At 41.8% G+C, this 59,219-nt stretch overlaps 1 protein-coding gene across 2 annotated transcripts; it reads right to left on the reverse strand.

Annotated features, from left to right (window-relative positions):
• Nucleotides 1-3,462: 3,462 nt before the first annotated feature.
• On the reverse strand, nt 3,463-57,604 carry kcnn1a (potassium intermediate/small conductance calcium-activated channel, subfamily N, member 1a). 2 transcript variants are annotated; one of them, XM_069157002.1, is made up of 10 exons: nt 56,088-57,604; nt 32,617-33,090; nt 29,189-29,284; nt 28,004-28,422; nt 15,991-16,132; nt 14,363-14,473; nt 13,104-13,231; nt 12,616-12,624; nt 10,457-10,526; nt 3,463-7,152 (listed from the first exon to the last, which is right to left on the reverse strand). In XM_069157002.1, the coding sequence occupies exons 1-10, from the start codon at nt 57,375-57,377 to the stop codon at nt 6,847-6,849; spliced, it is 3,045 nt and encodes a 1,014-aa protein (XP_069013103.1). In that variant the 5' UTR covers nt 57,378-57,604; the 3' UTR covers nt 3,463-6,846. The 2 variants fall into 2 exon arrangements, with proteins under 2 accessions (XP_069013103.1, XP_069013104.1); XM_069157003.1 differs by lacking the exon at nt 12,616-12,624 and having other exon boundaries at nt 56,088-57,603.
• Between the last annotated feature and the right edge of the window lie 1,615 nt (nt 57,605-59,219).

The raw sequence follows: 59,219 nt of genomic DNA on the forward strand, positions 1-59,219 counted from the left end.
AGTGTGGAAGCAAAGGGAAAGTGCTAGCCTGTCTGTATTCAAAGTTGCAACAGGATCAAGAGTCTACAGCCGTGCTAACGCATCTGTGGGCCCCTATGAGCTAAAAGCTAACGTGTCTGAGTGTAGTGTGATGGCCTTCTAGCATTTTCTATAATTAGCGCGAAACACCAACCACAGCTGAGGCCGAAGGGAAAGTCATTTGTTTTCTTTGTTGCTGGCCTTTGTTACACAAACCGCAGTACTAGACAAATTCAAATGTGGACCCGTTAACACCGGAAATGCAAAAGCGAAGCCAAGAGAAGCCTCTCGTGGTTTAAACTTCAACAACTATAAGCACCTATAAGCATTTGACCTTCCGGCCTTACGCTCAGCAGGAAGAGAAGGGAGACGTTTCAGGGATGAAGAAGGAGTTTGTTTTTCTTTTCGTGACGTTTTTACAGCAGTCATTGCTTCAAATTATTCTCGCTTGTGTCTCTGTCTTTTCTTTTATTTCCTTATCAAATTGCAACTTATTTGAGTCATTTGTGTGCATGTGTGTACTTTCTTTTGTTGTGTGGTTTATATTTATTTTCCCTGTTTTTAGATCCTGTTATAATACATATCATTTGACCTTCAATGTTCAAAAGATGCTGTAGGCCACAAATACATTTTCCTTATCTTTTTAATTAAATTTTTATATTATCTCCCATCTATTTCTGCCATTTTTCAATGTTTTTTTTTTATTCCTAAAAAAAAAGCTAATGACAAAAAAAAAAAAAAAAAAGCCATGTTATGGTGTCGAATCACTTAAATTTCTTTTGAAGGTAATTGTCACGTCACTCTATAGCGTGACTTTGTCCCATTAAGAAGTGGTGTACTGGATGATCAGGCATGCACAGATGAAGCAGAGATGAGTGATGTTAGTCTTCAGTGTAAGCATTGGTCACTTTATTGAGACAGGGCTACTTTATTACCTGAAAAACGGTACTTTATGTGACATCATAATTCCAGTCTTGGCTGAAATGATTCTGTCAAGCGGAAGACAAATAGTGAAGAGTCAAAGGAAGCTGCATGAGTGCAGACATGCACATAGACACTCTATATGCTATGAATGTGCACTTTCATTTCATGAAATTCATGGTTAAAGTCCTGACACATGGCTTGAGGGCATTGGAAAGAGCTATTTCCCTCTTTTACAGCTAAATGAAGCAGGGAAGCTGCAGCAGCTTTCAACAAACCGTCTCGTTTATATCCATTCATTCTGCCTCAGATCTCTCGCAGAGAGAAATGGGCAACAGATGAAAAGATACAGAAAGACAGAAAATAGGAAGCCAGAGAGAGAGAGAAACGAATGACCCTCCAAAAACATTTGATGGAATGAAAAGGCCCTTCACACCCACTCTCCACCACTACACCATTGTGCATTAGAAGGCCTAAAAACCAAAATCAATACCGCTTTTCTCTCTGATTTCCCCAAGTGTATGCCAAACCACGTTAGACGAAAGCGATAAGCAGGGCATTAACCACAATGCCGCTGCTGCAGCCACTCCCCCTCCCAGGTCAGAGGAAAGAGGGGCCCGTAATAAATTCAATAAATGAATAGGATACTTCCTGGTGCCTGCCACAAGCTGTCCTCGAAGGACCTTTATACACAGCCTGGGATGAACCTCAACGCCCTGCAAGCCGATTCGTCCCCCTTGTCCTTCCCGGCTGCGAGGGTCATCTTCAGTACTCTGCAGCCTGCTTCCCTCTGCTCTGTGGTCTGATCTTTAGTACCCACTAGGGGGAAAAGGTGGTAATTTGATGCCTCTTTTCTTGCTTTTCACACTTAAGCACGAGATTAAGTAGTAGCTGGATGAATTAACTGTGATCATTAGGGGACATTGTAGGAAACGAATCTTCCCTTCTCGGGACATTATTGAAGCTGGGTATCTCTCACTTCCCTGCATGCCATTTTCCCTATTTTTTGGTTTTTTTTTTTGTTGCTTCGGCTTGCACTATGAAGCAAGATTTTATTAGTGCACGTTCAAAGTCACAAAAAGATCTTGATCATTTTACTGGATAAAAACAGTTTCAATCACCCTGTGCTCACTGGATTGCAGAGGAGCTGTTCCCTGTGTTTCCACTGCTGCGTGTCTTTGGGGTTGTGTAGCAACAGCTATAGGGCGACTGACTCTGCCACTCTTGCGGGATATCGGTCTGCTGCCAAGTCCCTCCTGATTTGGTTGTAATTAACCAGACTGAGCCGTGTTTGTGCATGCAGACACGAATAGTAGCTTGTTATTTGAACATTAATGGCTCCGTGTGAGAGTGTGTGCAGCCCATAGTTCACCTTGGAACAGCGCCGCAGCAGCTGTGTGTCCTCTGGAGTGCTGTTTATGTTTCTATCAATACATCCTCCTGCAATTATGTTTTACAGGACGCCCCTGCCTCTGAGTTTTACAGGACAAAACGTGGGATGTCTGTATGTCTACACATTTCCTAACCCACCTTTTGTTTGGCTTTGGGCTGCCGGCTTGCTCTACAAGTGGCCTTTGTGTGGAAAAGTTTCAGACTGGAGGACACTGATTGAATGGAAAATAAAGCACAAAAGATTACTTAAAAAAAAAAGAGAGAGTGATGGTCATAGCTGAAGATAGTCTTTAATGGTTTGACCTTGGTGTCTCTCCTTGCTAGGACAAACGTTCACCTGCAAAATGAAGGAACAATGAACAGTATACAGAGAACATGTTAAACCCTTTCCCCATCCATTAATAGTTGATTTATTCCAGTGCTACTACGTACATTATGCATCATGTGGCAGTGGACACAGAACAATGATTGGGTTACATTTGTTAAGTTTTTGGGGTTTTTCACTCTGTTATTGATCAGCAGAAGTGTGTTCTGATGCCTGCTCTATGAGGAAAGCCTACTTCTCAGGATAATAAAAGACTCTGGGATGTGTTTATCACTGACTCATCTACCATCATCAGAAAAACATCATGAATATCCCTCACTTTACTACAAAATACCTTTTTTTTATTTTTTTTTTTTTTTTTTTTTCAGGAGGGGTAAATCTGGTCATTCAATATTGGAATGGTGTTTTGGCAGGTCTTTGTTGATAAGAGGATCAGGAGAAAACAAACCATTACAAGAGAGTATAAAAACAAAAAATAGAACCTGGATTATTCTTCCTGTATGCAAGTGTGAAATTAATAAATGTTATCTTTTTAAACCCTTCGTATCCTTCCTAGATATTGTTTTCTAGTGCATACCTACGGCATGCTGTGCGTTGCACCCAGCCACCTTAACCCCTGCGGTTCACAATTTGTCCTGTTTAATTGGTGACATCTACAATGAGGTCATATTTACAGGACACCCTCTCTTGCTGTTCACAACCCCCCTGGGCCAAAACGGATGTCTGTCAGTAAATGAGCTATGGCTCTCATCTTTTTTCGGTTTTCGGTCTTCGGTCCAACCCCCCCCCCCCCCCCCCCCCCCCCCTTCTTCCTGCGGCCTGATGAAGGATGACGTCCTAAACACCAGCACCGTCACCTCTCTCTGGGGAACACACTCCAGCATCTGTGATCCTTCTTGGTGTAACTAAATATTACACAAACTGGAACATGACCTGGGGTTTCCTCGCTTCCTCCTTTCTCTCTTTCTGTTTTTTTTTCCGTCTGAACCACTTAAAGGTCTTTGCTGCAGGCCGTTTGGGAAGCCTCTTTGTGTATTGGGGATTGATGCTCTTAATGATGACATATGACAAAACGTGAGGCTAAACCTCAGATGTAATGAAGAGATGGAAACCTTGGATACGAACAGGCAGGTGAGGTCGTAATCAAGGAGATAGTCTTCCATTAGCCGTCCCGACTCATTGGAGGACACTGATTGAACCGGAGACTGTAACGGCGTGATAGATCCCTTCATACGAACGGGGTGGAGTGTAGTGCTATATGAGAAGTGGCTAGAGGTGGGGGCAGTAAAGAGTCATGCTTCATCAACTCAAGTTGAAAGGAAAAAAGCTAAAATTCATGCTTGATTAAGTTCCACTCGTAGCAAACTGAGTATGTTCTTAAATGAAGTGCTCTCTGGCCGGTCCAGAGCCTGTGGGAGAGTGGACGCGTCCACTGTCTCACAGGGTTTGACTTCAACCCTGTTAAGCCTGAAGAAGCTTGGAAATAATTAAGACCGAGGAACAAATAATTATCCTATTTGTCTGTTAGCTTAAGGGCCCATAAAGATGATTTTTTTTTTTAGGACTAACATCCTTTTGGGACTCAGATTATCTAGCATTCAAACTACAGCATGCTCGCCCGCTAACCCGCTGACTTCCTCCCGTTACTTCACGTGTGCTTTGAGAACACCCTCAATATGTGTCTTCAAATCAAAAACTTTGCAAGTCATCACGACTCTGGGATGTGTCGCACACCGTACCTTCAATATTTCTTATATTATCTACTTTCTCGTCGATCACCGTGTCATTTAGAAAGTCAAAACAGAGGCCCAGTAATGCTCAAAGAGAAGCTCGGCATTCTGCCTTCCTGCTGAGAGTCACCCAAGCACAGGTCTGTACAGCAAATATAAAGACGCTGTCAGCAACCGGTTAGCTCAGCCTGTTGCTTTAGGGAGTTACTTGCCCCCAAATAAAACTGTAACGTGTTGTTTTTAGCTCTTGTTTTGTGAGCTTTGGCAGGAAAAGTTTGGTAATTTAGGATTGACCGAGGCCAGCGGCAAGCTTGGGTTAACTAGATGCAAACATTAAAACTGAAGTGTAAAGCTGAAACCCGGTATCGCCGCGAATCGTGGAATACGCACGCCTGTACGTGTTACTCTCACGCCTGGACAACGCCGGGCATAGCTCCCGCCTGTTTCGCTTTAGTGGACGGGCGTGTGTATTACACACTTCGCCGTGATACGGCGCTGAAAAATGTCATGTGGCAGTTTTGAAGGGGGAAAAGTGATTTGCTCAATTAGCCAGGTAAGCGCTTTTAAATCTAATTTCATATTTACAATACAGACTTGATAGTTGTAATAATCTGACTCTCGGCACGAAAGCTTAACAAAATGTCAAACTATTCCTTTACGTTTACTGAGGGGTCAATATCACTGTTCTGTAAACATCAAAGTTTCTTCAGCGCTTTTATTTGTATCCTTTCAGGATCTGTTTGTAATAATAAATTTTGTTCTCCTCGTGGCATATTTTAAACAGGGAATGCATTACAGAATCACATTACTGCAACTCTCTTGGTTCTGCAACTCTAAAAACTCGAATTATCCTAGTAAAAAAGGAAATTAGTAAAAATTTGTAAAAAAAAAAAAAAAAAAAAAAAAACAACAAACGAAAAGCAACAAACGACAAAAGTGAACATAATAAAATCAAAAATGATGTAAATCATCAGCCATCCGAGGAAGATTGTGGTCCATTTGTCATTTTTGCACAGAAGCATGCAAAAGGGCTTCAGTTCGACCGGTGACGTGTGCCTTTGTGGCCTTTTACCAGCAGACCTGAAGCCATGCCATTTACCGAAGACCACAGGAAGCTCTAATTAGTGGTGGTGAGATTGGTAGACTACTACATATTTCATTATTGTGTGTATGAGTGTGCAGCACTCGGCTAAAAGTGAACTCATTCTCTGACAAACACGCTCACAAATATCCTCTCAGTCTGTCTCACGTTCGCTTACTCTCTGAACTTTTTCATTTCTCACTGTGTTAGTAGAAATAGAAAAAAAAAAAAAAAAAAAACGGTTTTCAAAACATTTAGAGTTGCGGTGTGATGGAGGCAATGTTATGCATTACATTAAGACATTTTCTTTAAATTGTTGGAGAGGAATGTATCTGAAAAAGGAATGCAATGTTGTATTCAGACTGTTAACATCGTAAAAAAGCTCTGAAATTAGTAATTAAATAACCCTCTACTATTTATACATTCAGGCACTGAAAAATCACATGTCAATATGTAACTAAAAAAGATAGTCGCTCTCATTTTTCCCTTGGTAAGAACAAGGAAGCTGATACCTTGAAGTTGGCAATTGTGTAAATTTTACCAGTAGTAATGCCATGTGCATCCCCTTTGCTATTCTTTTGTGTGACATTTTCCCCTCCCCCTTAAGTGCATTTTCAGACACTGACCTGAAGTCAGAGCTTTTGCAGCCTCTCCTCAAGCTTTCACCCTAACCTATGGGAAAGAATCCACGACACTAGTCTTTTGAAAGGGAAATCCAATGGTTTGTCTCGTGCTCCTCACTGGACAAACAGATAGACAGACGGATGGGTGGACAGATGTCCTCCATGGCCTCAGAGGGCCAGCAGGTGAGCTGAGGCCCTCAGCTCCGCAGACCAACGTCGTGGTTAAGGACTCTCCGGTGTGATAGCCAGCTCTCACCCCAGCAACCCTGAACTCAGTCTTTTTTTTTTTTAACTATACAAGGGCTTTTACAAAAAAGCTAACTTGGACAGCCATACAATGGCTAAAACATAAACCATATCTCTACTTTATCTCGGTTTTTCAGTCATTTTTAATTTTTTTTTTTCTCTTTTTCTTTTTTTGGATGCATTTGAGTTTTTTCTTGATTTAAGTCTTTGTTTGCCTTTCTTTGTTCTGTTCGAGTAGCTCTAATCCAGGCCTGTGCTGAGAGGCTCAGTCACAGAGGAATTGGTTTTTGGATTTTTTTTTTTTTTGTTGGGTGAGGAGGGAAAGAGGGGATGAGGGGCAGGGAGGGAATAAGGGCAAGGATCAGGTCAGAGGTCAAGATATGGGTTCATTATTAGTCCAGACATGGACTTGCCAGCGGACACGGGGGCGGCTTTGGGCGGGACAGAATGAGGTGACGCGTTGGTTTGGGGAAGGTGGGCTCGAAGGTGATTACAGAGGGTTTCTCAAGGTTATCCACTATCGGAGGAGGTGTGTGGTGCTGTGGAGGGAGAGCGCCGCCTTCGGGCGGTGGAAGTCCAGGATCGCTCAGACCGTTCAGAACGCTCGGAGGCTAGCGAAGCGGGCCGAAAGCGGTGAACAAAGCCGTCCAGGAAGTCCTGCTGCTGCTGGGTTATGGCTTGGGAGATGAGGCAGGGCAGCGCCTGCAGGCTGCCCGTCACCGAGTCCAGCTTGTCCTCCAATGTGCCGATGCGCTTGTCCAGCTCCTCACTGCGCTCCTGCAGCTCTGACACCAGGTCATACATCACATTCTGGGTCTAATGAAGGAGAGAAAGTAAATGTGTTTTGGGAGAAGCAGGAACAGGAGGACAGAGGAGGAAGAGGAGGAGGGCGGAACAAAGGAGGGAGAGGAAAGATAGAAACATTAACCAGCCGTTTTACAACTTAATATCCACAAAATGAGGTGCAACAATGAAAATTGCCAGATGATACGGTATGTATACCTCGCCAGGGAAAAAAAACGTCCATATAACACTTCATAATAAATTCCGTGAGAAGACAGTCTAAGCCTTATTCAGTATAAAGAGACAGAAATAATGCCAGGAAGCAGTATGAAGAAGAGCTGTATACTTTCAGCAAGTCAGCATAGATTTTTATCTTCCCCTAGATTTAACTACCGGTTTCTCAGGTCCATCTATAGCCAGAGAAGGTCTCATATCATGAAAAGTGTTTCCATTATTTAGGTACTTATTGTTCTGCAGTGGATGCATTGTTACAGTCTGTGTTATCTGCAAGTAATTTTTTTAATGTAAACTATGACAATTTCCTATATTATAAAATGAATGATATATCATATATACTGCAGTCTTTAGTTTTACATAGTGAATTCAAAGGGACAATGCAATTTAACAGTCACAAAATATCTATTTAAGGTCTTCTCCAGACTTGAGCGCAACTCGGAAATCAAATGTGTTGTTTTATGTATGTTAGGAAAAACAGTAGCTCATTGTCAGTGTGTAAATTAAGTACTACCATGTGTGCAAAAGTTTCCTTTGGTCTATGTAGGTAGCAGTTGAAAGGTCACTACTACATGCATAGATGACGAATTCCTTTCTGACAGCACACATCATCCCGGAGGAGGAGGAACTGGCTTTAATTTAGTAGAGCACATAGGTTAAAAGAAAACATACCCATAAGGTATGAAGAGCATTGAACCCCTATGCACTCAAGTTATACAACATGTGCACATACTTATAGGAATATAATCACGTGATGTTTTGTAACCCCATGTATACAATAAAAGGAGCAAAGAGGGAAGTCTGATTCGGAGTTGGCTGATGCCAGGTGAAGAGCTTACAACTCTAAGACCCTGCACGGACTTCCCTTGCTGCAAGTAAAACTCAGATATCGTGTCAAGCTTTGTTTTTGTCTGACTGTGGGTTTGATTCTTATCCTATCAGCGCTATGTTACGGTTCTGAACCTAACAATGTATAACCCAGAAATCAAAGTCTTACTTCTCTATAGGGCTTAAAAAGAGGGCTGTTGAACTGGTGTACTGTGTACGCAGATAGATCTGACCACTGAGCACAGTAAGGGCAGGTAAACACACATTAAAGGGGTTGGCCTTAGAGCCTTTCAAAATACACACTGGAGTGCAAATGCCATCCACATCAAATGGAGCTGCAGTCATGCACCTCCCTTTGAACCCCCTCTCTGCTCTGGTGGGTCAGCTGACGTCGGTACAGCAGGACAGAAGCTACTGAGCCATGACTGTATTCACCCTCTTACCGACAGACACTGTTTACAGTGCACGCTCGGGTTCAGGTTCTTCGAGCTCTTTAACTAAGTGACAGTCCTGCACTTGAGCCAAAACTCTGGAGAGCGGCTTATATGTTGACCAAAAATGGGTTTTAAGGTGAAGCATGGGCAGTTTGGTTAGATTTAATTCACAGATATCACATTACATTGGCCATCCATTAATAATACAGTAGACAGTTTCGGACACAATTTGCCCAGTATGGTCTGTGCTGATTTTACAGATCATACGACCCAAACAAAGAATGACACTCTAGATCTGTCTTGATTTTGAGTGTTGCAATGACTTACATCTGTTTAATAATTATGTCTTTTAGACCATGGTATTGGACTTAATGTCAAAGTCCAGGGCAACATTAGGACTTAATGCCCAAATTAGACTTGTTCTTACACAGGTATTAACACTTTCCATGTCTGCAAGGGGGTCCGTGACATAAATTTCATCATCAGAGGGTTTAGACGAAGGCAGACCTCTGCGTACCTTCAATTTGTTGTGACTTGTCTGCACAACCATTACGCTACAGAGGCACCCACTGTGCACACACAACGAACACAATAACCAAAGAATTTGAAGAGAGGCTGTGTGAAGAGGTCTGTCGCTACCCGCATCTCTACAATTCACAGGGAAATTGCCCAGAATTTAGAAAATTGTCTTCCTGTACAGGATGATCTATTGAACCATGTGTGGAAAGCGTTCTCCAAGCAGACTTCAGAGAAGAACATAAACAGAACTACCAAGCATCCGTGTTGCCTGCAGATGTCTGCATATGCACCCACTAAGGAGTATATTCTGGACCTTACAGTTATCCTGTGGAGTTTTGGCCAGTAGCAGCACAATGGAGCAACGTTTTTAAGAGAGAGTCCCAGCTTTGCTTGTAGTTCATGCATATGCACAACATATACAGTCATAGCAATGATTCTACACTATTTCACTGATCGATAGTTAGTGCCAAAAGATGTAGCTGCGTGTGCCCGCGAAGGCAAAAACAAAAAAGATGAAGACTGCTAGCAAACAGTTTGGAATTCTGTTTTCAAATGTTTCATGAGGAAGAAAATCCACTGAACATGTTTACTAGGCCTCAAACATATACACAATACCTTTTGGTGAGAAACAGGGAACGTAAACATGACTTTTGTTTACAAAAGCCTACCGTCGGGTATTTATTTTGCCTACTTGTCAAAAAGTATGAAACAGTATCTTTAACTTGATGTAATGCCAGGATGGCTGAAACAGTATCATACCAAGACGAGGTGCAGGAGCTAGCGGTTTTAATGCAGTTTACTGTATGTAGCAAGAACACCGTAAGAAAGTCATAACTCCCTACTTTGGGGTTACTCCCTTAGTTCATGTGATAACCTCAGAGAGAAGCCCACCAACTTCCACCGGCCGGGCCTGTCTTGATAAGTGAGTATCAATTTAAATCAACTGAAATAAAGGAGGAACACCAGAATCAACCGTGGTGAGAGACACTCATGCTCGTGCCACTGATCACATCAAAACCTGACAATATATGGCTCGGTGGCTGTTTAGATTGATATCATGTCACCGACTTCCTTCCATTTAAGTAAAATACTTGCAGTAAATAATTTAACATATAAAAAACAGCTTTGTTTAGAGTCATGTTTCTGAAAACCCAACAAAAACAAATGTTGAGGGAAAGAAGTGCCGTCAAACACTTATCCACGGAGTTCATCACTGCAAGCGACCCCTCTCTGATTTCACCACTGATTTATTGTTAATATAAAATCTTGACTAAAGCAGCTTTAAAGTAACTAACTGACAGTTTTTTTTTTTGAAGACTTGCCTTTGCCAGGTCCACCAAGGTGTTGGCCTGATCATTGAGTTTCCTCTGCTCCATCTTGACACTGCGCAGTCTGAATTGGGGCACAGGGAGGTGTAAACAGGAAAAAAAAAAAGGAAGGAGGAGGTGGACAAAGGAGAGAATGAAGGAGGAGAGGATGAGGGAATCAGGAGAGACGGGGAAGACAGGGCGGTTTTCAGGAGTAGAGCACAGAGAGACGGGTTGTTTGGGGTCAAGAGGGGACAGAGAAGAACCAATAGAGAAGAAAGCAGGAGGAAGAGGAGGAGGAACAACATGTTTTATCAGGAGTGTTCTCTCATTGATGACATTGGAGAGAGATAGACAGACATGCATCATAAACGTATGTACTTTACATATCTATATATATACATATATACAGAAATATATATGTCTATATGTAGTATATATACAAGCATTCCTGGTCTTGGTCAATACAATACCAACCAAAACATGCAAATTACAGAAGCATACTACACTCGTTTTGAAAAAATAAAGCCTGTGTTGATCATGTTCTATTCTAGGTCTTTTTCCGTCATAACAGGATCTTATTCTCATCATCACGCGACGGTTTTATGCAGCAGGCAGCTGCAAGTAAGTTTGTTGTAATGACAAAATAGTTGAGATACTGAGACATGATCTTGTTACAACCCAAAAAAGAAACTGCTTTTGAAAAAGAGTAAAAAAGATCTGAAGTACAATGCGAAACAAATCTATTGTTACTACGACAAAACGCTATTTTTTTCCAGCAAAGAATGCAATATGCTTCCATATGAGAAAAACCCCAAAACATGTTTGAAATCAAAACATTCTCATCTCTTTCCACCCCAAAAGTAAGATATTAAAAAAGGAAAAAGATGGCATGCCCTTCATCAGTGCTACACACAGCTCAGTGGTAGGACTTCATATGTACACACTAGTCATTCAGTAAGCGTGCAGTGATCATGGCTGACTTTGTGCACAATGAAACGTGAGCGTTTTCAGTGGTGTCTGTTTATGCATGTGTGTGCATGTGTGAGTGTGTGTGGATGTCACAGATAAAAGATGAAGCTTGCCAGAAATAAAATGTCTAATGAAACTGCTGAACATACGGCAACAGAGACATTTTTTTTTAGGAAGTTGATACATCGGACATGTTTTGTGATGCCTTCAACACTGTGCCTCCTTATCGCTAATCAAATACATTACGGCACTGCCAGGACCGTTAGCGCTGATGTGGATAATGTGTCATTGTTAGCGGTGGCATCATCTGATCGTGCGAGAGGAAGAATTTCCCTGTTTGGCAAATTATGAGACAGGATGACATTCAAGGGCATTCATTCATGTGCAAATCAGTAAATCAGAGTGGAGTGAGGCCGCTGGCTTACGGCTCTATCTCTGCGGGACACCGTTTCAGGTTGTATGTGTCTGTTTGCTCGGCTTTGTTGTCCCTCCTGGCCGTCGAAGAATAAGGGCTAAAAGCTGAAAACTCGTTAGTGTGGCATATTTTGTGTATAATTGTATCCTGCGAAACCCCGACGTGCATGTTGTGCCTCTTTGTGTGTCATCGATGTCGCGTGCACGCTTTGTTGTTCGATGTCATATTAGAGAGGAAAAATCAAAACAGAGAACATTTGAACCTCATTAGGACTTTTACATTGTGTGTATTTACGTCATCACAAAACCATCAGGAGTGTAGGATGAGTTCTGCTGATGCAGGTTAATATAGCCCCCAGAGCAGCTATATTAATGATGGGCAACATTATACACTACACTGTAGATGATTATGAGGTGCTGGCCAAGCCAACGAAGCTCCAAGCTCATTCTGTACAAGATGCTTTTTCTTTCACACATTCTGTCCAGACAACCCTCCACTGCTGACACTGGTGGCAAAATGTTGATGCTTTTTTTTTTTTTTTTTTTTTCATTCCATTCAAGGGAGAATGGGAGGGAGAGGGAAGTAAATGGAACATTGAAGTAAAGAAAACAAAACTAAAACAATTCAGCATCCAGCATTTTTTTTTTTCTTTTCTTTTTCTTTTTTTGGTGACAAACGCTTTTTTTTTTTTCATGCATGTCAAACGCAGACATGGAGAGAGGAGGAGGAGGAGGAGGAGGATGTTGAGGAAACAGTAGGAGGAGGATACATAGAAGACTCAACTTACTTCTGAGCTCTGCAGTGATAGAGCAAAACAAAGACAGAACACAGTACAGAGTTTTAACCCCACAACATTCACGAAACGAGTGAAACCATTACACTTGTCACTGTAAGCACGGGGTAAGAGAGGGTCGGAGGGAGAGGGGGAACGGGGAGGGGAGGGGAGGGGAATAGGAAGGACCATTACACTAGATTGCAGTGTGTGTGTGTGTGTGTGTGTGTGTGTGTGTGCGATTGTGAGAGTTTACATGTGTGTGAGCATAACAATCAAAGGACAAAACAAATACAGAGCTACAGCTACATTTGATCAGATAATTAGTAATACAGTCAATAACAGCCTAAATATTTTTGAACCATAGATAACATTAACATGGATAGAACATCTTTTAGTAACTTATCAATAGTTTTTGGACATGCTGAGAGATTCCCCTTGGTGGTGAACAACACGTCATATTTACATTAGATTACGTGAAACAAATGTAAAGCAGGACTTACTGGTGAATGGCTTGGAGAAACTTGCGCTGGTGTTTCCGCACCTTGGCGTGATCGATCTTCTTGACCAACTTGGTGTGTTTGTAAATGAGCCATGTTTCCCTGAGTACATTGGCAGCTGTGTTCTTTACCTGTGAAACAACAGAGAGAAAGATATTTGATGTGCAGTAAACTGCCCTGGTTTAACATTAAAATCTGAACATGAGCCTCCTGTGATTATCAATACCAAGTTGCAACAAAAGGAGACTGCAGAGGAAAATGAAAGTCAAAAAAACAACTTCACGTTAAAATAATATGAAATACAACAATAATCTTAGAAAATGGTCAAACACAAAGACATAAAAGAAACGACATGAAATCAATAATACGTTATAAAAGTGTCAGCCTACACAGATAGGTTTTAAAAGCTTTTAAAAAGATGAGGCGCATACTCAGCAGATTTGATACTAAAGGGGAGTTTATAGTTTTCACAATACAAGATAATACAGGTAATATTGGTTGGCCAATTCTATCCGCTCAGTCTGGCCTATCACAGATATATTGGTGTAGAAGTAAAGGAGAACTTTTTTTTTTACAGAACGTAATGCAAAAAAAGTTGTCTGGGGTTAATTTAGAATTTGTAAAACCACATTTTAATAGCTTTTTACAATTATGCCCATTTCATTTCAACAGAAGTTTCCTGTTTCACTGAATTGATGTCATTTTGGGCAATAAAGTTCGCATACATATGTAAACTGTAAACTATCCTGCCTCAATTACATATTTTTGTCAGAAGTGTTTGATAACCAAATTTCAGCTGATATATTGACATCAGAATTTCTTTACTTCCCCCTTTTGTTTGTCAGCCCCAAACAGTATAATGAGTACAGCCTGTAAACCTTTCAAAAAAAAAATATCTGAATTTGTCTTTTTACCTTTTTCTTTATTTATTATCTTTTATAATGGTCACATTTTACTTGTGGGTAGTTTTGGATTTCTGTTAGGCCCTGGAGCCCACATATTCCTGCATACAAGTGTGGTTTTAGTCTATTTCTGAAGGCCCTTCAAAAAAAAAATCTAAATGCACAGTCTGACATTTAAACTAAGAGCCTGTATTATTTATAATGTGTATTATTTGACGTGTGAAACAACATATATTCATATACAAATGGTTGTGTGGAGTAAGGAGACACAACTTTGTTTTAAGAGTTACAAGCCTTGTTTTTAAAAACAACGATTCATTGTAACAGCTACTAAAAATGCAGTAACACACTGTGACTCACTCGTTTGCAGAGTTGTGTGTCCATCATGAAGTTGTGGACATGCTTCTCAGCCTTGGTCAGCTCCAGCTTCCTGGCCACCACTGCAACCACCAGCGCAGTGCAACCAGCTCCCTGCATGCAGCACAAAGACACAGTCAAACAAACACGGTGACATTTGGTTCGTGATTTTTTTAATTTTTTTTTTTAACTTTACAATGTTAATCAGCAGTGAAGAGACAACGTAGTAGCAGTTTACACAAAACAGCAAGTGCTTCATTTTGCACTACATACACGTGAAGGGTGGATCAAAAAGTTCAGAAACTGCTCCTTTTGCACGTGAACGGTGCGCAGTTCAGTGACGTTCACAGAGAAGGGGGAACAATAACCTTTCATGAGTAAATCTTCCAAGTTTCGTCACTTGATCAACATCTGTTTCTGAGTTACACACGTTTTTGGGACTGCTGGTCTGGGCACATCTGCTGTTTCTCTGTGGACATGAACAGAGGTTGCTCGTCAAATTTTGTGTCAAACTCTGGAAATCTGCGACAATGCAATGTTTTCAGAAAGCTTACGGTAATGAAGCAACGAGCCCGCAGAGGTGTTTTGAGTGACATTCACGACACTATCCGAGACAGAACAAGTCAGGAGCAACCAGGTGGATTTTCTTCGACATTCGCTGGGTTGTGCAGCGTGAATTTGTCCCTCAGGGTCTCACTATCAACACGGGAGTGCTACTGAGATCTCAGTAGCACTCCCGTGTTGATAGTGAGACGAAAACAAAGAGAATGTGGAGCGATAGCACTTCTCTAACGAGACAATGCACCAACTCACAGCATGTTGAGTTTTTGGAGCTCAACATCACAATCATTACTCCCCACCACGGCTACTCAATGGATTGGGCTCCCCCCCCCCCCCCCCCCCCCCCCCCCCGTTCTTTCTCTTCCCCCAGAATTTTTACACAAACGTTGATGTGCGCTTTCTGGTCAAGTGTCAGGTGCATGGTGAATTCACTGCGGACCAGCTGTCACAAAAATGAGGGTATCTCACGAGCTAGTGTTGATGAAGTGATAGAACCTGAACTCACAAAGGTTATAGCTTCCCCCTGCTCCGTGCACATTCGTGTGCAACGGGAGCAATCTCTGAACTTTTTCGATCACCCTCGTAAACAACTCTCAGGCAGTTCCAGCTTCTTTTTAACAGCTCGGTAGAACACAATAACAACAGATGTTCAAGCTCGACATGAGGACCATTAAACACATGCACCAGTATGTACCAAATGGAGCAACAGAGAGAGGGATACAGTACATATATAGGAGAACATGGTAGACATAACTGATGGTGATTCTTTATGATAATTATTTTCGTTATGTCTCAAACAAGTGGCAAAGTTGCAGGTGAACTAGAATGTAGTGAATTTTAAGATGCCGTGTTAAATTATTTCAGCTTGGACACTTTGTGTCAGTATCTCCACCGAGACAAACACAACTCTCTCTGTTGCTTTTATTTATATTTATATATATATATATATATATTTTAGTAAAAGGTTTAATCATAGTGAAGCTGGATGAGCTAAGGTTTAGTTCTGCTCCAGTCAGAGTCATCCGGTGAGACGTACGGTATTAATCTGAGTGAAGACAAGAGGAACTTACCATGATCCCTGTAAGCAGACACACGCCTTTCCCACAGTACGTGTGTGGTACCATGTCCCCGTAGCCAATAGAGAGGAAGGTAATCGAGATGAGCCACATGGCTCCCAGGAAGTTACTGGTCACTTCCTGTTTGTCATGATACCTGAGGTAACGAAGATAAGCAGAAGTGGGAGACACAGTCAGGAAGACTGGACACAGTTTCTTTGAGTGCGAGCATGCTGAGGAGCGACATGGTGCTGTGTGAACCAAATAGGGGTGGTGGGTGGAGGTGGCTGAGGAGGGGGAAGAGGGATGATGCAAGGTGAGACACCTGTTTCAAAAAGCCAGTTTAACTCAGTCTAAAAAGAATGCTACTCTGCGTATCAAAAATAAAGGCCCATTTAGTGAATTTACAAGAGAATTCATCTCTACTGTTCTTCGCTTTTTTAATCATTTCTATCTGAAGCAGTTTTAATGGAGAGACGTGTTTATGGGCGGGAAACTTAAACTGACATGAAGGCAGAAAAAAAGCTAATGTTTTCTCTATAAAAATTTGGTGGAATGATTTCAAACTAAAACCACTGAACATGTGGTTCATGTTCAGCGTCTGTCGATTCAAAATGAACAATTTGGGGAGATGAGTGATGTAAAGGGTTAAAACAAAAATGAGTCTAAGGCCAAATCACTTCCTCTTACATTAACATAGAAGTTACAATTTTAGATTTTTTTTTTTTCAAATGACGAAGAGACAGGCCATGTTGCTGTAAGCGACTGTATAGAGTACCGCAGGTCAAACTTATTTTGAATATGAGAGCCCAACAGATGTATGTCAGTGCATCCATAAAAATGCATGTACTGCTGCATCAAATTAAAACTAACAGTTTTCTCATTGTCACGCTTTGCTGAAAAAATCTTCACAGAGTTTTACGCTGCCACAAGAAAAGTTTTGGCAATGCAAATCATCACTTCAAACATGTTGTGTGCTGAAAATAGCTGACAGCCATGCTTGAATTGTCAGTCCAAAGGCCCACAGTGCATATGCAAAGATACCGTATTAAAGAAAAACACACACACACACACACACACACATACACACACACACACACACACACACACACACACACAATGTGCAAAGCTGGATTGAGGATGACATTCCCATACCTTTTGCAGCAAGACAAAAAAAAGTCTATCACAGAGGCAAATCTCCCTCATCCACCCACCCTCATCCAACTCGCCTGATTATTCCCAATGGGCTGTCTAGGAGGAGATCAGATAAGATTTAATTTTGGAGTCAAAATCAAATATTCATTAAGCACTTTGAGACAACATCTTGCTAACATCCTTAAGTATGACAAGACAATGTGGAGGGAGTCTGATTTCTTTGGATTTTGTTAAGGCTTTTCTGAAGGGGATTCTGACTGGGCCAATCATGAATTCCCAATGAGTTCAAACTATCCAGCAGTGACCCAGCATGTGGACACCAGATGACCGGAACAATCAGCTCTAATTAGCGCACAAGTACAGTTTGAAACACTTGAGGCCAGTCTATGAAAGTTTTTCTTCCCCCACCGGGGAAAAAAAAAAACCTGAGTTGGTGTTGTAGAAATGCCCGCTCCTCTTTCTCCTCCAAGACAGTTCATTGTTATCAAATATCATAAATTAACTGATCATGCCTTTTGCAGTTCTTCAAACTCCCACTTCTCAAGTTTCTATTCATGCTCCAAGTCAGGGGGAAAAAATAACTATGAGCATTTTTATTGTTGTTGTTGTCCCACAGACTGTCAAAAAGTGTGTGGCCCGAGGGATTCAAGCCTTTCAAATGACATGCAGAGAAGCAGTCTGTGCAATACCATGCAGGAATAAAAAAATATGTCTGCATCCTGCATGCTTCAAAAGCCAGTATATTGAGAGCAGGGGAGCGAGGGGGAAAAAAACCTTGGGGTCTGTTTGGAGATGAAAACCACCTCTGACAAATACTGCAGTGTCACCAGGTGGAAGGGCGTCTGCTCGGATGGGTTTTCATTTGTAAACAGTGGGGGTAAGGATCGGATGAGTAACAAAGGAAGATGCTCATTGAATTTGACACCCCTGTCTCTTTTACCTGCATCCCAACACTTCAGCAGCTGCCCTTTGATAGGTGCCAGGGGGCTAAACTTGATCAGCTGGCTAAATATTGTAATTACAAGTGACTAGTATGTTAATTTCATTCATCTTGTCATCAAGGTGTGCAGAGAGTGAGTCACGTCTTCAAGGCAGGCAGATACCTTGCTGCACCTTTCAGCACAGAGAGCGATGTATTACAGAGTAATACAGTGGCCTTCTGTCTGTTGGAAATATGCTCCATAAATATGCTTGACAAAAAGCACAAGGTATTGTTGTTTATCTGTTTTTCTAACTGGGAAGTGGCCGTATGTTTTCATCGCATATATTTCAGGTGTTCTCCACTCTGAAGAAGAGCAGAGACAGCAGGACGGGGGCAGAGACCGAGGCTGAAAGGGGAGCTGATCAATAGCGCTTTAAGGCTCTCAATATACTGTGTCAAGTTTTGGAAGAGCATGGAGAAGAGCTGGCACCACTTTCAACCTATTTCCAGGACAAGAGGTAAATAATGTCAAGAGCAGATAGCTTTATCCCCCACTGTTAAACTCTCCCTGACAGACTCTTTCAGCGAACGCATTATTCCTGGATCAATTACTCAAATGTTTCAAACACTGTTTATCCAGTACTGTAAAAAAACTAAAGCTGCAATTTACATCCAAATGAGCTCTGAAACTTTTCTTCTGTGGTGGGCTAGAGGAGAGAGTCCAGCACGATGAAAACAAACTAAACAGATCAACAGCAAAAGTCTGTAACAATAAACTGCATCAGTCTGTTCAAATGATTATTCATGTATCAAGTAATCTAAACAGCTCTGCCCCCAACATGGGGTTGTTTTCTGTTTATGTGAATCATTGAACGATTTCTAATCCTATAATTTTTTTAACTGCTGTTTTCTGTAGGTGAGCTTAGGACACATACGATGAGTCCGGAGGCGCAACCAGAGCCCACAACACGTCCTCTCAATAAATACAAAGGTGATGATGGATCAAATACGAATGAGCCACACACTTCTTTTGCTAACATGCATGCACACACACACACAGATACACACACACACAAACACATCAAGACACGCGCACAAACACAACTTATTATTTGAAATGATTAATTAGAAACACTACAATATACAACATTTCTGGTTTAAGAACAAAAGGAGATCCTATGCTGCACGACCTAGAAATTTTACAAATGAAACCTTACACACCTCAATCATAATGGTTTTTAATAAAAACAGGTCACTTTTCTGTCATTTTTAAAGTCCCCTATCTACTCAAAACTGTTTTTTTTTTCTTGTTGCTAAATTTGAATGCTTCAGCTTCACTGTACAAAACGATGAATGAGCAGAGTTTAACACTAGAAGTTATTTTTTATATTCATCTGCTAAAGAGGACAAGTTTCTCAGGAAAGTTAAAGCCACTGAAACACAAACACTTAGAATGGACTTTATAGGGAAGTAGGACATGTGGCAGTTAAAGTACTTTAACTTTAGAAATTAAAAATATTTGTATTTTCATAGATTCTTGATATTTCTACTGAGTGAGATGGCGTACATGTAATTTTAAATATTTCTAAAAGATAATTGATCATTTTTGTGGAAATCTATATCAGACACTCATCCATATTTAAAGTACAATATATATTGTATTTACACATCTTAAAACATGTCTGGGGGGGATCTTTAAACAGTCTCATACATAAAATCTGTAAACTGCTTCAATGTAAAGATGTCAAGGAAGGTCTTTCTCCAAAGAGGAGAGGTGTTTAGCGTATCACACATATGATGTTTTGTGTCCCTAAAATACACACGTGGTGAAAACAAATACAGACAAAACCTGATTTTACGTCAATATTTCTATTTTAAACTTCCTCGAAGGGAACCACAAACCTCCTTTGGTTTCTACCCTTTTCTACTGGTCAGCTACTGCAGCAAAGCAAAGGGCTGTCTTCTGTTTAACATTCTGCAGCTATCGTCTGCGTACAGTAACGGCACAGCCCCTCTTCTTTCTGCATTTCATCGCACAGCAACAAAAATCGAAAAGATTTTTCAAGAAGTGCTAGTCGTATTTAAAGGGATTGAATTTGAGCACTGCCTGAGATTACTTGGCGACAAATATGTTGGGATGCACCCCGGGGGTTGTGTTAGTTGCAGTAAACATGAGCAGATTAAACTCAGAGTAATGATGACCTAATTGAAAAACTGCAAACCTAACAGAGTTTTTACAGCACAGCCAAAATGCAAAGCAGGCAAGCGAGCAGGCAGCAGCACACTGCGAGTGGACCGCAGTCATTTTATACTGTCCATTTGTTAATGTGCCTAAAAGTTTAAAAGGAAGTCATAAAAACTTTGGAAAATGATGTTAAGTCAGTAGTATTTTTTCTGTCTGCTGGACACTTTGGTCCAAACTGAAGGAACTCCACTCTACTACACATGTTGCCATAAGACTGTATACAGATACTCATGGGTACCAGAGGATGAATCCTCTTGACTTTGGTGATCCCCTGACTTTTCCTGTGGCACCACCAGGAGATTAATGTTAAAGGTTTTGACTCTAATGTCTTAAGAACTAATTCATTAATTGCCATTCAATTTGCAACACACATTCATGTTCTCCTCAGGATTAATTCTAACAACTCTGGTAATACCTTCAATTTTTATCAAATGTTTAATTGCTTTTGTGTTGCTTGTAATTAATTTGGTTTATGAATAAATACCTGCAAAAATAATTGACATTACCATCAGCCTCAGCTGTGCTGTGTGTTTATTGCTAATTAACAAATGGGACTTCCGGGAACTTTGGCTTTCTTAAACGTCCATGCCCCCTTTTGGGGGAAAACATACGACTCTCTCTATAGACTTCAATGTAAAATAGCGTTACAAAAACAATCCGTTGTAAACCACTGCGATCAAAATTACTTTAAAAATAACACTCTATATATATATATATATATATATCACTATGTCTAGGGGCCATATTTGCCTCTACCTGCCATAGAACACGCTGGATAGATTAAAAAGTTGAATTTGATCCCTCCTTAGTCTCGTCACTTCAGTTTTCCTTTCTGTAGAGTGGTGCCATAGAGCCCTTCTATCAGGATCTGTTTTAGGACATAACAGGGAAACAAATTGGAGATAAGAGTTTTTCACATTATTGTTGGTGCAACTAACCACATAGCAACTCTTCGGCATAGCGTTACTATTTAAACCGGTTAGTTTAAAGCAGAAGTTTGGAGAAAAGTCTCAACTTCCTCTGATTCTCCGTTTCTATCAGTGCAATGTAATATCAATGTTTTCCTCCAGAAAGGGGCGTTGTGATGAGAGCCCGCCTCGGATGACGAAATGCCGGTCCGATCTATAGCAAGATTAAACATTTTACTGGCATGTCAAAATGGCAATTTATAAAACATCAATCAGGAACTTAATGGCATAATTAATTGTATAGAAAGTTATACAAAGCTGTTTCTAGCTTTGAAAAAAAACAACATTTCTACTTGCAAAGTAAAAATGCTGGTCTGTAGACTCACACCAACTTCAAGCACTCTACATCTTATTTGCTATTTTTCTGAGGTGTCCACTGAAAAAGCCTACGTAAGGAAGGGGACATCCCATAATAAAAAAAACTGAAAAATAAAACATGCAGAGGACATCAAGTAGAATCTGCAGGCATCCTCATCTTTTGGCTTCGTGCCCAAGTTCAACTTCAGTGAATTCTTAAACACACATGAGCAGTCGAGGGACTGAATGCCGCGGTGACCCTTCATCTGAAAATCAAACAAGGAGGAGTGGCGGTCTCACAAGGTGTGGTGCAATCGTCCTTTAGCCTATTAACATAAAATATAAGCCACGCGGAGGCTGTCTGTGTTGAAGAAACTGGATGCCAGCTTTTGATTACGTGCCTGTTGCACTTCATGTATTTACTGCAGGGAAGAAAATTATTTTGTTGCACTGATGGCGATATGATTGCACTTTAATAATGAACTAAACTTAACGTGCTGCTTTTCAACAAGACCTGCTTGGATTTGATGACGAGCAGCTTCTCCGGTGTGTGTGCTTGTGAATCTCTTCCATACTTTTACAGAGGCCGTAAGAAAACTTCCACAAACAAGTACGTTAGAGTGGTTTAACTAATGAGATTTTCTGCAAGTCATTCAATTACAAATAATGAAGTAAAAGATGTCAGCTATAAGCCCTTGGCAGAGAACTTCAGTCAGGCCTCTCTGTGACCTGCTGCGACTGTCCTTCTTAATCTACAAGGCCAACAGACAGGAAGCGCCGTTCACCAGGCCCTTCATCTTAATCTTAATGTTTCAGTGCTGCAGTGTGTGCTCATGTCTCTGGGGTTATCAGATAGAGAGTATCCTGTTACAGATGTTTCACTGAATTAGTCCGGAGACACCTCCAAAAAACTCAGCAGAAAGATTGCAGTCCCATCGTCACACCATCCTCGAGTGAAAAGCATGGCTGTCGTGCTCAAGCTGCAAACAAGTGCAACACAGTCCCGGCATAATTCTTAAAAAGGAATTCTTCTCTCAGAAATAATAAGCTCAATTTGCTGCACAGTCTGGCCATCCGACCTTCAGGGGACACACACAAGCGTTGAAACACCACCGCTCCACCTCCACTGCCAGCTCAGTACACCTCAGCGCTTTCTTTCATGTTCCCGGTCTTCCCAATGCACTCAGCACTCCACGAAATTGACCGCATATCTGCCCACAACACCAAGTCCAGCTTTAAGGTAACACTTGCTCATTAGAACCAACTGCTTCTCTGGACTCTGCCCACTTTCCGGTGTCCCAAAAAAACTGCCTACTCAAGAGATGGTAAAGTTTTCAAGTTTAAATTCCTTCCCAACAAGTGGCTTTTAAACTTCAAGCGGTTTGTTTTTCCCCTGTTTGCGTCTGAGACACTTGGGCATCCTAAAGAGAGACTCATTATCTGACAAAGCATTTTCTCCATTATTAGTTTTGCATATTAAATCAGTTTTCTTTTCATATGAAAAACAGATAGCACAAGACTAAACAAGTCTATTCACTGAGACATCACTGAGACATTATTATGAGTCAGTGGAGGTAACCGATTCTCCAAAATCATACTAGTTCGCAGGAAAAGAATCCATTTCTAAGAGTTGAGCGGTGTAAGTACCTATCCAATGACTGAGGTGACTGAATAGACTATGCACTCATAAACTGTTAGAAGCACTACCACTGCAATTTTGTCTTTCAGAACACTTTCTATCGAAAAGTATACTGAAATCAGTCAAACAAATCTGCAGAGGGGAAAAAAACTCAAGTGCATTTCTATGCCAAAGTAAAACAGTAATGAAAACTGAGGGGCCCTTTGACTTTAATCTGCTACCTGCCTCTGAAGAAAAGAACAGCACAGGTTCTGCTCATGATCCTCAGTGCAGGTCAGATCTTGGGATGATTATCACCTTCTCACTCCTTGTTATGCAAATAGGTTTTGTGGGCTCTGTATGACATTAGGCTGAGATCAATATAAGCTGCAATCAATACGGGCTTTGAAACGGATACAGGAAGTGTTCAGTTTGTATCAACGTGTAAAGCCGTAACTTTAACAGGGCAAACGGTAGCGGGTCAAAACAAGGATTTGAGGTGACATCGTAAATCTATCAATACACCTTAAATGTCAATATGACAACTTTGACTAATACCTTTGTTTTTATTAGCTCTCTGGCATGAAATACGGTTCAGAGATCATTGGATCTTTTAGCACTTCAAAATTGTAAATGAATTTCAACCAGATCAAGAGAACTGTGAACATTTCCTTTTCTTAAGGAAATAACAAAGCGTCTTTTCAATGCGCTCTACACCTATGGGTACTACGTGTGCTGTCCACCGTATATACAATTAACTTAATGAGTTTTAGGGTTTGGTCTTTTATATTTGATTTGAATAGTTTTTTAATGAGGAGTTTGTTCAAATCAAATTTGTGGAAATTTGAAAAAGTTGGAGGACCATGTTGCTGCATTACATTATAAATATAAATCTATTGTAATAACTTAAATTAAAAGGAGCATTAACACTGTCAGATTTGTGTCCATTCAGTGACATATCGGTGTGGTTGCACTCTTAGCCCGAACACTGTAAAGTTGGCAAAGCTTCCTGAATATTTGATGTAAACCTGCGGTTGGTGTGAGAAAGTTCAAGTTGCAGTGGTGTGCGTTTCTCTGGCGAGACATTTGGATGGCCTGTTCTTGGCTGCCGCTGTTTGTATCTTGTGGCTAAGCGATGACACAATGTGGATGTCAGACCTTGGGTGTAGGTAGGTGTATCTGACTAGTAACTCAAACCCGATAATCTGGCGCTGCGCTCAGAGGGAAAGTCAGCTAAACTTTCTGAGAGCTCATCTTTAACGTAGCCTACGGGTCCTCGCTGGAGAAAGCAAGGTGAGGAACAGCAGTCTCACATCGCCTCGAAATAGAGCGTTTTGTCTCAGATAACAGAGTTAGAACCGGAGAGCAAGAGAATTAGATAACAGTGAAAGAGAAAAAGGAGCGAGAGAAACCAGGGAGGCAGGCAAGGCATGCATGCAAGTGTGTAACTGAGTTTGGGCTGGATTAGGCCTGCTTGTTATGGATAAGGGGAGGCAGGGGGACGGGGAATCAGTAGTGGGGAGAGATGAGGAGAAACTGCAAAGCATGCCACGTTAGATGGGAACAGTAGGAAATCTGCAAAGGATCAGTCAGGAGTAAGAGAGAGGGAGGGAGCTTTTCTGGTGGTGAGGGAGATGCTAAAGGAGCTCAGTTAAAGAGCTTAGTTGAGGTAGGTTAGCTCTGAAGATGGGCTGTATCAAGAGAGAAGGGAAAGGGGTCCGGTGACCAGTGTTAAATCCATCTACTGTAACATTAGCATTTCTCCCATCCATCTCCACCCTCCCTCCACCCCTCCATCCCTCTGGTTGTGTGTCTTTCATTCCTCCCCATCTAGGCGTTTTCCAGGTAGACTCCGTGTTCGTCCAATCTCACACCGTACTGCCCTTTCATTTACTCAGGAGCGTGGTCAAAATGGTGACGGTGCAGCGGCGCATTTAACAGAAGATACAAGTCACACACAGCACTTTGGGAAACAAGCGCCTCTTCTTTTTTTTTCTCTTTTTTTCACACTTTTATTTTTACTTGAAATGATGGGATCGATAAGTAAACATGAAAACTCGCATGCTGCTTCCATGTTTACTAAAGGAGGGGAGAAAGGGGGGATGACATTCGGTTCATGGATGCAAACAAAAACTGGAGACGCTGCAATCGGCACAGAACACACTCCTGTTTCAAAGGTGTCTCCATTTGAGTGTGTAGCAATGGAAAAGCTATGCCCTCATTTACCTTCCTAATTTTAAACTGTGGAACACTATGTTTGTATATCGGGCATCAAAATCATGCCGCGCTAAATAGTAAGAAACACCCCAGACCAGAATGACCTCAACACAAAATGACTTGACATTTTCGCTCTCTCTCCCCTCAGACAGTCCGACCTTCTTTTTGGCAACACAAGACAAAACCGTCTTCATCTCTGCAGAAAATCATTCAGGTAAAAGCAACAAAAGTCTGTGGAAAACCATTACGACACTGTTCAATTAATTTCGTGAAGGGAGACACATAATGAGATGGTAATGTGTGAACACAAAGAACAGAAAGGCTTTCGCTCCTCAGAAATCTTTGGAGTCACTGCTAAAAAGACTTATGGATCTATAACAATTGCATAAGGAGAGGGGACAAAAAAAATGAACGAAGACAAATTGCCCTCCGGCAGACTCGTGAAGGTGACTTGAAGGAGTTGCTCCATTTTAGGACAAATTTCCGCCTTCACCTCCTCCTCCTCCTCCTCCTCATCCTCCTCCAGCTCCGACCGGCCTGACACACAACAGTTAGCAAAGAGACGCTTGCTTCAAAGTGCTGCTCACACCATTGGTCTCTGCTGTGCTCCTACAGCCACTCAAATCATTGGTCTTAGCAGAAGGACGGTGCCACTTTCATGCCAACTAGAGGGCCTGCCTAATTCTCCTTTGGCCTACTGACTTTGGATCACTGGTTAATTTGTTTCAGAGGGGCTGCCCCTTTTTCCCACTAGCACCCCCCCCCCCCCCCCCCCCCGGGCCACCCCCTAACCCCACCCCCACTCCTACCCCCAACCTCCAACCCCACCCAGGGCAGCAGTGGCGCCAGCTCGGTGAAAAAAATGATAAAGTTGGTTTTTCCACGGCTAGAGAACGAGGACTCACATGGTATCCCTATGGAGCAGCATAGTGGGGAAATAGAAAGTACAACAAAACATTATACAAACACACGCACATGCACACGCGCGGGCGCGCACACGCACACACACACACACACACACACACACACACACACACACACACACACACACACACACGTGCATGCTTGCACCCATCCATAGAAATACACATAGACATACACGCACAAATCTGCCCATCTGAACACGTTATTCTGAAACTCAAACCAAAAGGACTGATGGCATGCACTGCTCATGGAAAGTGTGTGAATGTGTGCGCAGTCAAACCAAATCTACCAAGACTCTGTTAGAGATCCTGTGCTTCTCACCCAGTCATCTGTTTGCAGGAAGTCCAGATTTCCAAACTGACCCCAGCGTACACAGAGTTCAGCATGTCAAGTGTCACATTCCCATTGTTATAGTTTGTTCCAGTAACCTATGAGTCATATGGACTTCCTGTCTTATATAACGAGGTACGAGAGACCAGTTGATGGTAATAATGTCAATTCAATGCCAACTATGTCATTTCATGGTTAAAAGTAAAGCTAGGAATAAGGAAGAGAGATGGTGAAGTCGAGTTTGGAGCAATAGCCTTGAGCTGCTGTATAAATAGTATCCAAATTTGCTATTGTGTTGTTTAGAACTGATGCCAACATTTACTTAAGGGCCTGCTACACCCCGCTGTCCTGCCTCTGCGCTCCTGAGCAGCTGGATTCAGAGGTCAGTTTATCGGGTCCACCCTGTGAGGATTAAATCCAGCAGCCAACAGTGCTGAGGGTCTGAAAGGATCCAGGGTCAGGTGTGGAGGTGGTTAGTGACATGTTAACATGTAGGTAGTTAAGAGGAGGGGAAGAGGGAGGAGGGGGGGGGGGGGGGTTCTTCGTAAAAGCAGGGAAGGCGAGCTGCAGGAGGACATTTGTAGTCCGGGCCTGACTGGAAGAGTACAGGAAAAGCCTTACTCTGGCCTGATACTTAACTTTTATCAATGTAGCACATGTACACTGGCATATTGGGTGTAAGAAGAACGACTGCTATAGATCTTCTGCTCTCCGCCCACCCTACTCAAGCCCCCCTTCAACACCAACTACGCAAAAACGACTTTAAAACATCAAAGCTGGCATTAACGCCTCATTTCCCTATGCAAATGCAAAACGAAAAAGCAGCTTTTCATTCCTCCCTGCCTCTTTCATTTTCAGTGAGAATCGTTGCTGCCCCCTTGAGACGAAGCCCGATGTGCAGTTTTGGGGAGAAAACGGGTTAGGGGATCCTGGGGGCTGCTCTGCATTACCAAAACAAACCATTCAGCAAACAAACAATTACACACTCATGAATTATGGACAACCCATCTAAAATAGCAATAAAAACAAGGAGTGGGAAGTCGTGAAGCGGAGTGCTGAGCTAATGAAACGTATGTCAGGGTGATTTTAAACACTCAGCCCAGGGTGTAACATGTGGGCGCGTCAGTGTATGTAATTTACATGTAATCTATTGCACACGTTTCTGTGGACCGCTGCAGGTGAGCGACAGAAAACAAGGTCACACTGAGAAGCGCTGGACAAAACAGAAAAGAAAGTGAAGGAAGAAAAAGGTGTCTATAATCCACAATGCGCAATTGTGCATCAGCAATTATAATTTTTTTTTTTTTTAGTTTGTACCCAGCAACATCCATTATTCACAGCCCTGTGTTTACCTCTCACAGACACGCACAGTCCATGCAGCAATGATCCAGGAGGATATACTGAACACCAGCAGAACAGTTCCCGGACAGATGGTCATGAGGGTCTTCATGACGAAGCGCGTGTTGAAGTTGATCTTGTTGAGGGCGCCGATGCTGCGAGACGAAGCGTCCGTGAACAGCTTACTGTGGAGTAACATGACCCTGCCGATCAGGTAGAGTCTCAGGAACATGGGGATGGAGAGGATGATGTCCACGTCGGCGTCCGCCACCGACGGCGTGTAAGTGAAGGCCAGCCGCGCCGTCCAAGTGAAGACATACTGGCCCGGGATGGGATGGATGGCACACACCAGTAGCTCCAGCACGATGAAGAAGATTCGCTCATACGTCATGGCTATCCTCCAATCATCCGCACCATTGTCGACCATAAACAGCTGAAGGAAAACAAACACAGGCCAAGAAAGTCTTGGTTATATGTAGCGTTTCATTTTTTGTCACTTTTTTTTTCTTGTCTTCAACCACATGAACCATTAAGTGAGACCTTCGCTGTAAAGTCAAACTGTTGATAAAATGATACGCAAGACATCTGTTATTCATCTCGGCTACAAAATTTCACTTGATTTAATGTGATTCAGCTCACAGGAAATAGATAACAAATTCACAGAGCACAGAGAACCCTAACCCAAAGTAAACCAAGCAGAAACACACAAAAATAAATCACAGAAACTTGGATATAACAAAAGGAATGAAAGAAAATCACATTTTCCAAATCCTTGATCAAGTATCAAGTATCAAGGATTTGGCCTGCACATTAATTCCAGTGTTTTCAGACTATAACCATTGATAATATCTACTAAATAGATGAATAAGTTCATGTAACAGGAAAAGAAGGTGCTATCTATGAACAGCGTTGTCATCATGTTCAGTCAAATAAATGTATTTATGTGTGTTCCTTTTGTGTGCATCATACTGTAAAACAATATTACATAACAACAATATCCAATATTAGCATCAATTATTGTATCATGCACTGACGTTTTATCACAATAACAATAATATGATGTTTTCATATTTTAAATCATATTTTAACCTTCTTAATTTAGCTTCATTTGCCAAATCTTCATCCTTATTGTCATGTTATCACATCATCATAACAATGATCCCAAAAGCTGCTGGTTAAAATGAATGCAGGGGACTCACCTGGATTTCCCGGGCGTGGTACATTATTATAAGACCAAGCAATATAACAGTGGAAAGGCTGATAAGGCATTTCAGTGCAAATGAGTATGAAGATTCCTACAGTGAGAGAAAAAGACAAGAAAGAAGAGATTAGAGATAGTCATATTAAATAAACACGGTTAACATGTGTTTAATAACATGTACATGCAACATACAATCTAGAGAGTTTATATACTTTATATAGGTAGACACTTTCCCATGTGTACAATTAGCCTTAGTAGAAAGCAATAGTGACTAATCAATACGATGATTTCTGCATCGTTAGAGCTTATCAATGAGGTGAAATTAAGTAGTTGAGCAAAGTAGGCAGAATTTAAGAGAAAAATGAACACAATTATAATTACAACAATTACAACCAAATATTTAATATTTTTAAGGTTTAAAAAGAGAAAATTTGTGGAAATGTTTTCAAATAAACATCCGCATTCACACTAAAGTGACTACATCATCACGCATACAAAGGACACACACACACACACACACACACACACACACACACACACATACACACATTACTTATTAGTCTAACCAGGGAGCAGATAATGGGGTTTTACTGAGAAACAGCGCTGTCAGCATGTTGCTAAACAATGCATCTGCAGGTGTAGGTGCAGCCTGATATGATCTGTGAAAGCTCTTCCCCACCATCTAAACTACCAATTAATCAAAGCCCAGCACTAACAGGGGGACTTTCCACTTAATGGTAGGTGCAGAAAAGGCAAGGCTAGCATTAGAAGGGGGCCACCAAAGTGAGCATTGCTGGTGATAAATAGGCCAGCTGGATGCTAGCACTGCAGTGCTATTTATGTATATATATATGTGTGTGTGTGTGTGTGTGTGTGTGTGTGTGTGTGTGTGTGTGTGTGTGTGTGTGTGTGTGTGTGTGTGTGTGTGTGTGTGTGTGTGCGTGTATACATGGGGAGCATAGATCTCGGAAATGAGAACCTGTACTACTGAAATCCCCCTTCTATGTTGGTAAAATGCCAACTGATAAATCACTTGAACAGCCATGGTGTAAAAACGTTGCTCCTCAGCAGGCTAATGATCACAGGCTTGTTATTATAATAACGACACCGACGACAAATGCTAAAAACAAGTGGAAATATGGTTCATAATCGTCAGTGTGACGACAGAGACATTCAATATTACTCTGTCCTTCAGTGGTCCATATTACCGAATGTATTTTTAGCTATCAACTAGATTGCCTTGCCCCTCAGGTCGACAACATGTTCTCAAGACATTCTAATGTCTGAAATTGTTTTGAGAAGTCCCTGGTGAAATAACATTGAGTAAACCAATTAATCCACCTGCCAGAGGTTCAAGGATTTTTTAGTCCCAGTGCTCACTACCTCTTAACGTGTTTCCCTCCTCCAGGGCTCAGAAAAACCTTGGCTGAGCCTCAAGTGTCTGTGATGTGTCGTGAGATGGAAAATGGACCATCCGGAGCACATGCTACCTGTCTGCTGAGGGAGGGGCGCGGTGCCACTCAGAGAACAGAGAAGTTAGGTCATTTCCATTTCACCTTAGGTCAGCTTGATGAATGGACTGAACCCCACTCAGTAACAGTCACAGACAAATCTATTGACTTTCTTCAAACCTCATAAATCATCCTATAGATTACCCCACTGGCTTACTATATCACACACACACACACACACACACACACACACACACACACACACACACACACACACACACACACACACACACACACACACACACAATATCCTTGAAAGCATCAGACTTATAAAAATGCCCACTTTCTAAAAGCTGCAGCACAATGTGACAACAAACTAACTTTGACAGCAAAATCAAGGTGACAAAATTGATGTTAAAGGCTGTCACACAATCCAGAAAAAGTGCTGGAAGTAAATTTTCTTACAGTAGGATGCTCCAATGTTCTCTGAAGAGAGACGGAAACCCTAATTGTACGTTATCAAACAACTTGTTTTCCAATTGTGGATCGATGTTATTTTTTAAGTATATCCCAGTCTTAAAAGATTACTTGTTGCAGGTTAAGTAGACTTTTCAATCCATTTAATGGTGCAGTGAAATAAATGGAAACCTGGGCATCTGTCAAGTAGGAAATAGATTGAAATCTTGTGTTTTAATTCCTCAATGTTTAAATTGCACAATAAAAATAAAAGGTGGAACCTGTAGTGTTGAACTCTGAGGTCATTATCACCCAAAGGTGGATTGTAAGTCTTGTCCAGACTGCCAGCCCAAATCAGTTTTTGTCATATCCAGATTGTATCCAGATGTATTTTTGAAAGTCTGGACAGCAAAAAAAACTAATGAAATGCGATTTTTGCTCACCGGATCCAAACCACATTTGAAGGTTGTTTGAAATTCCATTTCAATCTGATTTCTGCAGATGCACGTAGTCCGGACGCTCTGCTGGCTCAGATTGGATTTCTTGTGTCATTGGCAATGTGACTCTACGTGCCAACGTCATTTTCAGACAGACAGAGTGAGCAGAAGTGCTATCAGAGACGGGAGATTTTGGCGCTATAGAGGACAACGACAACGACAGTCCACGGATAGAAGCCAAATAAATTGTCTTCTTCCACTTCTGTGCCAAGAGCTTCCATTTTGGAAAGCCACTTCACCAGCATAGCTGCTCGTATATCATTACCACAGCAACCCAATCAGATAGATTGGTGATGTCTGGACACACCAAATCCATTCTGTTTATTTGCAAATAACAGTACGGACAGTCTGTCCGAATGAGTGATATTCTTCCCACATTTGAACCAGCAGGACTGATTGGTTGATATGGAAGGACAACAACAGGTCAAAGGGTGCTGCCTTGGTCACGGACACTGCGTTGTGTCCTTGTTTAAGAGTCCCCCTTGTTTCTAGAGCGTGCTGCGTCACCTCTGCTCTAACTTCCTAAAATTAAACGATGCAAATAGAAACATTTGAAACTTAATTCCCATTTTTGTATTCTCATTGACCTCTCTCTTCATCTCTACTTGTCTTCATCTCTCTGTCTAAATCTCTATCTCTCTCTCTCTCTTCATCCCCTCTCCTCCACGATGTCACTCTCCATCCATCCGCCACAAAGGCACCAGTAGTGGAATCAGCGTGTTGGCTGTGTGCCAGTCTGATGCCAACTCATAATAAAAGTAGACCTACAGTCAATAATTTTACTAAATGGAACATTTAAAATGTTTTAATAGAATAAATAGACTATTAGTCACTGTGCAGATCACATGACACTCCTTTTTATTTGTATTGGAGCAATACTCCCCATAGCTTTGTTAGATAATGTACGTCAGTGTCTGTGCTAATAATCAGTCTTCATAAAACTGACAGCTGCCAACCCCACACAACTCAAACATAACAAAAGCAATGACAACACACAGCGCTCCCACTCATGCACAACCTACCTTAGTGTAAACCCCCCATGACAGTTCCGTCTCTGTCACCATGACAACAATCCCAAACATCCCAAAGATGAGTGCGTAATCGCTGAGCCGCTTCCGCTTCTCAAACAGCGCCCTCCGGTGGCCGAGCCTGTAGCCAATGTCCCTGTTCTTCTTCTGGGGAGCCCTGCCTCCACCGCGGCCGCTGCCCTCCCTGACTAAGCTCTCGTTGGACGCCTTGCTGGGGTCTTCACCGCCGTTGCCCTTGGACACCACCACCTCCAGGCCAGAGCTGTGCAGCGTCTGCAAGGGTTGCGTCTCCGAGTCGAGCTCCGCGAGGTTGCGGCGCGACGAGGACGCCAGGCTGCCCACTAGTGGTCTCACCACTCCGCCATTGTACTTGCAGGTGTTCATGGCTATCTGAGGGAGTCGGCCGCTGCTCTCGGAGAGGGAGGGCTTGGATCCAGCATGGCTCAGCTTCTTCTGCTCAGTAGTGGCCTGCGAAACAGGAAGGAGAGGGATAAATATGATACTATCATAACAAAAAGGGTGTACAAACTTACAGAAGGCTGAAGAAGCACACACAGGTTCAGACTTTAAATAGAGCATTGATGTGGGAGTTACATCTCCGCAGCTCTGGAGAGGGCAGAGAGAGGGACGGATCTTGCAAAACAATCTTGGTTATAAAAGCAGACAGATTTAGTGCTCAGCAGGACATGTGTCTAAAAGATTAATTCAAATAGCAAAAGTTATTGTTTGACAGTCCCAAATACTGAAGCTCTTTCTTCCTGAGTAACAAACGGAGAGATTTTAACACATTAAGAGTAAAGTGAGCTTGTGTTTGTAAGTGTTGAAAAATATGACTTAATTGTTTTAAAAAACAAATAAACGGCCTTTTTGTGTTGTTGTTGTTGGTTGTTTTTTGTTTTTTTTTAAACTACAAGCTTTTTCTTTGAGAAAATGGCATCAAAACTGGATAGCTCAAAAACAAAATAAATAATGAATGGAGTTTGATGTATAAATAAAAACCATATAACCAATAGTGGACCCGACAAAGTGCAGAAAATTGAATCTTTGCGCTGCACAAATGTAGATATGAATGATTAATGCTCGGCATGACCCTGTTTCCTGTCACACAAACACTCTCCTCCTGCAGAGACGAGCGGTGAGCTGCCCAAAAGAGAGGACAGAAGAAGAAAGACGTGGACCTTCTCAAATCAAGCGTACCAGAGAGCTGCCCATTAACTTAATGGGAGACAAAGGATGGTGTGTACTGTACATCTTGTGTCAGTCCAAGGGCAGCTTACGGGCAAGTTGCACAATACAGGGTGATGTGTGCATATGCTGGCATATAAATACATCGTTCCAGTAAACGGTTGCGTATATACTGTATATTTCTAATTTCAACGAGATAGGAGGAAATGCATTCAACTCCTTTCATTTCTTTTTCCTTTTAAATCACCTGCACATTTTTCTGTCTTCCCCGACGCCAAGAGTCGCGTCTCTCCTTTCACAGAGCCGTATATCACTTCTGCTGTTCTGGGTAGATAGGAGCGAGTTTCTGCCCCGGCAACGCAGACAGAAAATGTTCTATCCGTGCAGGGGCTGTAGAGCAGTCACCCCAGAAACATCTATCTGCCTGTCTATCCCCTGCCCTTCAGAGACTCGGGCAGATTATCATAATGGGTTATGAAAACTTCACATGGAACAGTGCTTTTTCCGAAACAAGTCGGGGGTGTGTGATAGCACTGCCGGCCCTTTTTTTTATTAGCCTTGACAAAGCATGCCTAATGCCTTTAAATGTGCTGGTGGGAATACAGAAGGGCAGCCCTAATGGAAATTTACTAACTCTGGTCCTGTGATGCTATCGTCTTGCGCATATTGTGGCTCCATGAGAACAGGACTAAAGGTTAAGGATTAGTGCAGCCCATAGTGTTTCTAATCCCCTTTTCTGTATTAAATTGCTTTTTAATCTGTGCCATTAGGATCCCTCTACACGTTTGAAGACTGTGCAGTGAGTGAACTTTGGGTTTGAATGACAGGTAAGACTGCAGAAATAGATGCTGATATGGCAATAGTGGACAAGACGCTGCTCTTTGTAAGAGGATGAAATTAGAGCTGAGAGAATTCTGCTAATTTGATTTCAGTGCAACAAATTAAGATAACAATTAATTCTAGCAATTTACAATTTATTGGCAACAAGGATTATCCCAAAGCATTTCATTATTTCTCAGCCAAGAAAAGTTCGAAAAGACAATTTGGTGCAAATTATGGATTTTCTCAGCTTGAAGACACGCTTGTAAATATGACAGCTTAATATCAATATCAGACTTATCAATGAGAACGAACCACAAATATGTGCAGTCTGTGGCAGAAGGCAGCGCTAAATCATCCTGAGAAATATTGTTGGATTGATCTTAACCTGCATCAGCAACTGTATCGCCGTAAAAGCCTATTTAATTAAGTTTTGGTAAATATTTTAAAAGTCTTTCCCAGCTCGTGCTGACAGCTTTTTTTTTTTTCTTTTTTTTTTCTTGATTCAAAATCCACAGCAGATTAGCTTGTCAGTCTTTTGAATGTTTTGGATCTTCACCATAACGGCTAATGAGAAACTACAAAATATCATTATTCCTTTGGTTTTTAAGTGTCACAACATGATGTCACTCATTCTCAAAAGAGAATTTCCCACTTTTGTGGAGGAGGTAAATAACTCTGAAGTCCTGCTCTGGGTTTAGAGTATTTTTAGTCCCTGTCAAACCCTCTGAGATGTTTGATATGTAAATATAGATCCTGGATGATAAAATCTGAGAAGAAATTCAAAAGACCATGCACTACCTCAAACATTGTTTGGATGTCCAACTGTGGAAGACAAGAATTTATTTTTGACTTGAGTTTAGTTATTATTAATTCAATAAATGCTTTTGTCCAAAGAAGCTTATATTAAACCTAAAAGGGTGCTAATTTAAGAAACACTCCTGTGGATAATATATAAATAAATGATCTGCAGTATACAGTCATGAGGGTTGGAGGACTTGTTGGTTAGTAAATAGGCTCATTTCTTGTCTCTCTTTCAAAGGGTGGCTTTTCTGACACACCTTACCCTCAATTTTGTGAGTGCAGTTATACAACTGATTGTGTTTTATGTACATTTCACAACAGACTGTCAACCAAGCTTCATGACATTTACAACAGAGTTAGCAGTGTCAGTGACAACAGCAGTTCAAAGAAGACACTGCATGTGAGTAAGAAAGTTTAAGAACATAAAATCCACTGTTTGTTTAGGTCCGAGGTGTGGCTTTATAGATGAGACTGAACTCAAAGTAAGTATGACCGTAAAACAGGTCATTTCTTTTCTCTACGCCAAAGGTATTCCTGCTCCAGACTGCCCAAACACACCACTGCCAGCATGCGGTCTCCGATTTTTCCTTAAAATAGTTTTGTATTGGAGCAGACACATTGAAAAATGAGACACAAAATGTCCCTCTGATTTGGTTTCCAATGACTAATTACAAGACAATAGATCAGAGTAAAATGGCCTTGTTGTGACAGCCATGGGGATAAAACAGGAGCCGAGACGTAAAAGGAGATCATCTCAGGAAGTGTTGCTCCAATACCTCAAATGAACAGGATTGATGTTGGAAGCAGAGGGTGCAGGGCTGCTGTTACATCCTCAGCTTTAGTTACCTGTTTCTGGTGAAGCAGGTCAAGTCTGACCCAAATATGGACAATTGTCCCACCAGTCAGTTTGTGTGAAGAGGTGCAATATGTCTCTGCATTTCTGCACACCAGAGAAAGACTTTGCGCTACAAGACAGAAAACAAAATCAGGAAGATATGTCCACAAGAAATAGGACACAACTTACAAAATACTAAAAATCTATGCCTGATTTTTCTGTATAATTAAAGAGTCCCTCACACTTTACAGCAGGAGTCCTAATATCACTTTCCTAAACTACCCAGCTACCCAATGCCTCCTCACGACCCGTGTTGCCCGCTGCAACCGCACTAAACAGTGCGGCATAAGGCCACAGAAGGCCGGCGTGCCCTTGTCGTCCTCCGATGCACCCACAGAGGAGACACAAGGAGGCTGCCTGTCCAGCCAAGCAACGGCTCAATTTCATTCTGAATAGCACGCAGCATCCAGGCTCTATGAAATGGAGACTCATAATCAAATTGAAAAGCCTCAGTGCAGAACAGTTTAAATGAAGGCAACCCTCCGTCTTGCTCCTCTCTCCTTCTGTCGTTCTGTCTCACTCTCCAGCCAGCTCAAATCTAATAGAAAACCCTCATTCTTTAGTGTTGTACGGGGCTACTGTGCAATAGTTTTGAAGGCTTATATTCTCTAAAAATGGAATTGTGCATTATAATAACAAAGTGTGTGTGAGCATGTGGGTGCCAGTCTGTTTAATTATGTGTGTGTGTGTGTGTGTGTGTGTGTGTGTGTGTGTGTGTGTGTGTGTGTGTGTGTGTGTGTGTGTGTGTGTGTGTGTGTGTGTTAGGGGGGGGGGGGGGGGTGTATGGATGTGTGCATACAGTATGCGTGCTAGCTGAACCTCAGCCAGACTCCGGATTAGATCGGATATTGATGCAGACAGTGTGCAGCAATGAAACAAGTTGAGGAGAAATTGTTTGGGAAGATCCGCGTGCATGTGCGCACGTGCATTCGTGCGTCTGGAATCTTTGAACGGCAGACAGATTCTGACAAGGCTGACATGAAAGGAAGATCACAAAAAGAGAAAGAAGAGGGAGAAGCGTCAAAATAAGGTAGAGATCCAGAAATTGAGGAAACATGAAAGATGGAGAGGGTGAAAAGAGAAAGAGATAAATGAAAGAGAGGGAAGACGGCTCCCTGTGGGTGTCTCTGCCAGCCCCTGGAGTGATGGAGAGCTGCAGGCTACACTCTCCAGTTTGTCCCTGCACACTGTCACATTTCTCTGACAGGCCAGCAGGCATCGGGGCTCCTCCGTCCGTCCCTGACCAGCATGTGGATCATTACTCAGGGCTGTTAACGACAGAGGAAAACCAGTGGCTGCAGCCCGACATCGGTAAAAGGAAAACACTCCATCATAGCGGTCTGTGTGCTAAGGTGGTGAAAATAAACAACATATATTTCATGTAGAATCATGTTAGAGCATCAAATGCTCAGAAATTAACAGCGTGGCCAACACAGATCACGTCTGAGGAGTCACATAATTAAAAAATCTTGCAGTAGTAGAAAAGGTGAGCCTCTGTGCCGAGTCTTATCGCTCCATACTTCATGCCCTTATATCTCTGTGGGGATGTCTGCTGTTAAATAATGGCTGCTTCTGCTCTTCTCTGGCAGAAGCTAAGGCTTTTGTAAGTGTTTCATGGAGACACGACAGTTCGAGGGATTGAAAAGGAAGCCGATGTTCAAAGTGTTCACGGGATATTCTCGCGCTGACTTCACATGTCTGGTGCCATCAGTAAGTCTGTGGACAACTGCTTGATGTGCACTGAAGTGTGGCAGCCCATGTGTCTGTGATAAGACCACAATTTTTGTGTGGAAAAAAAACACATGGAAAGCACGTAAGTGTTTTCCCCTCATACATTTATTTAAAACATTTTCATTTCAACAGCTATTCTCATGTCTGCTTGTGCATATTGTTCAGCGTGTAGCATCCAAGTGCAGCCAACAGTGATGTCACCCGTTGGTAAGTGAACTGCCATTAGCCTCGAGTTTGACTTTACAGCCACCGCTATCTTGCTTAGTTCGGAGCGGTTTGGAGAGTGACCATATTTGGACGGGCTGGGAGCAGTGAGCGGTGAATCTGACTTGATCTGATTGGAAACGCGACGACATTACGTCCCTCCAACCGATAGTGGAAACCTGACTGCACTACAGGCCTGTCAATCACACGGACACGCCCCCAAAAACGACTTTTTCAGGCCAATTTTCTAATTGATGACGGGATTATTTTCAGATGGACAGACAGAAAACTAATAACAAAGAGGGACCTTTGCTACCAACAACCAACACAACTTGCGGAAAAAGTGTATTGCCATTTTATTTCATGAGAGAAGTTGAATAGAGTCTATGGAGCCGGCTGTTCGGAGACAACCTATCGCGGCATTCGGTAGTATTGCATCTTAAGGCACTTCCGCATTGGCCTACTTTTTTGGACCTTGAAGCTACGTTCACGTTTATATACAGTCTACAGTCTTGGCATCACTAATACTGCAACAGGTCCATCAGACCATTGAAAGTCCTCTAAGTGTATTTTATAACTTCATAACTGAGCAGCTCCAGTGTCACAAACATCTCATTTTATACATGTTACTTTGAATTGATTAAACAACCCATCCTTACACCAAAAGGACATATGTCTATTGACTGTTGGAGAGTAGCAGTGGCAGGCATACCTGACCTTCGTTGTCATGGCAACAATAATTAAAAAAAGGCCGTTCATGTTTTGAAATGGACACGGTTTGGTTACGTTTAGGAAAAAAAAAAATCATGATTTGTCTTGAAATAAAAAATTGTGTTAAGTTACATAATTTAGGTACCTTTAATACACTAAGCAAGTTAAAATAAGTCAACGCTGACTCTTGGTTTCACACGGGACACAACAGCAGTCACCTGGGTGAAAGTTTTATGGACTGGGTCACTCTTTATACACTAATGCGATAAATATGTCAAATGTAAAAACTCAACAAAGGTCAATTTGACACACTTCAACAATCCACCATGGTTGTTGTCATTATTATTTAGACAGGCTCTGATTTAATATCAGTTCTGTGACACAAGAGTCTCAACATTACCTGTGATTTTTTTTTTGCTATCGTGATGTTATGATGCAAGAAGGCTGTCACTCCAATTCAAACTACCTTTTGTATGTTGATAAAAATGTAACTTCATGATCTTTAATAATCGGTTTGATTAAAAAATTCGGTGTATGAGAACATCAGATTGCGCGTTGTTTGACTGTTCATCTGACCCTTCGCCTGCCCTGCTGCCCCGTCAGTGAGCTCGACTATTTTTGTTCTCTTTGCTAACGGAAAATGGCTGCGAGCAAGCTGTGATTAACCGAGAGCTAAAATGCTGCCTTTGTCCTCATAACTATGTTCATATACAAATAATATGGATTAGCAAATATGTATTTTTTTTTATAGAAGTCAATGGTGGCTGCATAACATTATTGGGGAAATGTTTACATTGAATAGAATTGCAGACTGTTCACTCCCAGGTCAAAATGCACACAATGTCTGTAAAACATCAATGTATTTATTTCCTTCATATACAATACTATAATAATAGTAATAATAATAATAATAAAATGAAAACATTTGGTGACTTAAATCATGGGAAAGGCTGAATTACCTAACTTAACTAAAACCAAAGACATGTAACACAGGACCGTGCTTGAAAAGTGGAGGGAACGACCAAATCAGACACCTGTGATGGATGCTACATATTTGATAACCCCAACCGCCATAAACACCACCTCAAATACTGAAGCCACCTTAAAAGCTCGCCATCATAAAGTGAAGACAAACTGTAAAGGTTAACTGCGTGTGGTAGAGGTCTGCTGGAATTTCTCTATCATTATCAGTCGTCACCATAAAATCTATGCACAATAAATTGTGAGAACCTCAAGTTTAGCACTGCAGATTCGACGGGGATGCCTTAACCTTTACTGAGGTAAAGAACTAGACATAAAATATGGGACAACAGCATTAACTCACAGCAGAAAATAAAAGCAAGGAAATCTTTCCGTGTTTGGTTCAATGTTGGCTTCATTTGGAGATCACATTCACTCATGCTGTGAATCATCTGAAAAAAACATCACGTGGCCTTAATAAGCCGATTTTCAGTATTTATTTGATGGTAAAAATATACAGTGATAAAACAGAAAGAGTAGGAAAAGAATATTACTACTATTTGCTACGGTAAAAGTAAATAACACATGATAAATGCAGATCTGTAACAACAGCTACTGTAGATGTGTAGCATCAAAGGAAAAAAAACTCCACATTTAACTTCACATTGTGTCTGAATCCCAGCTCTTACATTCACCCGTCACACAGCCTGCTGTTAAAAATGATGGTAGTTTTGATAACTGAGATGATTATTGGCTTCTAGTAAAGCTCAGCCTTCCTCACTCTCCTTCTTTCTCTTCCTCCTCATTTAGAGATGAAGGAAAAAGTGGAGAAAAAGGACACAGGTACAGGCCTGTGGGAGCGTGTTATTGTTGGGACTAATAACACGCTGTGATCAACAGAGACACAATGCTATCATAATTAGGACCCAGCAAGGTTATTCCATGTGTGCATGCCTGAGTGTCTGTCTTAGAAACTAGGTCCTGGGGCGATTGGGTTGAGAACTGATGGGAGTGGTTCCTCTCCCTGTGGGACGCCCACCGCCTCATTAGGAACAATTTTAATTTCCAGCATATTAAAGGAGGGGGCTGATAAAAACTTGGTTTGTAGATCAGGGCCATAAAGGACGGACTGATCCTGATAATATGGTTAACAAACTGAGCCTTGATGTTGGCCATGTATGTATCACACTGATCCCTAAATACTGCAGTGGTGGTATTGATATAACAGCTGCACTTACTAGTTACTTTTCTTGATTCTGAGTTTATAATACGTGTTCCAGAGCCATTTCCTCTCTTAAAGACTTAAGTGTCAAGGATATCATTACCTTTAATGTCCACTGCCAATACATGACATAAAAAGATGGTCCTTTAGACTCCAGAACTCATCTCGTTCTTAAGTTTCCTTCACCATCAAAGTAAACGAGTGACAGTCTGAACATACAATAGCATACACATACAGTGGCGCAGTGCGAACACGAACTACGAAAAGCTCATTCAATAAACTTTCCCTGGTGACAATTTGCCAAAATGTTAACAAACACAAGCTTAAAAAAAAATGACAGGCTCCAGTTGTAGCGCACTGCTAACGACCTCCTGTTTAAATCCCCTTTGGAGGATGTTGGGTGTTGTGAAAGTGCAGTCCACTCAGTTCAGAAAAAGGGGCTCTGAAATGCACAACATATCCACTTCAGCACCACGTGCAAACTTCTGACAAAAATGGACCGGCATCAATCTCATCACTAGGCAGTTATGACGGTGCTTTCTAAAGAAGCATCTGTATTATTAAAACTGTGGTCGTTAAATGAGTGAAGCAACGTCATTTACAGACGTCATCGCTAAGTCTGGGAAGAAGTAAATGTCATTTATGGATGTCGAACGAACATCGTGGGACCACTCAAAGCTCACTAAGTTTGTTTCTATTCACAAAGTAATGACGCACAAATACAAATTTCATTTAAACTTCTTAAAGGCCAGGTTAAACTTGGGACATAATGGATAAATAATGGGTTGTTTTCTGATTAGGCTGCAATTATAAATATGATTTCAAGAATCTGCCAGATCTAGTTTAGTTCCAGTTTAGTTTCTGCAATATTTGTTTTACCTCTTATTTGATATGATTTATGAAATTATTCTTATCCATTAAGAAAATGCGAGTAAATAACAATCCAAAAGTCAAAAAAATTGCTGGAATTAGCACTTTTTCCAACATAGTTAAAGAACAAAACTTAAAAATCAGACAAGATCCTTGAAACTATTAAACTACACTTTACTCACCACTGGAATTACTATAGAGCCTGTTCCAGGTTAGATGGGTAATGTCAGGTGAACACCTCGTATCTGATATGCTCGGTACTGATGTGTGAAAATGCCCCCAAGACACCTGCTCCTTAAATTGTAACATTAAACATGAGAAGAGGATTCACTGTTGCACTAATCAGTAGCTGATTGACAGTGTTAAAGCATGTGTTTCTATAGACTCACATTATTCCTGAATGCCAGATTTGTGCTGATAACTCCTCTTGAAGATGTAGAACAAGTCCGTGACATATTCCCACACAAACGAGAGGAGGTTCAGGCCAGAAGTCATACTTTCTCTCTCACAACACCATTCTCACACTCACCATTTCTTTCATTGTATTACATTAACTTGACCATTTCGTTATTTTGTCTACATACTCATGGGAAGAAATTTTGTCTTACTCAAGGACAATCTGACATGTGGAGAACCCAGGAACGAAGTGGACAAACTTCAAATTCACACCCAGAACAGCATACCCTCTTTAGTCATGTATGGAAAGATTGGCGTCATTCCACCAAATAATACATTTAATGGGCATCAATTTGCATTCTCTGAATATGGTTTTGGGAGACAGCTCATTTTTTTGCAGAATAAATCAAAAGGTTTCAGCAGAGGGATTGCTCCCAATATTTTATGGGGACATGTTCATGCTGAATATAAAGTGAATGCAAAATATTTATACTGAATGTAATGTACACAGTCAATACTGTTTTCCTCTCCTGATGCAACCAGTATGATCCAAGTTATACATGTTGTATTAGATCAACTACCTGCAAACAATAAGAAATTGTTCGTAAAATTGTAAAGATGCAAGTTCAGTCAGCCAGCTCTACATTAATATGTAACTGTAGAACAGATACCGTATTAATGTTTGGTTTTTGGTCTCTGAGCTTGTCGCTCCCCACAACAAAACATCAAGCTCAACTCAAATGAGGTAAATGATGATATTCATTTTACTGCACAGAGGAAATAAGACTCACGGGTCGAGTCTACGGGTGGATGCTGGGTAGCCTGTTAAACCTGCGGCCCGTGTCCACCAAAATGTTTTTTCTTGAGTACAGCACTTTTTTTTTTTTTAAATGGCAATGAACGCCAGCAGCTTGACAAAGTGCTGACTGTTTATTCTGCGCTGAACGTTCAGCGATTTTCTTTTTTTGCCGGTCAACGAGAGTTGAAAGAAATTTGCACTGCGCTTGTCACTGTCATGAGCCGTTCAATCACAGTGAGAGAGGAACTGGACAAACGCCGTTAACCACCGGCACTGCTCGCTGATTGATCCTCCCTTCACAGTGGCTGTGCAAACGCTAATATGAGCCGAGTAATCAGACTGTTATCACAGCGAAGAAAACTGAAGCTGCGAGCCGCAGTCGGCGCAGCCAAGCTCGATGCCGGGGTGGAGCTTTTGAAAAGTTGTCAGCAGCGTCGGCTTTTGGGTGAGTGGTGTGCACGGGCATGCAGCAAAAGACTGAGCAGAGCACTGACGGGTTAAAGCAAATCAGATCTAGAGTTTGACAAAAGTCACCATTGGGAATCTACTGAACAAGTGCCCGCAAGCCAAACCGCCACGCGACCAATCCCTGAGAGCCACATCGAGTGGGATATAATATCTAGTGAGCAACTGCAATGTGGGCTAAGGAACCAACCACCATGTGGCCATGCCCCTGAAGGGAGCTCGACCAAATGTGGAATAAGCTATCTTTGAAACTGCAGTGGCTATCCAAACTCAACAGCCCACCTGGTATACAGCAGGATCATTTAACTAAAGAACACTCAACACTCCACTATTCTGTTTCAGACCAAACAATCTAATCTGATGAAACAATAGTGTTACAGAGTAAAGCATTTTGCACCACAAACCCCAGTTCACACTTTTTTACATGCAAAAACTTATATGTCAGCGTGGCTGAAAATGAAGACCCTGCTGCATGAATCTTTCAGTCTTAAGTGATAATAAACAGAGGAAGCCAACCAAAGAAACCACCCTCAAAAATATTGTCCCAACTCTGGTAACAGAACACATATCCATCCACAAGTAGCGCATCTCATTATAGCTGTGGGAACTTGTTTAAGACGGGGTGCTGAGGGGATAACACATGATGACACCCATAAGAAAAGGATCAATATAATTGATACATGCTGTAAAATGTACATTGCTTGTGTTTCCTAACGTGCATGATTACGGTCTTTAAAAAAGTAAGTTGGATTGTCTGATTAACATACAAATTTGTCTATAAAATTAATAATAAAAACAAAAACAGAACATAAACCAAATATACACTGCACACACACATCCAACAGCAGCTGGGCACTGGCTTGTAGGAAAGCCAGATTTACACACACTTAAACGATGCTACGACAGCAACCACCGACAATGTTGTTTACTCACAAAGCAGATGATCTGATAGCAAGCATAAACAAACATTACACAGCAGCAGCTCTGCTCTGGCTTTTATGAAAACCAGATTTCCAAAATGTCTTGATGATAAGAGGATCAAACACTAACACGGGGAGGATTCACAGGCAAAGCCAGAACGTCCGATCATCAGACTAACAGTTAACAGCAAGCTAATGTGCATTTAAGCATACTGTACGGTGGAATCCTGTGCACATTTACATTCTTATTTTACTTTTATTTTCATGCTTTTAACACCCAGAGAACCACCTGTTAGGACAGGGGACCTTTTCATTATATGTGTGAAAAAGTGAAGACAAAGGCTGTGTCTCAATTCGTGTACACTTACATGTGTAGGACGTGAATTTCAACAGCACTTATTGGAAATAACCGTAATATTTGAATGCATCACCCACCAACATATCAGCTGGTTTTGTTTGGTTATTTCACCTAAATATGAATGTTTTTGTCCTCTGCTTTTCACACAATAAACATACTGATGGCTTCTATCCAGCAACAGTTTGGTGGTGCTTTGTGGAAAATAAACACTTTGAGTTTCCTTTTCAGTTTTGTGGACTGGTATGAGTACACCATTCAGCTACTTATAGTGCACTACATGTTTCCATACTTGACAGTGTGAATGCACTTTACCACTCAAAATAGCAAGTGGAAGTACATAAGTACTTGATTTGAGAAACAGACAAAAACTCGTGAAAAGTATGTGAGGAAGTGACTGTAGCCACTTCAGTGTGCATTAATGTCAAAAACATGCAAACCATTGTCATTCACATGTACAATTATCCTCCCACTGTACTACATCGCGTGTACATAGTAACATATTGTGTGCTAGAGCAATAATACTGTATTACTAGTTTGTAACTGAACATGTAAGGTTAGTGTGTGTGTGAGTGCACAGTGTAACATCATATAACATTATCTTTTGTATGATTAATGACCTACGTGGTCTCTCATACCGATGTCGCTCTTCTCATTCATCAAAACGACCAGTAAAGTGTGAGGTCAGGGACAGCAGACGCACAAAGACACTCACAAACACACAGAGCCACAAAAGCTTGAAATATGCGTAGCTTCGTGTGTGCGTGTGTGCATGTGTGCGTGTGTGCGTGTGCGTGTGTGCGTGTGTGTGTGTGTGTGTGTGTGTGTGTGTGTGTGTGTGTCCAGAGGACTAAACCATCTCCATTAGGTGACTGCTCCCCTGGTGACTATTTGATGCCCCAACAGAACCACAAAGGCCGTATATTCCTCACAGACATCATCACCCTTAAGTGCCCCATAACCCAAACTACAATCCCACAATATTTACCTCTGATCAAACCACATGCACCACGGTGAGATCCGACATCAGTATCAGTGTATGAATGCCACCGCCTGACAATTTCTATTTTCATTGTGGGGTGACTGTAAGTCATTTGAAAACGAGCCCTCTGTAAATTCAGATTGAGGCAGTTTCTTTCTCTCCCCGAGGCAAAAAGCATCAATAGCGGAGAGGGAAGCCATGACAACCTATAGCACAGGACAGATCCATAGCGCAACCAACTCAGTAAAGATTGACTGGAGAGTTGCCTGGAAACATCCTGCTTCAGATCTATGATGGGAGCAGGACACGGGCCAACAGCAGAAGCTGGAGGACAAGAGAAAGTGAGAGAAAGTCTCATTTTCTTTCCATTTCAGGGTCAAAGTGAACCCTTACCAATGTCTTTTGGAGAATATATCAACTTTAAATACCAATGAATAACAAAAAGATTTTCCCTTGCGGGAGCTGTGTGCATTTTTCTATCGAGAATAAACACAAAAAAAGTTTAATCTCAGACCGTGTTAATCTTAAAACCATTCACTTTTATTCCCCATTTTCTAGTTTATCTTCCATTTTCCTTTCGGAGATGAGACATTTCCTTTGAGAAAAAGGGAAAAAATTATATCTGCTGAAGCAGACAGTATATGCCTGACATTCTGGTGGGAAAATTACTGAAACAGTGACAAGATGAAATGAGAAGATCTCAGGTTTAAAAGCTGCTCCACTCTAACAGAGAGCCCTTACCATATGTCACCTGGCTGCAGCATGCTGACTGGGTGCAGCGGTGTTCCATAGACTCCAACTAATTGAATATCCTTATCTGGCAATGAACTCCCACTTCTTTTTTTTTTTTCCCTCTGGTGAAGTGAAACAGAGGCCCAGTTGCAAAAGCAGCACATTTGTATTCAACCGATGACACTTTCTGAGTAAATGTAACACGCACACATATACCGACTGCACTCTAATGCACTGCACATAATCTTGTTTTCAGGTAGCTGAACCATAACCAGACCCCACACTGTACTGTACTACAGTCAAGATAAAAGTTCTGGGAACTGTGCTAACAGCCTCAAGCTGCAGCAGTTTCCCTCTGTGATTTTCTTTTCTTTTTTTTTTTTTTTTTTTTTGGTTATGAAATTAAGTGCTGCAGTTTCTAATACCCCCTGGGCCCTTTAGTGTAAATTGATTCTATTTAAAAAGCTTTTTTTTATTCAGTCTGCCAGAGAAGAAGAGGTGGCTGGGGAGCAGAAACAAGTGATTGAAAATGGACTCTCAAAGAAAGAGACAGGAGAGAGCCCGGCGAGCGGCTTTGTTCGTGAAAGGGTTAAAGAGAAAATGGTAGTGACAAAAGGGGAACTGCACAGACCGGTGGACCATTAAAGGGTTAACAGTCGGAGGGAGGCCGATAATGGAGACTGAGCCAGCTGTATGGGAACTGCAGCACGCAGAGACAAACACCATAGAAACCACTGCCATAAACCAGAGGAAAAAGCAGAGGAAGAGAGAGAGAGGAAGGAAAACAGGCGCTGCATTTTCTCTCATGTCAGCATCTCGAGTTTTCACTCAACACGTTGGATAACATCCAAAAAAAAAAAAAAAAAAAATCTAAATTGCATTCATAAATTGTTTTAAAAACAAATTCCTTTATCCATTTATGTCCGAAACAAATCCAGAAACAGATGCAAACCCTTTAAAACATGCGTTAAATTCTTCCTCATCGTAAACACTACTGCGGATGCATAATTAAGCGGGGAGCCCAGATGCAATGACTCAAACGAGAAAGCGCTCGGGAGAAGATTACAGTGCGCTGATACAGTGCAGGATTCCTCAGGAAGAGGGTCTTCCACATGACTAGATGCAATAGAAATAAATGTGACCTTTACCATCTGATGACACGACTGCGGCTTCCACGTGATAATGATGCCACCAAGGCTATCCTCCCAGTCATTCACTCACTCACGTTTTCCCTAATGCTTTATAACACAGGTACAAAGAAGCATGCGCTCATAGAGCAGAACACACATGCACATACCAGACAAACGTCCAATGGAACTCATTTTCTTTTTTTTTCTGCAGCTGCAGCAACAGCGCCTGTTTTCAATCTCAGCGGACCCTCGACAGATCGCAATTTCGCAGCTTCGTATTCTCCAGCTATAGGTGACTCCAGGTAACGAAGGAGAGGCTGACGAAAGCAGCTCCATTCAACTCGTCTTCTGTTTCAATTTGCGGAGCTTGTGTGTTGGAGAAGAGCCACTATAGCTGCAGATAGCCTAGCGTGCACACGCACACGCACACACTCACACTCACTCAGTAATTTTCATATATTAGACACACACACACACACACATAGAGAGACCTCCGGATTTATTTATTTTTGTAATCCCACAGAAACCTTGTTTGTATAAAGGTAACAAATAGTACGCACATTTTCTATAAACAGCTGACGGGCACCATGCATCCGACTAGATGCAGATCAGCTGAGGCTTTTTGTTCTTCACTGAATATTTATCAGTGGCCAGAGGAGGCAATGATTGAGTTTTACAGGGAGACGGTTGTGTATCATGTGCTGTAAATTAAGTAGTATGGCAGCCTCGGGGGATCAGCAAGTCAAACTCTGACCTGAAGGCATAAAGACCTGATGAGATGTCGGAAAAAGAATTAGATCCAATGAGAGTGGCAGAGCAGTCAACTCATCATGAATATGTTCACATGTATGAGTGGCACACACACACACACACACACACACACACACACACACACACACACACACACACACACACCCTGCCACACAAGCCACATCCTCTCTGTACGGGATTTCACAGTGGCAAGAGATGCTTCCCAAAACTTGAATTTTCAAGGCAGGCTGCAAGCGAAGCGTCCGCCGGTTGCGCGAGCAAAGTATGATGAAATCACACATCTCTGGCATCTCATTAATGCCCTCTGTGTCCCTACCGAACACCGCGTTTAACACACAGCCAGCAGGCAATATTGAAATGACTCGGTGTGCTTGCATGTCGACAATAGTCTCAGATATGTAGAAAGGTGCCTGCACACAAACCTGCACCCTCACACACAGTCTGTGTGAAGCCATCGTTGTACGTCTGAGTCTCCCCGGCGTTGTTATGAATGACAAATATCTGCTTACAGCTGCATTACTCGTACTCACACACTCTTTTGTGTTGTGATCAGGCCCTAACGCAGGTACAGCCCCAGATCAATAACCTAATTAGCCATAAAGCATATGCATTGCGGTGATACATTATATGCCTGGCATCACTTGGCTAGCATCTCACAGGAATTACCATATAAATGAACTGCGGTCATTTATTAAGCAAAGAGCCGTGGTGGGGACTTGGCATGCTCCAGAGTTTTTAAAAAGATGAAATTGTAAGTTACAACACGCATTAGAAAAAGGGAAACAGGTCGGGTTATGAATTACATGGGCTGCTGACAGGAGTGAAAACATGCTGTGACTCCGCTGGTGGAGTGGGTAAGCAAGCGCTCTGGGCATCTGAGGAAAAAAAAACCCAACATGCTTTCTTTCCACTCTTTGTATTCAACTGGACCGCAAGTAATTGAATACACCTCTCCTTGTGCAGGCTCACTCAAATGAAACGCAAAGCGAATGAACTATATCAAGTGGAGCACTATTTGAACACCACTTACAGTAATATCAGTGTTTGTGTGGGCTACCCTACAGTGTGTGTGTGTGTGTGTGTGTGTGTGTGTGTGTGTGTGTGTGTGTGTGTGTGTGTGTGTGTGTGTGTGTGTCTGAGAGAGAGACGTGACAGTCCAACCTGAATGTGCGTATAACATGCGTTAAAGGCGAGTGTGAAGCAATTTGTAAATCCAAAAGATAATCTTGTGCTGCACATGATTCCTTGACCAAACTCAATACCCCAGAGAGAGAGAGAGGCTGCTACACAATACCAGGCTGATCTCTCCCTAGCAACACACATGGTAACACAAATCTATTTCAGAGCAGGAGCACTTAAACACAGCGGACAAAAAAAAAATAAAAAAAAAAAATAGGGAAAACAGAAATCAATTATTAAAAGAGCTTCATGTTCATACTTACTGCCCGTGTGTGTTGCCAGCTGCAGCCAAAAACTAAGAGGCTCCCGCAGCCCAAACCAACCACTCCTGGTACGGTCCTTATCAGATAGCTACAGCAGTGCCGCTCCTTCGTCATATATAGGGCATGTGAGCTTGGATCTGCCCCTTGTCTGACATTTAATTGTTCAGTGTGGTTTGTTTACTTTAGAGGTGTTGGCCGGCCTCTTACAGGCTCAAATGCGCAAGGCAGTGGAAACATGGACGCCTAATGAGAGAAAAACAAACGGCGGACCTGTAACAACAGCGGAGAGATGACTGATAGAGAAAGTTTAAATCAACATAATGTTTCTCCCGGCATAAGCGCGCTGGTAAATCATAACGCTGTAAGCAGATCTGTCCACATCAATTGTTCCAAGCTCCAGCGTTCAACGTTGCCTCAGCCTTGTTACACAACCAACACAAACACACAACTGATAAGATAAACTACTTTTTAAAAAGAGAGCCAACACCTTGATTACCTCAGCATTTTCCTTCATTTAGAAAGCTAAAAAAAACAACAACACACGTGCTTTGATAGGATTCACTTAAAAAAATTATTTGAAAGAGAAAAATTAAAAAGTAGCAGATAAAAGAAACAAAAACTAAATATATATATATATTTTTAAAAAAAGGAAGAACAAATGTTCTCCTTTTTTGTACAAAATTGTGTTTCCCAGAAACTTTAGTCTGGGAAACACAATCCTTGACTTTCTACACTCAACAAAAATATAATATTTGTTTTCACTCCCATTTTTCATGAGTCGAAGTAAAACATCAAGGCTTCTTTTATGCACACAAAAGGTTTATCTCCTATTTTTATTTCTAAGTCTGTGTTAGTGAGTCCCTCACCTTTGCCAAGATAATCCATCCACCTGAGAGGTGTGGCACATCAAGAGACTGATTAAAACAGCATGATTATTACACAGGTATGCCTTAAGCTGCTCATAACAAAAGGCCCTTTCGAAAATGTGCTGTTTTATCACGCAACACAATGCCACAAGTTTTGAGAGAGTAGGCAATTGACATGCTGACTGTAAGCTGTCACCGTTGCCATTTTAGATATTTTGACGAGATCCTGAGACCCACTGTCGTGCCATTCATTCACCACCATCACCTTGTGTTGCAGCACGACAATACATGGCCCAATGTTACAAGGATCTGTGGAGAATTACTGGAAGCGGAAAACGTCCCAGCTCTTCCATGGCCTACATCCTCACCAGACATGTTAACCATTTAAGTACGTTTGGGATGCTCTGGATCGGCGTATACAACAGCATGTTTCCATTTCTGCCCATATCCAGCAACTTGGCAGAGCAATTGAAGAGGAGCGGACAAGCATTCAACAGGCCACAATCAATAACCCTGATCAACTCGTGAGGAAGATGTGTCGCACTGCTTGCAAGAACAAATGCACATCTGTAGCCATATGTGAAATTGTGCCTAATACTGCAAAATAGTTTTCAAGATAAAACTGCACATTTTAGTGGCCTTTTACAATAATCATGGTGTTTGCTTGTGCTATACCTGTCAGGTGGATGGATAACCTCGTCAAAGGTGAAGTGCTCAATAACTAAGCTAATACTTAGCACTAAAACGAACAAAATGTAAGACTGTGCCTAAAGGAAGTGTCAGACCTTTTACTTCAGCTCATTAAAAATGGGAGTGAAAACAAAAGCATTGCGTTTATACCTTTGTTGAGTGGTCGTCGTCAGAGCTTGTAAACACACAACCACTACGAAAGACGACCTCGCTAAATCCTCCAGACAGTGTCAAAGAGACACTAAGTTGTTTGCAAGTGCCACTTTGATATACACTGTCTTGACCTTTCCCAGATCATATAGGGTGATTATACGCATGTTGGACTGCACTTTGGCAGGAGCTGCACAAAAGGCTTTACTGTAATAGCTTTCCCCTCCTCTTTCAAGCCATCCATTCTGCAGTGACACATACAACCTTATGTTCTCCTGAAAGGCGGGCTGGCACTCGTCTTACACACTCACAAATTTACAGTAGAGCAACTTGAAGGCCTTCGGCACCCAACAAACATGGGTGATGTGACAGCTTGAAGAGAGGTGGCACCAGACTATAAATATTGTAATTTATTTTCCTCTTAATGCCTGATCTGCTTTCTGTTTGCTTGTTTTTGAAGGACATTTTAATTGAACTTTGAGAAGATCGTTTTTGCATTGCATAACGTTAACAACAATGTTAACAGTTAATATCCCGCACAGTCTATAACAGAGCATCGGGTGAGGTGAGTGGAGATGAAATCATTAATAAATTAACTGACTAGTCGGTTTAATTAACAAGCAGCTGTACAGATAATCAGGGAGTTTTTAATCTAAATTTTTAAGCAGAAATATCGAACATTTTCCAGGTCCAGCTTTTCAGTTTTGAGGACTTGCTGTTTATCTTTGTCTTCCTGTATGTGATAGTTATATCTGGGTTTGGACTGCTGATTGGTTAAAACAGGCTTTTTGAACACATCAGCTTCAGAAATATTCATAGTTTTTTCCCCAACTATATTCTGAAGTTTTACAAATCGAACAATTAATTTAGTAGGATAAATAATCAAATGAAATAATAAGCAAACATAATAATAGAGATGCCAACTATTATGTTATTGTGATAAGGTTGTTCTCCAATTAAATACAGTAGTAATGAAATAATTGGGTCAATTAATCAATTAGTTATTAATCAACAATTCTGATAACCGATGAATTATTTATCAAACATAATTCTCCGATTGAAGCTTCTCAGATATATGGATTTTCTACGTTTCTAGAATTCATATCATTGAAATTTGAATATTTGGGGTTTTTTGAACAGTGGGTTTATTAAAACGATTTGAAGATCTCGCATTCAGAAATTATCATGGTGACTTCACACTATTTTTCATCAGTATTATAAATAATAAAAATGGCAAAAGGTAATAATACATTTTACAAAAAGTTCACAGAAAAGAAAGAAAGAAGTTATAGTTGCAGTCCTAAAATGCTGCATGAATGCAGCACAGATGAGTTCCCCAGCTTGGGTTCCGACAAATAGCATTTCAACAAGACACACAGAATTCATGTAATAAAAAATATATAAAAGGCATAAAAGCAAAGAAGACAGCCCACTTTCTTTTACTGCTACATTTACTGCCTCCACATTTTAAGCTTTGAATGCATTTCATTGAGTTTCAGAGCTCAGAAACATTTCTGGCTTTGGATGGCCCCGGATCTGACCTCCTGTCAGGTGATTAATCAGAGATTTCTGCCGAACACCACGTCTGTGTATCCTCAAAATTCAGCCTTGTTAAATGATAGCCAATCCACCAGTATTTATGTACACCAGTGTCCCTGCAGGGGAGATCACAATAGCAGTAAGTGGCAGGCATTAGAGTACTTACACAGCCTATCACAATAGAAGCAGCAATGCACCTTTGAAAGCACAATGTTATTGAGGCAGGACACAATATAGTACTACCTGCCATCAGTTCACTGGGCTAGCTATCGAGTTGCAGGGTGTGCTGTGGGATACTGTAATCGCATACACTTTATCAAGCTAGTTCCGTCACGAGTGTTTTGTTTAAGGGATTTCAAAAGGGAGCGGGGGTAGGGGCTGTCTCATTAAGGGCGAGTCAATAAGATGTAACCACAATGCCACAAATATCCGTGAATAGATATGCATGTCTCGCCATATCAAAATACTTGGCACGGTCAGATCTGAGCGACTGGAAAAGGTTTGATACTTAGGCCGAGTCTGTCATGGGAGCACTTCAAAGATGATTTTTTTTTTTTTTTCCTTTGAGATTTCCAGTTTCACGACTGAAACTGGATTATGTAATAATTATGCGATAAGTAAATGTCTTGTTCACAGTGTCAATTACATGATGGAAAGCTGCAAAACAAAAAGGGGATAATTATAAAACAAATGTCAAAATCCCATTTTCCAAATTTTTATAAGAGCACTAAGTTCATCATCTTCATCTTTTTACCAATTCTGAATTTTGTAGTCATGACTGGTATCTTGCTGCGTTCGGACTTTTCGCACCTTTTTCCAGCTTCTAATTTCACTTTAGCTGTCAGATCAGTTTGGAAAAGATGAAAAAAAAAAAAAAAATCTTCCAATATCATATTCTGAATGAGTATTCACTTGGACTATTTTTCAATATACAGTTTCTTAGGCTCCTTCTATGACTTTTTACCCTATAATTTATACAATGGACTTCCACTCACTTGTATACAGAGAGAATAGTATCACAACATTGTAATATTCACACCTTTACTTTCCTCTATGCAGTTCAGGCAGCAGATTAGAAGAAAACAAAGCCCTTTAATCTACCGCTATACTTCTCATATATTATCTTTAGGTATTTGGAGACCAATATTTTGGACATCTGAACAAGTTATGGAGAAGATTTGGCTACACTATTCTTTACTTATGATTTCCCTGCATCCTTCTCCTTACCAAAACACCCTGTGAAGTTAATTATAACAGGTTGGTGGCAACTTCAAGAAAGTGTCAGCATCACCTTCAGCCATTTGGTCATTTAGGCGTTCTGCTGATGCTCCAAAATTGAGCCAAGTTCAGAACAGTCATGCTACTGGTGCCAACTCATGCCCTGAAAACGGCTGCAGCATTATAAAAAGGAGTCTGCTGGTCCTATTTAGATGCTGCACTCTTATCGAAGCCTGCCGTTCTGTCCTCTTTCCTGTCCCATGACGTGACACAAAAAACGTCCCCTTGACTTCCCTGGGAAGAAATGCTGAGGGAAATTGAAGTAATCATTTCAAAATAAAAGAAATAATAATAAACTTTCACACCTCAAAATGAACATCTGTTTAAGAGTTCATATGTCCATCAGTAATCAGTCACATTTCTGAGGAGAGATAACTGGTAGCACTTTGTGCCTGTTGAGACATTATCAGGAACAATTTATTTTAACGCCTTGCAATTTGATTGAGTATTTTTCTGATTATCTTTGTCTTTAAGATCCAAATAACAAAATGTTCTCAAGAACACTTTTCTAGATTACTTATTGTCACTTTAGACACAGTGAGGCTCGCTGGATCATGAAACATTCTTACTACTTAAAATGTTCTCCCCAAGCAAAGCTTTTTCTTCTTTCTACCTGTTGTTTAAAACACATGCACCTCTCCACTTGTTATCACACTTCAACATATGATTTCATTACGTGCAGGGATGTTTCAGCTTATTTTGCCCTTCTATTTCCTCCATATGTTTTGATCCGTGTTGTCAGTCAGACTCTTTCGTTTGCTCGTCCTCTTGAGTTCCTTGCTGACATTTGTTTTGTCGAATGTAATAACCTTTTGAGGTTTTTAGTGCCACATAATAATATTATGTTCAGTTTGCATATTATGCGTGTTATATGCTGTTTTATTACATGATTGTTGTATGGTGCATCTCTCCAAACAGAACATACAGCACATACTATTGTATGAAGTGAGTTAGTATGCTCTCACTGCCAGGTGTAGGCCTCATGATATAAAGCTAACCATTATGTCTTGTGTCTGGAAGCCAAAATATAAAAATTCCCTCGCTCAGATACCCCTCTGCTCTGTGGAAACAACAAACGCTTTGTTTCTAATTCGGCTGCTGGGGAGCGTCATTTGAATATTTTCAGTGGGCTACCCAAAACAACACTGCAACATGGAACAGGTGTGTGTGCGCCTGTGTGTGTGTGTGTGTGTGTGTGTGTGTGTGTGTGTGTGCGCCCGCCATCGCGTTTTTGTACGCGAATGCGCGTGCCTGTGTGACCAAATGAAACAAATACCAGGTTAGATAACAAACATCACACTCCCGGGTTACATGTACGGTCATAGTTACATCGGTGCATTCCGGTAAAAGCTGCCTAATGCTGAATGACGACTCAAACATTACATACACACATACCGCGCGCGCGCGCGCGCGAGGAACATACACATAAGGCGAATGTTCTCTATCAAAATCATATGACAGGCGTGGTCATTGAATAAAAACGTTAAGGCCAGTTTGTTTCTGTCATTAGAGGCCAAACGCGTGAGAAAATGGGAAAAAAAAAATCTACCTTATGGGGGTCGATGCGTATCCTCTCCTCTCCTTTATGCGGGCTCTCGGGCCACAGGTGATAGCTCGAGCCGTAGTTGGGGCTGTCTTTGCTGCTGTTGCTGCCAGTCGCAGACGAGTTCCCCGCGTATGCCTGTTGTGTCACCGGGGGGGTTACGCGAGAGTCGCGGTTGTGTGGCTGCGCCTGATCGCCTTGCGCGGTGATCCTCCCAGACTTATTGCGGTCTTGTTCACAGTGCTGCGGACGCTGGGGACAGAGCCCCAGTGCGCCTTGCTGCTGCTGCTGCTGCTGCTGCTGCTGCTCTTGCTGTTGCAGCAGTGGAGCCTGGTGAGTCCTACATAGCTCTCCTGAGCCGCTGGCGCAGTAGTTGATAGGCAAACTGCTCCCCACCAGTAGCTGTTGCTGCGCTCGTAATTGTGGGATCTGTTGCTGCTGCTGCTGTTGCTGCTGCTGCTGCTGCTGCAGGTCCTGAGTCTGAGACTCGAATGCTCTCCTGGCTTCGGTTGACTCACATACATTTAAAGAGCGCCCTTTCTGTGAGTTTGCACGGATTCCTTCAGGGGAGGGGTCCCTCTGTTGGAGTCTTAAATGACAGTGCTGTTGCTGTTGCTGCTGTTGCTGCTGCTGCTGTTGCTGCAACAACTGCCTGTGGTCTCGGTGCCCTCCTGCTCCTCCTCCTCCCCTGCAGCGTTCCACGATGCTTGCCTGTTGGTAATTATTGGCACTCCTTCGGAGACGACCGTCCCTTTTAGATTCCCGGGGAAAGAGCAGAGAGGAGGACGACGTTGGTGGCGGTGGTATAGGCGGCGGAAAAAGTGGGGAGGGTTGCGGTGGGAGAGGATCGACAGGAAGGGGCTGATTTTGAAAAAGGCTCGCCTCCTGCTCTGAAAAACTGCAGTGGCAGCTTGGAAAAACAGGCTGCTTCTCCGACTGCGGCGACTGCTGCTGCTGAGAACCGACCGGGGCCCAGGGATCCTGCTGCAGGTGCGCCGGCTGCCCGGTGCTGGGTTCACTGCCTCGGTGTGAAGCTCGCTGGGTGGTGTCGTAGCTCGCCAGAGGTAGAGGGTCGCCGCTGTGAACAGGTCTCCGAGAGGGCTGGCTCAAACAGGGGAGCTCCTGGAGGCTCTGGCGTTGAGCCGCGGTGGTCGGAGTGCGGTCTCGGTGGTGAGAAGAGGGCGGGGGCGGCAGGCTGAAAACAGGAGCGACTTGGTCTCGGCTCTGCTTGCTGTTTCCTTGCTTTTCGTCGGGGATTTGGTGCTGATGGACAGCTCCCGCGTACCGATGCCGCATCCCCTTGATCGCCTCGTCTCGCTGTGGTTGCTCCTTTGCCGTGCAGAGCTCCGACACCCGTTCATTGCGATCAGTCCCAGCAGAATAGAACCGACTTGTATCATTGGTAGGTTTGACCAGGACCTGCCTTAAAACGTCACCGTACAGCCAAAACACCGCCTTCGACTCAATATCGGTCCATTGCCTGCCATGCGCACAGGTTGCAGCGGATCGATCACTCCTTAAGGGTGTTAGGCTATTACAAGAATGGCACTGTGGAGATGCAGAAAGGTGTTTAAATCCTGCTCACATGGTCGATCTTCTTAATCCACTGCGAACCTAATACATCGAGTTTGTCAATGTTGCCATGACCACCCTGCATAATCAGAAATCACTTTTACTGCTACGTCACCCAAAAAGATCCCCTGGCCTGTCAAACACGATGCTTTGCCGAGATACATCCTGAACGTCACTTAGTTTTATGTCCAACTCTAAATGATTGCCTCCCCCCTCTTGTCAGATCTCCATAAAGTGTCAGCATTTTAAAATTCATGAGAGGGATAACAGCTAAATCACTCTGGACATCTATTTATCAAACACATTTCCATTTGTTGGCCAACAGAAACATATGAAATCAACAGGGCTGCAGCATTACCTCATGCCATGCAGCCTATAAACCTTGCAGTATGGCATTCAATAATTTATATGCCTGGTTTTGTATTACCGGTCCGAAATATTGTGAATGGGTGCTGCATGCACAGCCTGCAGTCGGCTCGCAGGCTGCCGTGTGTGTGATCCGCCGCTCGCCTCTGTTGCATGCGCTCAGTGTAACATAAAGGCTTTACTGTCACAGCAGTCAGGAAACCGGCTAGATGGACACACAGAGAGAGAGAGAGAGAGAGAGAGAGGGTGGGCGCAGGCGGCACTGGCGCTCAGTTCGGGCACGAATGACTAAAATAGACTCTGTTGTCTCTGGACAACTGTCCATCAGATGTCTTTTGGTTTCATACAGCTGAGAGGGTGGTCCATCTAATAATAGCTTCGGTAAAAGGATAAATGAAAAAAATTAATTAAAAGTCTATGAAGCGCCCATGTGCACTGATGGGGAGTAACTACACGAGTAGCTGGTTAGATGTAACTTGTACATAGTTACATGTAGCCTAGTTAAATCAAATAAATCACACACTTGTAACCAGTTACATTTATTGACATCAACTATTACATTAAATCACAGTTATTCAAAATGTTGGTGATTACAAAGGGGTTACATCTGAATATATTCTTTGCAGAATATAATGTTAATCCTGTTGCTTTTCTTTTTGCTGAGCGGGAACGTTTTCTGTCTAGGACAGGCTCAACTCATCTGAACATACATGCTCTCAAATTTCGATTTTTGTTTTTCATTGGTTGTCTCAATTTAATTTGTAAACACACCGAGGTGTTTGGCCATTTCTTTGGAGAAGAGGAGGAGATAGTTAAAAAGAGTCATTCATGAAACCTGTGAACAGTACACAGCCCTTTTGATACTTTTATCATCACTAAGCATGGACCTGAATGTAGTCTTGGTTTGAGGTTGCGGGAACATTTTTCCTCTACTGCAGTCCGTTTTGGTGGTTGTGCTTTAAATCTCAATTTAAGTTATATAAAATAACTTTTAATAAACATTTGAAGATAATCTGTGTTAATTACTTTTGGGAGGTTTACACTGCTTAGTTCACATGTTTCAGTAATCATGAACTATTCAAATGTAATGAGTTACATTACTTTGATGAAGTAATTAAAACAGTTACATTACTTATTACATTTCTATCAGGGTAACTTGTAATTTAAAATTTCCCAATACTGCCCAGAGAGTGTAAACGT

Source organism: Embiotoca jacksoni, unplaced genomic scaffold (assembly GCF_022577435.1).
Source record: "Embiotoca jacksoni isolate LCO1_2020_lvr unplaced genomic scaffold, fEmbJac1.0.p SCAF_22, whole genome shotgun sequence".
Taxonomy (NCBI): domain Eukaryota; kingdom Metazoa; phylum Chordata; class Actinopteri; family Embiotocidae; genus Embiotoca; species Embiotoca jacksoni.

Excerpts from the sequence above, each read along its gene's own strand:
- kcnn1a (XM_069157002.1), bottom strand. The coding sequence starts at position 57,377 with ATGCGGCATCGGTACGCGGGAGCTGTCCATCAGCACCAAATCCCCGAC. Across the intron at positions 33,091-56,087 it reads TACGCATCGACCCCCATAAG|GCCACTACTGAGCAGAAGAA; the intron begins GTAGATTTTTTT and ends CCTGTTTCGCAG. Across the intron at positions 7,153-10,456 it reads CCTTGGTGGACCTGGCAAAG|ACCCAGAATGTGATGTATGA; the intron begins GCAAGTCTTCAA and ends CTCCTTCATTAG.